This window comes from Myxine glutinosa, chromosome 5 (genome assembly GCF_964187855.1).
Source record: "Myxine glutinosa chromosome 5, kmMyxGlut1.1, whole genome shotgun sequence".
Lineage (NCBI taxonomy): Eukaryota > Metazoa > Chordata > Myxini > Myxiniformes > Myxinidae > Myxine > Myxine glutinosa.
In genome coordinates this window covers 30987013-31046924 of record NC_136265.1, presented here as the reverse complement: position 1 = coordinate 31046924, position 59912 = coordinate 30987013, and the positions used below count along the sequence as shown (strand labels likewise).

The 59912-nt window shown below is 43.7% G+C and overlaps 2 protein-coding genes across 5 annotated transcripts; both read left to right on the top strand.

The window, feature by feature from the left end:
- The first annotated feature begins 8282 nt into the window (after nucleotides 1-8282).
- LOC137427751 (uncharacterized) lies at nucleotides 8283-49064 on the top strand. 4 transcript variants are annotated; one of them, XR_013623448.1, is made up of 9 exons: nucleotides 8283-8761; nucleotides 8908-8964; nucleotides 9075-9131; nucleotides 9295-9402; nucleotides 29429-29536; nucleotides 41141-41197; nucleotides 43936-44073; nucleotides 46843-46902; nucleotides 47685-49064. XR_013623448.1 is itself a non-coding variant. In XM_078777805.1 (8 exons), exons 1-8 carry the CDS (start codon nucleotides 8590-8592, stop codon nucleotides 46848-46850), a joined length of 705 nt encoding a protein of 234 aa, XP_078633931.1. In that variant the 5' UTR covers nucleotides 8283-8589; the 3' UTR covers nucleotides 46851-49064. The 4 variants fall into 4 exon arrangements, 2 of the variants coding, with proteins under 2 accessions (XP_078633931.1, XP_067973561.2); XM_078777805.1 differs by having other exon boundaries at nucleotides 46843-49064; XR_010984566.2 differs by having other exon boundaries at nucleotides 8304-8761; nucleotides 43936-46902.
- Nucleotides 38071-39486, top strand: LOC137428120 (uncharacterized). The gene has a single exon (XM_068118051.2). The coding sequence runs from the start codon at nucleotides 38200-38202 to the stop codon at nucleotides 39484-39486; it is 1287 nt and encodes a 428-aa protein (XP_067974152.2). The 5' UTR covers nucleotides 38071-38199.
- Nucleotides 49065-59912: the final 10848 nt, after the last annotated feature.

Sequence of the window (59912 nt, the reverse complement as noted above, 5' to 3'; positions counted from 1 at the left end):
CACAAGTGCGGAAAATGGTTTTGCAACACTAACACAGGTGCGAAAAGTGGTTTTGCAACACTAACACAATTGTGAAAATTGGTTTTGCAACACCAACACAAGTGCAAAAAGTGGTTTTCTACACTCGCACAAGTGCAAAAAGTGGTTTTCAACACTAACACAAGTGCAAAAAGTGGTTTTCAACACTAGCCAAAAGTGCGAAAAGTTGTTTTCAACACTAGCACAATTGCTGAAAGTGGTTTTGCAACACCAGCACAAGTGTAGAACGTGGTTTTTAACACGAGCGCAAGTGTGGAAAGTGGTTTTGCAACACCAACTCAAGTGCAGTGAGTGGTTTTCAACGCCAGCACAAGTGCGGAAAGTGGTTTTGCAACACTAGCACAGTGTAGAACGTGGTTTTCTACACGAGCGCAAGTGTGGAAAGTGGTTTTGCAACATAAGCTCAAGTGCATGAATGGTTTTCATCGCCAGCACAAGTGCATAAAGTGGTTTTGCAACACTAACACAAGTGAGACAAGTGGTTTTGCAACAATAACACAAGTGCAAAAAGTGGTTTTCAACACGAACACAAGTGCAAAAAGTGTTTTTCAACACTAACATGAGGGCGAAAGGTGGTTTTGTAACACTAACACAAGTGCAAAAAGTGGTTTTCAACACTCGCACAAGTGCAAAAAGTGGTTTTCAACACCAACACAAGTGCAAAAAGTGGTTTTCAACACGAACCAAAAGTGCGAAAAATTGTTTTCAACACGAGCACAAGTGCGGAAAGTGGTTTTGCAACACTGGCACAAGTGCAGAACGTGGTTTTCAACACGAGCGCAAGAGTGAAAAGTGGTTTTGCAACACCAGCTCAAGTGCGGAGAGTGGTTTTCAACACCAGCACAAGTGCGAAAAGTGGTTTTGCAACAGTAACACGAGTGCAAAAAGTGGTTTTCAATGCCAGCGCAAGTGCGGAAAATGGTTCTGCAACACCAGCTCAAGTGCGGAAAGTGGTTTTCAACGCCAGCACAAGTGTGGAAAGTGGTTTTGCAACACCAGCTCAAATGCGGAAAGTGGTTTTCAACTCCAGCACAAGTGTGGAAAGTGGTTTTGCAACACGAACACAAGTGAGACAAGTGGTTTTGCAACAATAACACAGGTGCAAAAAGTGGTTCTCAACACTAGTAGGAGTGCGAAAAGTGGTTTTCAATGCCAGCACAAGTACGGAAAGTGGTTTTGCAATACTAGCACATGTGTGAAAAGTGGGTTTCAATGCCAGCACAAGTGTGCAAAGCGGTTTTGCAACTGTAACAAATGTGCAAAAAGTGGTTTTCAATGCCAGCACAAGTGCAGAAAAAGGTTCTGCAACACTAGCTCAAGTGCGGAAAGTGGTTTTCAATGCCAGCACAAGTGTGGAAAGTGGTTTTCAATGCCAGCACAAGTGTGGAAAGTGGTTTTGCAACACTAACACAAGTGCAAAAAGTGGTAATCAATGCCAGCACAAGTGCGAAAAGTTGTTTTGAAACACTAACACAAGTGCGAAAAGTGATTTTGCAACATTAACACAAGCACGAAAAGTGGTTTTGCAACACTAACACAAGTGCAAAAAGTGGTTTTCAACACTAGCACGAGTGCGGAAAGTGGTTTTCAACACTAGCACGAGTGCGGAAAGTGGTTTTCAATGCCAGCACAAGTGTGGAAATTGGTTTTACAACACCAAAACAAATGCGAATTGTTGTTTTCAACACTAGCGCAAGTGCGGAAAGTCGTTTCCAACACTAGCATGAGTGCGGAGAGTGGTTTTCAACACTTACACAAGTGTGGGAAGTGTTTTTCAACACTAACACGAGTGCAAAAAGTGGTTTTCAACACTCGCACAAGTGCAAAAAGTGGTTTTCAACACCAACCAAAAGTGCGAAAAGTTGTTTTCAACACGAGCACAAGTGTGGAAAGTGGTTTTGCAACAACAGCTCAAGTGCAGAGAGTGGTTTTCCACGCCAGGACAAGTGTGAAAAGTGGTTTTGCAACAATGACACAAGTGCGAAAAGTGGTTTTCAACACGAGCACGAGTGCGGAGAGTGGTTTTCAACACTAGCATGAGGACGAAAAGTGGTTTTCCAACACTTAAACAAGTGCAAAAAGTGGTTTTCAACAATCGCACAAGTGCAAAAAGTGGTTTTCAACTCTAACACAAGTGCAAAAAGTGGTTTTCAACACCAACCAAAAGTGCGAAAAGTTGTTTTCAACACTAGCACAAGTGTGGAAAGTGGTTTTGCAACAACAGCTCAAGTGCGGAGAGTGGTTTTCCACACCAGCACAAGTGTGAAAAGTGGTTTTGCAACAGTAACACAAGTGCAAAAGGTGGTTTTCAATGCCAGCACAAGTGCGGTAAATGGTTCTGCAACACTAGCTCAAGTGCGGAAAGTGTTTTTCAACGCCAGCACAAGTGTGGAAAGTGTTTTTTGCAAGAATGACACAAGTGCGAAAAGAGGTTTTCAACACGAGCAGGAGTGGGGAGAGTGGTTTTCAACACTAGCATAAGAGCAAAAAGTGGTAATCAATGCCAGCACAAGTGCAGAAATTGGTTCTGCAACACTCGCTCAATTGCAGAAAGTGGTTTTCAACGCCAGCACAAGTGCGGAAAATGGTTTTGCAACGTGAGCGTAGGTGCAGAAAGTGGTTTTCAACGCCAACACAAGTGCTAAAAGTGGTTTTGCAATACTGGCACATGTATGAAAAGTGGTTTTCAATGCCAGCACAAGTGCAGAAAGTGGTTTTGCAATACTGGCACATGTATGAAAAGTGGTTTTCAATGCCAGCACAAGTGTGGAAAGTGGTGTTGCAACACAAACACAAGTGCAAAAAGTGATTTTCAATGTCAGCACAAGTGCGGAAAGTGGTTTTTGCAACAATGACAAAAGTGCGAAAAGTGGTTTTCAGCACGAGTGCGGAGAGTGGTTTTCAACACTAGCATCAGAGCAAAAAGTGGTATTCAATGCCAGCACAAGTGCAGAAATTGGTTCTGCAACACTAGCTCAAGTGCGGAAAGTGTTTTTCAACGCCAGCACAAGTGCGGAAAGTGGTTTTGCAACACCAACACTAGTGCAAAAAGTGGTATTCAATGCCAGCACAAGTGCAGAAATTGGTTCTGCAACACTAGCTCAAGTGCGGAACGTGGTTTTCAACGCCAAGACAAGTGCCAAAAGTGGTTCTGCAACACTAGCTCAAGTGCGGAAAGTGGTTTTCAACGCCAGCACAAGTGCGGAAAATGGTTTTGCAACACTAACACAAGTGCAAAAAGTAGTTTTCAACACTCGCACAAGTGCAAAAAGTGGTTTTCAACACTAACACAAGTGCAAAAAGTGGTTTTCAACACTAACCAAAAGTGCAAAAAGTGGTTTTCAACACTAACACAAGTGCAAAACGTGGTTTTCAACACTAACCAAAAGTGCGAAAAGTTGTTTTCAACACTAGCACAAGTGCAGTGTGGTTTTCATCGCCAGCACAAGTGCATAAAGTGGTTTTGCAACACGAACACAAGTGAGACAAGTGGTTTTGCAACAATAACACAAGTGCAAAAAGTGGTTTTCAACACTAGCAGGAGTGCGAAAAGTGGTTTTCAATGCCAGCACAAGTGCAGAAAATGGTTCTGCAACACTAGATCAAGTGCGGAAAGTGGTTTTCAATGCCAGCACAAGTGTGGAAAGTGGTTTTCAATGCCAGCACAAGTGTGGAAAGTGGTTTTGCAACACTAACACAAGTGCAAAAAGTGGTATTCAATGCCAACACAAGTGCGAAAAGTTGTTTTGCAACACTAACACGAGTGCGGAAAGTGGTTTTCAATGCCAGCAAAAGTGTGGAAATTGGTTTTGCAACACTGGCACAAGTGCGAGAAGTGGATTTCCATGCCAGCACAAGTGCGGAAAGTGGTCTTCGCCACTAACACAAGTGCAAAAAGTGGTTTTCAACACTAACCAAAGTGCGAAAAGTTGTTTTCAACACGAGCACAAGTGCGGGTAGGGATGTTCCACCACCAAAGGAGGAGGTCACGGTTTCACCCCTGTCTGTCTGTTTATCCGTTGGGCTGTCCGTTTGTTACTTGGCAATTTTTTTATTTTTTATTTTTTGCAAGTCTGTTGATCACTCCGGTTTGTGTGTGTGTTTGTTTGTGTGTTTGTTTGTTTGTCTGTCCACTCACTTATACTTGCCTACAGGTCACAATTTTCAACTGATCTTCACGAAACTTCACCAAATGGTAGAGTTCGTGGTCCGACAAAATCATATATTTTTTTGTGGTCAACAGGTAAAAAGGTCAACATAGGCCAAAGGTCAACCACTTTTTTTCAAATTTCCAAAATCCTCAATTTTCATCCCATTGACTTGAAATTTGAATAGGATATACATATCTGCGAACTGAATTCAACCACCCACTATTTTTGAGATCACCATAGGCCAAACGAGCAACATAGGCCAAAGGTCAACAACAATGTCAAATCTCTAAAATCCTCAATTTTCATCCGATTGATTTGAAATTTGAATAGGATACACATATCGGCGAACTGAATTCAACCACCAACTATTTTTGAGATCAACATGGATCATTAGGTCAACATAGGCTAAAGGTCAACCACTTTTTTGAAACTCCTAAAATCCTCAATTTTCATCCGATTGACTTGAAATGTGAATAGTATTTACATATCGGTGAACTGAATTCTACAACCAACTATTTTTGAGATCAGCGTAGGCTAAAAGGTCAACATAGGCCAAAGGTCAACAACAATGTCAAATTTGTAAAATCCTCAATTTTCATCCAATTGATTTGAAATTTGAATGGGATTTACATATCAGCAAACTGAATTCATCCACCAACTATTTTTGAGATCACCATAGGCCAAACGAGCAACATAGGCCAAAGGTCAACAACAATGTCAAATTTCTAAAATCCTCAATTTTCATCCGATTGATTTGAAATTTGAATCGGATTTTTTTATCGGCTAACTGAATTCAACCACCAACTATTTTGAGATCAACATGGGTCATTAGGTCAACATAGGCAAAAGGTCAACCACTTTTTTGAAACTCCTAAAATCCTCAATTTTCATGCGATTGACTTGAAATGTGAATAGTATTTACATATCGGTGAACTGAATTCTACAACCAACTATTTTTGAGATCAGCGTAGGCTAAAAGGTCAACATAGGCCAAAGGTCAACCACTTTTTTTCAAATTTCTAAAATCCTCAGTTTTCATCCAATTGACTTGAAATCTGAATAGGATTTGCATAACAGCTTACTGAAACCAACCACCAACTATTTTTGAGGTCAACATATCTAAAAGGTCAACATAGGCCAAAGTCCAACCAGCTTTTTCGAATTTCTAAAATCCTCAATTTTCAACCGATTGACTTGAAATTTGAAAAGGATTTTCATATAAGCGAACTGAGTTCAACCACCAACTATTTTTGAGATCAGCATAGGCCAAAGGTCAACCACTTTTTTTCCAATTTCTAAAATCCTCAATTTTCATCCGATTGACTTGGAATTTGAATCGGATTTACATACAAGCAAACTGAATTCACCCACCAACTATTTTTGAGATCACCATAGGTCAAAAGAGCAACATAGGCCAAAGGTCAACAACAATATAAAATTTCTAAAGTCCTCAATTTTCAACCGATTCACTTGAAATTTGAAGAGGGTTTTCATATCGGCTAACTGAATTCAACCACCAACTATTTTCTTGATCAACATAGGCCAAAGGTCAACCAATTTTTTCGAATTTCTAAAATCCACAATTTTCATCCGATTGACTTGAAATTTGAAAAGGATTTTCATATCAGGTTAGTGAAACCAACCGCCAACTATTTTTGAGGTCAACATAGGCCAAAAGGTCAACATAGACCAAATTTCTAAACTTGTCAATTTTCATCCGATTAACTTAAACTTTGAAGACGATTTGCATATCAGGTCACTGAATTCAACCAGAAAATTTTTTTGAGGTCAAAGTATTCTCTACTGAGTGGCATTCTACTTTGTACTGTTTTGCCAAGTGTCGCTCTATGAGTGATTTTTCATCTGTCTGTCCGTTTGTGAACAAAATATCTCAAAACGTTGTGGACGGATTCGGACGAAAGTTGTCAGAGATGTAGCGTATGTGACAAGGACGAAATGATTAGATTTTGGTGAAGATCCGGATCTGGCTACTATAATTTTTTAAGTGATTCTTCACTGCTGAGTGACATGGCCAACCAGGCGGAGGTATGCTCTCTACTGAGTGCCGTTCTAGTTTAAACAAATATAATGCACCCTCCTCCCCACCACGGCAATCGGGGATCCCATGATTGAGGGGGGTGGGGGGGGGGAGGTAACGTACGTGCCCACTGTGTCCCCACCTTAATGCGTACTTGGTGTTGGGAAGGGAAGGAATGCGGACTTGGAGTTGGAAGGGGAAGGAATGCGGACTTGGATTGGGAGGGGTAGGGATGCGGACTTGGAGTTGGGAGGGGTAGGAATGCGGACTTGGAGTTGGGAGGGGTAGGAATGCGGACTTGGAGTTGGGAGGGGAAGGAATGCGGACTTGGAGTTGGGAGGGGAAGGAATGCGGACTTGGATTGGGAGAGGTAGGAATGCAGACTTGGAGTTGGGAGGGGTAGGAATGCGGATTTGGAGTTGGGAGGGGTAGGAATGCGGATTTGGAGTTGGGAGGGGTAGGAATGCGGACTTGGATTGGGAGAGGTAGGAATGCAGACTTGGAGTTGGGAGGGGTAGGAATGCGGATTTGGAGTTGGGAGGGGTAGGAATACGGACTTGGAGTTGGGAGGGGTAGGAATGCGGACTTGGATTGGGAGGGGGAGGAATGCGGACTTGGAGTTGGGAGGGGTAGGAATGCGGACTTGGTGTTGGGAAGGCAAGGAATGCGGACTTGGAGTTGGGAGGGGAAGGAATGCGGACTTGGATTGGGAGGGGTAGGAATGCGGACTTGGAGTTGGGAGGGGTAGGAATGCGGACTTTGAGTTGGGAGGGGTAGGAATGCGGACTTGGATTGGGAGGGGTAGGAATGCGGACTTGGAGTTGGGAGGGGTAGGAATGCGGACTTGGAGTTGGGAGGGGAAGGAATGCGGACTTGGAGTTGGGAGGGGAAGGAATGCGGACTTGGATTGGGAGGGGTAGGAATGCGGACTTGGAGTTGGGAGGGGTAGGAATGCGGACTTGGAGTTGGGAGGGGAAGGAATGCGGACTTGGATTGGGAGAGGTAGGAATGCGGACTTGCAGTTGGGAGGGGTAGGAATGCGAACTTGGAGTTGGGAGGGGTAGGAATACGGACTTGGAGTTGGGAGGGGTAGGAATGCGGACTTGGATTGGGAGGGGGAGGAATGCGGACTTGGAGTTGGGAGGGGTAGGAATGCGGACTTGGTGTTGGGAAGGCAAGGAATGCGGACTTGGAGTTGGGAGGGGAAGGAATGCGGACTTGGATTGGGAGGGGTAGGAATGCGGACTTGGAGTTGGGAGGGGTAGGAATGCGGACTCGGAGTTGGGAGGGGTAGGAATGCGGACTTGGAGTTGGGAGGGGTAGGAATGCGGACTTGGAGTTGGGAGGGGTAGGGATGCGGACTTGGAGTTGGGAGGGGAAGGAATGCGGACTTGGATTGGGAGGGGTAGGAATGCGGACTTGGATTGGGAGGGGTAGGAATGCGGACTTGGAGTTGGGAGGGGTAGGAATGCGGACTTGGATTGGGAGGGGTAGGAATGCGGACTTGGAGTTGGGAGGGGTAGGAATGCGGACTTGGAGTTGAGAGGGGTAGGAATGCGGAGTTGGATTGGGAGGGGAAGGAATGCGGACTTGGATTGGGAGGGGTAGGAATGCGGACTTGGAGTTGGGAGGGGTAGGAATGCGGACTTGGATTGGGAGGGGTAGGAATGCGGACTTGGTGTTGGGAGGGGAAGGAATGCTGACGGTGTTGGGAGGGGAAGGAATGCGGAGTTGGTGTTGGGAGGGGAAGGAATGCGGACTTGGAGTTGGGAGGGGTTGGAATACAGACTTGTAGTTGGGAGGGGTAGTGATGCCGACGTGGTAGGGATGCGGACTTGGAGTTAGGAGGGATAGGGATGCCGCCTCGGACTTGGAGTTGGGAGGGGTAGGGATGCAGACTTGGAGTTGGGACGTGGGGAAGGGATGAGGTATCAAATGATCCCATATTTGCGTACATAATAAATAAATGTCCCCAAAGAATCTGCTGTGATGGTGTTTTGGTTTCTTTGTTGGTGCCATTTCATTATTTGTTACACTTATTAATTTCCTCCATCAACTGTTTTGTCCACAAAGGAATAAATGAGATGTCGGTGCAGGATCTCATTGTCGGTGTATATTTGAGCTGGGCTTGTACATCCTCCCTCCTTCCTTTTCACCTCTTGCTCTGTGAAAGTAAAACAAGAATTGTTGACATCGGATGTGTTCATTTTGGGAATGACATGTGTATAACAATAACAACAATAGTTCACCTGAATTATTTTCATATCCACTGGTAATTTAATTTATTTTTGTTGTTGTGAAGAGACGAACGTTAACCGAGGGGTCAGTTGTGTAACCCTGTGCCTGTGGTGATTGATTGTCATGGATCGAGATCCCCCGATCTGCACCCACGATCCCAACTCCTCGGACTCCAAGTCGGTCTCTGACGGAGGGAACACAGGGGGTCCGGGAGGGGTCCATGGGATCTGCGGGTTCAGGATCCTGGACGTTCAGAAGCTTCGTGATGGAGGGGACGGGACGGACCAGGAACCAGGTACGGGGTTCTCTCATGATGGAGAAACCACGTGGATAAATATGGAGGAGAGAAAATAAAGGAAGAGTTTAAAACTACAGTAGTTTGTTTTAAATTAACAACTCCGAGGTTGATGTTTGTTTAAAACAGGTTTTGTTTCTCTGCAGATCCTATAGTGGTGGTGAAGGTGGAACCTGAACCTGCAGGTGGTTTCCCCTCACCAGGTAAGAATCCATAATAACATTGTACAAGTTGAAGATGACGATACTGGATGATGGGAATGGCGGGATCGGGGTGTTGAGTTTGGTTTCAGACTCGATTTATCTTGTTGTAGATTTAAATGAGGAGGTGAAGGTGAAACGTGAACTTGGGGAGAATTGTTCTTCACAAGGCGAGTTCACAACGACATTTAAACATTTATTCGTCGAATTTAAACGAAGTTTTTCAATTTATTATTTGTTATTTTATCATCGAGAAAACGATTTAAATTCCCACAAGATGTACTCGGTATTTAAAATCCTCCAGGGCCGTGACGTCATTCCATTTCCCCTCAGATGAAACGGGTCGAGTGATACCCCGAGGTTTCCATGGTAACGTTCCTCCGATGTTGAACATCACTCATGTGAAGGAAGAACCGTGTGAAGATTCCTTCATAACAGAAGGTGAGAAATGAATAAAACTCTGAACCCTTCGCAACTGCGTTTAACCAAAATGATGTTTCACATGATCGTCGAATTTAAATTAAGTTTTCAATTTATTATTTGTTGTTTTTTAAAAGAGAAAACTATTTAAATTCCCGCAAGATGTGCTCGGTATTTAAAATCCTCCACGGCCGTGACGTCCACGTCGCGTCCAGTGACGAAGTTTGGGTTTGTAGCGCCCGGGGGGGGCACAAATCTATCCTCGCGCCCCACGGGCACTGGCATAGTCAGGAATTTTTATTGGGGGGCAATATGAAAGAGCTCTAAGCTTCCCCAACAGGCTCCCCTAATCTTCACGAAGGACACCGTTGGATCTTTAACGTCTGCCAACTAATGTCGGCATACGGGGCACAGGTCTACTTTAACGTCTATCCGAGGAACGACACACATTGATGAATCACCCTGACTGTGAAACAACGGAATGACAGTTTGGATGGAGCTGGATCAGGATTCGAACCCAGGCTAGACAGCTAAGGGGTGAGTGTGCATACATCGAGGCCATCCTGCCAGCCCAACACCCTCACCGAGGCCTCGCACCACGTTTACCCTTCTGTCCAGACCCTACAAGTGTCAGGGCCTTCTTCGCTTTTTTGCCCTTCACACGCCTCTCTGCACTATACGGCGTGAGTCATACGTCATGGCGTATCTTGTGTGTACACGTGGGCAGGGATTAAGGAAACTTTATCTTAAAAGAGAGAAAACTTATAAGTTATTTTTAAAAATCTTTATTATTATTTAGTGTTAAAATACCCTTCGGAGTGTGTAGAATCACAATTCAACACAAAAAAAAACCATAAAAAAATGTTAAAGTCCTAAAACATTGAATACTAGCAGGTATACCCGGCATTGCCCGGTGATGTTCTAATCATGTTGGCATTTTCAAGAAAATAATTTAATATCGCCTTTCATAATTTTTGTTTTTGATGACACTTTTAAATAAAGCAATTATTTGGATTTTTGATTTTTTAAAAAAAATCTTTAAAAAAAATCTTTTCAAACTTTTTTTTCAAAATCAAAAATATTGTTTGCCTAGAACACTCTCTGACACTCACTGATGAACCTCTGAAAGTTTGACGAAGATCCATTCAGCCATCTCTGAGAAAAATGACGACACACAGAAACACACACAGAGACGTACAAATGGCTCGCTTGTGGTACACATTCAGCATATACAGTCACGTGAAAAAGTAAGAACACCCCCACATTTATCACTACTTCAAATACCTAAAACTTCAAATACCTTACTTTTTCCACATGCAGAATTTGCATTTATGTTTATTTAAATTATACAATGGACTACAAAATGTAAATGTTTCATGATATTTGTTATATTATATCGCCTTTATCTATCAATATTGTTGAAATGAAGATCAAATAGCTGTATGTTTAAATATGTTGAAAAAGTCAAAACTTTACTTGGGGTGTACTTACTTTTTCACATGACTGTATGTATACGTTTGGATTTATTTGGTTACTATGGCAACGGTGTGCAATGCTTCAAAACATTGCCATTTTTATTTTACACCATTTGAGTGAAAAGATTTAAAAAATTCCGCTCCCAATCAAGCTGTTTAGGTGTGCAAATATTGGGAGGAGTGCAAATATTGGGAGGTGTGCAAATATTGGGAGGTGTGCAAATATCACATATTGGGAGGTGTGCACATATCAAATATTGGGAGGTGTGCAAATATCACATATTGGGAGGTGTGCAAATATCACATATTGGGAGGTGTGCAAATTTCGCATATTGGGTGGTGTGCAAATATCACATATTGGGAGGTGTGCAAATATCACATATTGGGAGGTGTGCAAATATCACATATTGGGAGGTGTGCAAATATCACATATTGGGAGGTGTGCAAATATCACATATTGGGAGGTGTGCAAATATCACATATTGGGAGGTGTGCAAATATCACATATTGGGAGGTGTGCAAATATCACATATTGGGAGGTGTGCAAATTTCGCATATTGGGTGGTGTGCAAATATCACATATTGGGAGGTGTGCAAATTTCGCATATTGGGTGGTGTGCAAATATCACATATTGGGAGGTGTGCAAATATCACATATTGGGAGGTGTGCAAATATCACATATTGGGAGGTGTGCAAATATCACATATTGGGAGGTGTGCAAATTTCACATATTGGGTGGGGTGCAAATATCACATATTGGGAGGTGTGCAAATATCACATATTGGGAGGTGTGCAAATATCACATATTTGGAGGTGTGCAAATATCATATTGGGAGGTGTGCAAATATCACATATTGGGAGGTGTGCAAATATCACATATTGGGAGGTGTGCAAATATCACATATTGGGAGGTGTGCAAATATCACATATTGGGAGGTGTGCAAATATGGAATATTGGTAGGTGTTCAAATATCACAAATTGGGAGGTGTGTAAATATCAAATATTGGGAGGTGTGCAAATATCACATATTGGGAGGTGTGCAAATATCACATATTGGGAGGTGTGCAAATATCACATATTGGGAGGTGTGCAAATATGGAATATTGGTAGGTGTGCAAATATCACAAATTGGGAGGTGTGTAAATATCAAATATTGGGAGCTGTTCAAATAGAAAATATTGGGAGGTGTGCATATATCACACCTCTACCTGCAATTAGAGCAGTCCAACACCGACCTTTGAACTATTTATAGCAGGTGCACAGCTCACAACAACAATGCATACAGTACATGTTATGTCGATGGAGAAATTGTGTACAGTGCATCACAAAATTGTGGGTTTTTTTGAGGTGTTGACAAAGTAAATTGAGGCACATATAAGAGCTAACACATAGAACATATAATAAAGGGAGTGGGAGAGAAGGGGGGAGAGAGAGAGGGAAGCACAACAACAATAGAGAACAGTGACATCAGGAGCTCTCTGGAAGAAAGAGGGCTGGGGCAGGTTACACGGGATAAACAAGATTGACAATACAGGGGATTTCAGGAAAGAAAACAAGGAGTTTAAAGGAGGTGGGTTTAGGGTGTATTAAGGGGGTAGAAAAGATCATGGTTTTGGATAGGAAAAGAAGATATGAGATGATGGTAAACAGCTGTTTTGAAGATCTGGAGGGAGGAGTGGGAAGTGCATCACCAAATTGTGTACAAACAAAACCATGATAAACCTGTTTCTTTAGGAAGCTCATATGACATCAAGCATCAAGCTCACCCTGTTCAACACCCAGTCCCTCAACAATAAATGCCTCATCCTGAACGAATACATCCTGGATAACAAACTGGACTTTCTCTGTCTCACCGAAACCTGGCAACAACCTCTGGACTACTACACACTCAACCTCACCACACCCAATGGATATTCCTACGTCAATAAACCACGCTCGGAGGGCCGAGGTGGTGGAATTGCCGTTATCCACCGTCAAGACATCAAGACCAACCTCATCTCCATCTCATCTGCTCCATCATTTGAACACCTGGCTTTAAAACTCTCTGGTCACACGCAGTCAGTCATGGCTGTCGTCTACCGCCCTCCCAAACCACACCCATCATTCCTGTCTGACTTCTCCTACTTTCTGACCCAGCTATGTTCCCTCTCCCCCTCAATCCTCCTCCTTGGTGATTTCAATATCCACATGGACTCCACTGACTCCACAATAACCACTGACTTCACTGATTTACTCACCTGCTTTAACCTCACTCAACATGTCGACTTTCCTACCCATATCCGTGGTCACATTTTGGACCTTGTCTGCTCCACTGGATTAAATTTGCACCATCTCTATGGCTCCGACCTCACCCTCTCTGACCACTTAGCCATCACTCTGACCATCAACATCCCCGCCCCAACACCAAGGCATTATCGCACAATCAACTTCCGTAAGCTAAACGCTCTTTCACCTACCTCATTCTCATCCTCCCTCTCTGAAAAAATGTCCACTTCTCCCTTCATTGACCTCCACACCCCTTCCGACCTCACTGACTACTACAACCACACTCTCTCCTCCTGCCTTGACCAGCTTGCGCCTGTAAAAACCAAAACAGTTTCTTTCACCCATTCTGCTCCCTGGTTTACCCCTGAACTCCACCTGATGAAAACTCGTGCTCGCCAACTTGAAAGACTCCGCAATAAAACGGGTCTCACAGTTCACTCCCAAGCCTACAAGGACCACATACAACACTACAAAGATGCCCTCTCCCGCGCCCGCTCTGCCTACTACTCTCAAATTATCCACTCTGGCTCCGGAAACCCAAAAGCACTCTTCTCGACAATAAACAAACTCCTCCGCCCCCTGAACACCACCACCCAGTCATTCACAGTAGACAACTGCATCTCCTTCCTCTCTTTCTTCCAACGCAAAATTGACAACATCTACAACAGCTTGACCACCGCCGCACCCGCTCCCCCTCCAACCACCTGCCCCCCCTTGTCCTGCCATCCCCTGTCTCGGTTCTCCCCAATCTCTCCTACTGACCTCTCTGAACTCCTCATAGGAATGAAAACTGCCACCTGCACTCTTGACCCCATCCCCTCCAGCTTTGTCAAAGCCTCCCTCCCTGCTCTCTCTCCACTTATCATTGCAACAATAAACTCCTCCCTGTCTACAGGCATCGTCCCACCTTCCCTCAAAATTGCTGCTGTTACCCCCATTCTAAAAAAACCTGGTCTAAACCCTGACACCCTAAACAACTTCAGACCCATCTCCAACCTACCCTTTCTGTCAAAAGTTTTGGAACGCGCTGTAGCCACTCAACTCAAACATCATCTCTCTGCCAATAACTTGTATGAAACATTCCAATCCGGATTCCGCTCCAACCACAGTACTGAAACTGCTCTCCTCAAAATCACCAACGACCTTCTCCTCTCCTCTGACGCTGGCAACCTCAACATTCTCGTCCTCCTCGACCTCAGCGCTGCCTTTGACACCATCGATCACACTATCCTCCTCACCCGACTTGAATCCACCTTTAACGTCACCGGCACTGCCCTCTCTTGGATTAAATCATACCTCTCTGACAGATGCCAGTTCATCTCCATCAATAACTGCAAATCCCCCACTGCTCCCCTCCCCCAAGGTGTCCCCCAAGGTTCAGTTCTTGGCCCCCTCCTCTTCATCCTTTACCTGTCCCCGCTCGGTCACTTAATCCGCCGTCATGGTCTCCAATTCCACTGCTTCGCCGATGACATCCAGCTTTTCATCTCCACCAAGTCCGTCTCCACCGACACCCACTCTATCCTGACAAACTGCATCACTGAAATAAAATCCTGGCTTCAAATCAACTTCCTCAAGCTTAACTGTGATAAATCTGAAATAATCATCATTGGCCCAAAAACGCTCACAAAATCCACCCATAACTTTGCCCTCAACATCGACGGTATCCCAGTATCCACCTCCCCTCACATCCGGAATCTTGGCGTCATCTTTGACCAAACCCTTTCCTTCGACAAATACACTAAACAGATCACAAAGTCAGCCTTCTTTCACCTGAAAAACATTGCCCGTCTCCGCTCATCCCTCTCCTCCACGGCTGCAGAAACCCTCATCCACGCCTTCATCACCTCCCGTCTGGACTACTGCAATAGCCTCCTCTATGGTTCACCCTCAAAAATCACCAATAAACTCCAATACATTCAGAACTCCGCTGCCCGTCTACTCACTCATTCCCGGACCCGTGACCACATCACCCCCGTCCTTTACAAGCTTCACTGGCTCCCCATCCCCCAGAGAATCCAGTACAAAATCCTCCTCTTGACATACAAAGCCCTCCATAACCTGGCCCCATCCTACCTGGCTGACCTCCTCTCCAGACACACTCCCACCCGCAACCTCCGCTCTGCTGGTACCAACCTCCTGACCCCCTCCATCCGGACCAAATTCAGATCCTGGGGGGACAGGGCCTTCTCCATCGCTGCTCCCACCCTCTGGAACTCACTACCTCACACCATCAGAGACTCCTCCTCACTCACCACATTCAAAACATCACTAAAGACCCACCTGTTCAACGCTGCATTCAACATTCAACCCACAGCATTTAACCCCTGACTATCTCTTCTCCTTCTCCCTCCTTTTGCTTTAAATATTTCCCTATTGATTCTTGTCTTGTCTTTTTGATTCTTGTCTTATATATATGCCGTATATCGCTGCTGTTTGTTTTCTTGATTCTTGTCTTTTTGCAATTGTTGTTTTCATGTATTGTTATGCATTATGTTTTCCACTCTGTCAAAGCGCCTTTGGGCTTCTGGAAAAGCGCTATACAAAATAAATGAATTATTATATTATTATTATGACTCCGCACTCATAAATCGTGAGCAACACTTTAAACACGTTAATCTCAGCATCGATATTCTCATGGATTTTTTTTCATCATACATTTTGAAGCAAAAGAGCAGTGTACTTCAAATTTGGCACAGTTCATCTTTTCAGTGAATCAAATGCCCTGAACTATTAAAAATGAGATCCAGTCTCCTAACTTTTTAATGATTTTTTTTTCTGATGAAGTAAAGTTAATTTTACAAAATACAACAACAACAACAGGTATTTTAAGGCCATTTTCCCTGCAAGAGCGGGGGTTAGCCTTGCGGTCCCCATGACAATCTTCTCCATTTCCCCAATTTTCTGCATCTCCCCTTGTTAACCCTCTTGCCCGCATTTCTTTTTCGACCATCTTTAGCCAAGTCTTTCTCGGTCTTCCCCATCCTCTACTTCCTTCGACATTCATTTCCATCACTCTTCTCAACCAGTCACTTTCATCCTTCCTCAACACATGACCAATCCATCTCAAACTGTTTCTCTTCACAGCATCAATCACAGGCTCTATTCCCATCATCTTTCGCGATTCATCATTTGTCTTCCTCTCTCTCAACGATACTCCACACATCCACCCAACCATTCGCATTTCCACCCTTTCCAGCCTTCGTTGCTGCTCTACATTCATTACCCATGTCTCGCTCCCATAAATCATAACACTTCTCACACATGCAGCAAACACCTTTCCCTTCAGCTTCAACGACACTCCCCTCCTCATCAGCACGCCACTCAGTTCCAGAAACTTCTCCCATGCACATCTCACTCCAGCAACCGTTGCCGAGTCTGATCCACTTTCTCCATACAGCATATCTCCGAGGTAACAAAATGTTTTCACACCTTCCAGTTTCACGCGGTCTCCAAGATCCAACTCAACATTTCCTCCATCTGCAGCTCCCTCTGTGCACACCTTACTCTTGAATGTAGCTGCCACACTAGTTAATGACCCTCTCAAACCACTACATTTTTGAAGAACCCACTCAGCACACATTGTACATTGAATGGAATTCACTCCGACACCCTTCCTGCGCACAGCACACGGCCACTTCCCAGTTCTTTCCAACTCACCACATGCTTTACCACTTGCCATCACCTTCGTTTTTCCGATATTCACCTTCAGACCTTTTGTCTCCATACATTCCTTCCACTTGTTCATCTTCTCCTTCAGTCCATCCATACTTTCTGCAATCAACACCAGATCATCTGCATACAACAACTCCCGTGGTAAAACCTCCTTTACGTTCTGAGCCAGCACCTCCATCACAGCTACAAATAGTGGACTTAGCACCGACCCCTGATGCACTCCCACCTTCACCTCAAACTCACCACTGTTCCCGTCCTTCGTCCTTACAGCTGTGCGCGCTCTTTTGTACATTGCCATGACTACTCTGATCAACCATTCCTACACTCCTAACTTCCTCAATGCCCATGTCACTACTTCACGTGGAAGCCTATTGAATGCTTTCTCCAGATCAACAAACCCAAGAAACAACTTCTTTCTCTTCTCCATGTACTTCTCCTGCAACTGCCTCACAATAAAAAGCGCGTCTGTCGTTCCTATTCCTGGCATAAATCCAAACTGCATTTCGTCAATCTTCACCTTCTTCCTTATCCTCCTCTCCAACTCCCTTTCCAATACCTTCATTCCATGCTCCAATAACTTTATCGCTCGATACGAGCCACAGTCCAGAGGGTCACCTTTCCCCTTGTATAGAGGGACGAGGGTACTCAGTTCCCAATCCACTGGAATGCAGCCTTTCACCACCAGATTGCAGATCTCTGTCATTCTCTTCACACCCCAATTTCCCACTGCCTTCAACATACAGTCATGTGATAAAGTAAGTACACCCCATGTAAAGTTTTGACTTTTTCAACATATTTCAACTTCCAGCTATTTGATCTTCATTTCAACAATATTGATAGATAAATGTGATATAAAATAACAAATATCATGAAACATTTACATTTTGTAGTCCATTGTATAATTTAAATAAACATAAATGCAAATTTTGCATGTGGAAAAAGTAAGTACACCCCTACATTTATCACTACTTCAAATACCTAAAATTAGAATCAGGTGTACCAGCTCAGGTGCAAATGATTAGAACATCATTAGAGAGGATCTTGGAGGAACCTGTCTTATTTAAACCTCAGACATTTCGTTTGGTTTGCTCTTTGTTGTTGAAGTGTGCGGCGTCACCATGCCTAGATCAAAAGAGTTCTCTGAGGCCTTCAGAAAGAAGGTTATAGATGCCTACGAGTCTGGGAAGGGATTTAAAAAGATCTCCAAACAATTTGAAATCAATCATTCGACTGTCCGGAAGATCATCTACAAGTGCAGAAGATTCCAAACAACTGCCAGCTTATTCAGGCCAGGCCGCCCCAGCAAGTTCAGCCCGAGAGCAGACCGCAGGATGCTGAAAGAAGTCTCTAAGAACCCCAGAATGTCATCTCGGGACCTACAGGTAGCTCTTGCCGCTGTTGATGTCAAAGTGCACGAGTCTACCATTAGAAAGAGGCTGCACAAATTTGCTCTACATGGGAGATGTGCCAGGAGGAAACCTTTGCTGTCCAGAAAGAACATCAGGGCAAGACTAAAGTTTGCCAATGAACACCTCGGCAAAGACCAGCAGTTTTTTTTGTTTGTTTTTTTTTGGTTTTTTTTGTATACTGAATCGAGGCTCGTGAAAGAGCTAACATTTACTTCACAACCAAATCATCCAGACAAGACAAACAAAACACACAAAAAGAGGGAGCGGAAAACAAGATGGGGAGAGAAGGGGAAGCACACAAACATAATATTTGAGAGCAGGGAGATGTGTGGAAGGGAGAGGGCTTGGGGGGAGGAGGCGTGGGAAGGGGGGGGGGGGAGGGAGAAGTATAAAACACAAGGACACCAAGGACTTCCAGGATAGAAGTTGGTATTTTAAAAAAGTGGAATTGGGGTGAAATTAGTGGGGGTAGAAAAGATCAAGGTTTTGGATGGGGGAAGATAAGAGATGGTGGTGAACAGCAGTTTTAAAGACCTGGAGGGTGGAGTGGGATTGAAGAGAGTGAGGGAGTTTGTTCCAGAGGCGGGAGAAGAGAGGAATGAAGGAGTGAAGGTGAGCAGAGAGTCTTGATTTTGGCAGTTTGACCATAAGAGGGTTGTAGGCAGATCTTGTGCGACCTGTAGGAATATTTGCGGGACAGAGCCCAGAGAGAGCTGGGGGGGCAAGGCCAGAGAGGAGTCGGTAGAAGATGGAAAGACCACCAACCTGCCTGCGGTGAGTGAGTGAGAGGCCCTTGGAGTTCGCTTCATCGCAGGATATTCCAATGATTCTGAATGCTTTGGTTTCAACAGCGTGAAGACGAGCTAGGTGTGAGGCAGGAGCACCATCCCAGAGGGGAGAGCAGTATTCCATTGAGCTGCGGATGAAAGCCTTGTATGTGGTGAGGAGCTCAGGTGTGCCAAGGAAGGACTTTGCACGACGGAGGATGCCCAGTCGGCGACTGGCTTTGGAGGCCAGATTTGAAATGTGTTTTTCCCAGGAAAGATCATGGCAGATAGTGAGACCCAAAAGCTTGAGTGACAGAACTTCTTGGAGAGGATTATTCAGAAAGTGGATGGGAGGGTTGTCCAGTCGGTCTTTTCGGAGAGACATCGTAAGAGTGTGAGATTTGTCAGGATTGAAAGACATGTTCCACTTGTTTGCCCAGGCTGTGATTTTGTCCAGGTCTGCAGAGAGTGAGGAGGCAGCAGACTGCCGATCTGAGGGATGAAGAATGGAGCGACAGAGAGTAGAGTCATCAGCAAAGAGATACAGAGGATTTTCAAGAGAGTCAGAGAGATCATTGATGAAGACCAGAAAAAGCACAGGGCCCAGAACACTGCCTTGTGGAACTCCAGCCTGAACAGGAAGAGGAGATGAGAGAAACCCATTCAGGGCCACACGTTGACTACGACTAGAGAGGAAGTCCGCCAGCCATGCGTGGAGATTTCCATTGATACCAAAAGAGGAGAGTTTGGTGAGCAGAGCGGGGTGCCAGACCGTATCGAAGGCACGTGATATGTCAAGGGAGACTGCTCTAATTTCCTGTTTGGCATTGAGGACCTCCATCCATTGTTGAGAAAGCAGAAGCAGCATGTCCAGAGTAGAGTGTCCAGGTCTGAAACCAAATTGATGATCAGAGATCAAGCCATTGGAGAAGAGGAAAGATTTCATATCTGAAGCAATGATGGATTCCATGACTTTGCTGATAATTGGGAGAAGGCTGATTGGTCTGTAGTTGCTGGGATCTGTTTTTGCACCTTTTTTGTGCAAAGCGGTGATGTTGGCAGATTTCCAAGCAGATGGAAGATGACCTTGAGCAAAAGAGAGGGTGAAGAGAACAGAGAGAGGGAGTGAAAGAGCGGAAGAACAGGATTTTAGGACCCGTGGGCTGATGCCGTCAGGTCCAGTTGCAGAATCCGAGTCGAGGGTTGACAGAAACTTTTCCACCTTGTCAGGAGGAAAGGACACAGAGTCCAGGAGCAGCTGGGTATGACTGGGTACGGTGGGTACAGAGAGGGATGGGTTTGGGACAGAAGATTTAGAGGCAAACACAGAGTTGAGGCATTCAGCTTTTTCACGCGCGGAGTCAGCCGTGTGGCCATTTGAGGTGAGGGAGGGGATGGAGGGGGAACAAACACCAGAAACAGATTTGACCAGACGCCACCAGGATTTGGAAGAGGGAGACAGATAAGAGAGTTCGGTCCTGATAACGAACAATGTGCTCTGGAACAATGTGCTCTGGACAGATGAGTCAAAGGTAGAGCTATTTCGCCACAGTACCAGAAGACATGTTTGGCGAAAACCAAAGACAGCATTTGACCGCAAGAACCTGATACCAACTGTAAAGCATGGTGGTGGAAATATTATGGTTTGGGGCAGCTTTGCTGCATCAGGGCCTGGACAGCTCACCATCGTAGAATCCACTATGTATTCTTCATTGTACCAGAGGGTGCTTGAGGATAATGTGAGGCCATCTGTCGGAAAGTTGAAGCTCAACCGAAGGTGGACATTGCAACATGACAATGATCCTAAACATACCAGTAAATCCACCAAGGAATGGCTGAAAAGAAAGAAATCGAGGGTTCTGGAATGGCCAAATCAAAGCCCGGATCTAAATCCCATCGAGATGTTGTGGGGGGATTTGAAACGAGCTGTGCATGCAAGAAACCCCTCAAACATCGCACAGCTGAAATAATTCTGCATGGAGGAGTGGGCAAAAATTTCTCCCAGTCGATGTCAGAGACTGGTGGACAGTCATAAGAAACGCCTACTTGAGGCTGTTTCTGTCAAAGGAGGCAATACCACCTATTAGAGCTAAGGGTGCACTTACTTTTTCCATATGCGAAATTTGCATTTATGTTTATTTAAATTATACAATGGACAACAAAATGTAAATGTTTCATGATATTTGTTATATTATATCACCTTTATCTGTCAATATTGTTGAAATGAAGATCAAATAGCTGTATGTTGAAATATGTTGAAAAAGTCAAAACTTTACATGGGGTGTACTTACTTTTTCACGTGGCTGTATCTCCCACAACTCCCGTCGGCCCTCCCGCTTTTCTACTCTTCATTGCTTTTATCGCTTCCTCAACTTCCTTCTCGGTTATCTTCTCTGCTGGTCCTAAAACTGGGTTACTCTTTATGTTGCCATCCCATTCATTCTCTGCATTCAACAGTATTTCCATATATCTCTTCCATCTTCCTTTAATTCCATCTGGGTCCACAATGATTTGTCCCACTTCATCCTTCAAGCAAATCACCCCCATCACATCACACCTCTCTTTCGCTATCTGCTTTGCAATCCAAAATTCCGCTCTCTGACCCTCTTCCAGATCCAAGCGTTTTCCGAACATTTTCCTACATGCCTCATACGCCTTTGCTACCTCTTTATTTGCAGCCTTCTTGGCTGCCTTATAAACTTTCATGCTCTGCCTTTTCTACCCCCATACCCTTCGCCTTCTGCCACTCCTTGAACGTCTTCCTCTTCTCGTCAATCTTCTTTCCAACTTCATCATCCCACCACCATGTTTCCGAGTGCCTCGGTGGTCCTTTTGTCCATCCACATACCTCAGCAACGGCTCCCAACAGACTATCTTTCATTGACATCCAACCACTTTCAGGCTCAACCACATCATTCGCTACCATACTCAGCCTCTCTTTTAATGCCTCCCTCACTGTCACCTCTTTCAACCTCCACACCTTCATTCTCGGTTGGTACTTCACCCGCCGAGCTCTCCTCGCACCTTTCACCCTTATGTCGCAGACAACCAAGTGGTGCTGTGAAACAGCCTCCTCCCCCGGGATCACCTTTGTGTCCCGGAGGTGCCCCCTATCTCGCCTACGCACCATCAGGTAGTCAACGGTTGTCGTCGACCCACCTGACATGTATGTAACAAGCTTATTATCCTTTTTCTGGAACTGAGTATTACAAATCAACAAATCAGCTCCATCAGCAAACTCCAAAATCTTTTCACCTTCTCCATTTCTCACACCATATCCGTAACCCCCATGAACTCCCTCAAAACCGTCTTTACTCCTTCCCACATGTCCATTTGGGTCTCCTCCTACCACAACTACTTCCTCATCTTTCACGTTTTCCATCAGCTTCTCTATTGCACACCAGAACTTGGCCTTCTCTTCATCGCTCCGACCAACCTGCGTAGCTATCCAGAGATTATGTTCACCAAGAGCTTTCCAATCATCATTTTCACCATCATCAACCTATCACTCACTCTAGTCACACTCACCACACTGTCTACAAACTCCTCAGAAAACAGGACACCAACACCATTCACGCCTTTTGGGCACCCATGCCACACAAACTTGTATTTCTGTCCCTGCCTTCCCTTCACCATTCTCACACCCTTCCCTTCCATCTCGTCTCCTGCACACAACATATGTCCACTCTTCTTTTGACCAATACTTCCACCACTTCTCCTGATCTCCCTGTCATTGTCCCTACATTCCATGTCCCAAACCTCAGAAACTGATGTCCACGTCGGGCATCAGACGTTTCGTCGTCATAAAAAAAAAAAAAACACCTTTAGAGGCCATTTTTCCCCGCAAGTGGGGGTTGGCCTTTTTCGGGAACTGTGGTTGTTGTTGTTTTTCGGTCCCCTTTTTGAAGCAATGTTTTACGGCCGGATGCCCTTCCTGACGCCAACCCTTTTTGCCGCAATAAATGCGGTCGTCGTCATAAATGCCGTCGTCATAAATGGAGTGATTTCCACCCTTGCTTCCACCCTTCCAATTTTACAAAATGTTGAATGTATTTTTGAATATGGTACCTCTATACATGTCGTGGATGGATTTGGACGAAATTTGGCAGAGATGTAGTAAGGAGGGGTAGGGATGCTGGTGCTTAATTTATATGTGAAACATTATGTGAAATGTGAAACATTTCACAACATGTGAAAAGGATGAAATGATTAGATTTTGGTGAAGATCCGGATTCGGATCCAGCTACTACAATTTTTAGTGATTCTTCACCATTGGGAGATATGTGAATTATTTAATTTTTTAAGTGATTCTTCACCATTGAGTGATATGGCCAAACAGGCGGAGGTATACTCTCTACTGAGTGCCATTCTAGTTTGAATAATGCTTCAAAAGTTATGATGAAAACTAGGAAATTTAATGTATTGCTTTGAGTCAATAATTAATATGCAAATTAGATGCACAACATCACAAAAATGAGTCATGTGATATGGCAAAGTGTAATAAGATATAAAAATAAAGGCTTGAAAGCAAATCAGTAATTCTTACTTGAATGGAATTTTATTTTCCTCCTATTTATATTTTCCGGTTGCAAGTGACTTAATACTTACGTATTACTATATATTTATGTAATAAGTCACTTGCAACCAGAATATCACTTACGATTTTCTTGGCCACACATTATAAAGAGGGTGAAAGCAAAGGAAAGTGGGGAAAGTGGGGACGACATCCCTTCAGCCTAACATGGGTGATCTCTGTGTTACAGAATGCAAAAACTCATCCTTCGAACACTCACAAAACAATTCGATAAGATTTTTTTTTTTTTTTTTTTTTTGTACTGAATCGAGGCTCGTGAAAGAGCTAACATTTATTTCACAAACAAAACAACCAGACAAACAAAATATATCAAAAGAGGGAGCGGAAGACAAGATGGGGAGAGAAGGGGAAGCACACAAACATAACATTTGAGAGCAGGGAGATGTGTGGGAGGGAGCGGGCTTGGGGGGGGGGGGGGAGGCATGGGAAGGGGAGGAGGGGGTGGGAAAGTATAAAACACAAGGACACCAAGGACTTCCTGGACAGAAGTTGGTATTTCAAAAAAGTGGATTTGGGGTGAAATTAGCGGGGGTAGAAAAGATCAAGGTTTTGGATTGGGGAAGATAAGAGATGGTGGTGAACAGCTGTTTTAAAGACCTGGAGGGTGGAGTGGGATTGAAGAGTGAGGGAGTTTGTTCCAGAGGCGGGAGAAAAGAGGAATGAAGGAGTGAAGGTGAGCAGAGAGTCTTGATGTTGGCAGTTTAACCATAAGAGGGTTGCAGGCAGATCTTGTGCGACCTGTAGGAATATTTGGGGGACAGAGCCCAGAGAGAGCTGGGGGGGCAAGGCCAGAGAGGAGTCGGTAGAAGACCGAAAGACCACCAACCTGCCTGCGGTGAGTGAGTGAAAGGCCCTTGGAGTTAGCTTCATCGCGGGAGATTCTAATGATTCTGAACGCTTTGGTTTCAATAGCGTGAAGACGAGCTAGGTGTGAGGCAGGAGCACCAGCCCAGAGGGGAGAGCAGTATTCCATTGAGCTGCGGATGAAAGCTTTGTATGTGGTGAGGAGCTCAGGTGTGCCAAGGAAGGACTTCGCACAACGGAGGATGCCCAGTTGGCGACTGGCTTTGGAGGGCAGATTTGAAATGTGGTTTTCCCAGGAAAGATCATGGCAGATAGTGAGACCCAAAAGCTTGAGTGACAGAACTTCTTGGAGAGGATTATTCAGAAAGTGGATGGGAGGGTTGTCCAGTCGGTCTTTTCGGAGAGACATCGTAAGAGTGTGAGATTTGTCAGGATTGAAAGACATGTTCGACTTGTTTGCCCAGGCTGTGATTTTGTCCAGGTCTACAGAGAGTGAGGAGGCTGCAGCCTGCCGATCTGAGGGATGAGGAATGGAGCGACAGAGAGTAGAGTCATCAGCAAAGAGATAGAGAGGATTTTCAAGAGAGTCAAAGAGATCATTGATGAAGAGCAGAAAAAGCACAGGGCCCAGAACACTGCCTTGGGGAACTCCAGCCTGAACAGGAAGAGGAGATGAGAGAAACCCATTCAGGGCCACATGTTGACTACGACTAGAGAGGAAGTCTGCCAGCCATGCGTGGAGATTTCCATGGATACCAAAGGAGGAGAGTTTGGTGAGCAGAGCGGGGTGCCAGACCGTATCGAACGCACATGATATGTCAAAGGAGACGGCTCTAATTTCCTGTTTGGCATTGAGGACCTCCATCCATTGTTGAGAAAGCAGAAGCAGCATGTCCAGAGTAGAGGGACCAGGTCTGAAACCAAATTTATGATCAGAGATCAAGCCATTGGAGAAGAGGAAAGATTTCATATCTGAAGCAATGATGGATTCCATGACTTTGCTGATAATTGGGAGAAGGCTGATTGGTCTGTAGTTGCTAGGATCTGTTTTTGCACCTTTTTTGTGCAAAGCGGTGATGTTGGCTGATTTCCAAGCAGATGGCAGATGAGCTTGAGCAAAAGAGAGGGTGAAGAGAACAGAGAGAGGGAGTGAAAGAGCGGAAGAACAGGATTTTAGGACCCGTGGGCTGATGCCGTCAGGTCCAGATAAGGGATTTATGTAGCCAGCAGCCCCATAATTACTAATGCAGATTTATCTACTGTGCAGAGGTGATTGGTAATTACGAATGATGTTAAACCGGATGGAAAGACTTCGTAAGTATGTACATGACACATCGACATGTAGCACGAAGTTTAAAATGTTAAGGTGGTTCTGTAAGTTACGTCTCGTGCTCTCACGAATCCGTTGTATTGTAATTTATATACTGTACAACAAAATGGAGCATGAAAACATGTTTTGGGGAGTGTCGTTTGGCGCTCCATCCATGGTCGCGCTCGGAGCTGTCGCCCCCGTCGCCAAAAAAAATAAAAATCTTAATAATGATTTCCTTCTCTCCCCATGACACCTCCCCCCTGTCTGCGACCATGTGTTGTCTCGTCCTGCCCATTTTCTCTCCTTCATATCTCAATCCTCTCCAGCCGATACCTTTCCAATATTCTAGTTTTCACCATACTCCTTCAACCTTTCTCCTTCTTCCTCCTCAGACCCACTTTCACCTAACCTTCCAAAAATAATACATTAGCAAAGAATTTAAAAAGTAGGCCCCTCCTCCCGTACTAGCACAATTGCTTATACACCTCCCTGTTACTTCGTTGTCTGCTCACCTGGCTGTCAATCCCCTATTCTTCTGTTACTCCTTTTGAACATGTTCTGGAATCCTTCGTCCCCCTTCGCCTCCATGTCCTCACTTCAGGGAATTTCACAGATCGTTTTCACGGTTTTGTTTAAAAATGTTTAAACTTTCCCCTGCAGTGTTGTATTCTGTTGTATATTATAACACGCTGTTCTTCTTCCTCTTTAGAAGACTGTCTTCAATTTGCTCATCAAATCAATCAATTAAAAAATAAATATTCAATCTCTTACAGTTCTTCCTTTTTACATTCTCTATACTCACCTGCATTCCAGCCCTTCCCTAACGTTTTCAAACGGATTCTCTGACTTGAAAATCACACGAAACTAATTTCGCAATTAATTTTCGCTTTCCATGAATCGTCCAACACTTTCTAAAATACCAATTCACCCCTTCCCTCATAAACTCTCCCCTCACTCCTCCCCTCCTAAACTCCCCCCTCACCACTCCCCTCCTAAACTCCCCCCTCGCCATTCCCCTCCTAAACTCCCCCCTCACCCTTCCCCTTCAAAACACACCCCTCCCCTCCCAAACTCCCCCCTCACCCCTCCCCTCTTAAACTCCCACCCCCTCCTCCTTCAAAACTCCCCTCACCCTTCCCCTTCAAATCTCCCCACCCTCCATTTTTCATCAATTTTCCTGTCAGCCTGTCATCCTTCTGAAGTCGGCAAATTGAGTACCAGCTTGCTGGGATGAATGATCCCGGTGTGTACCCCGATTTAGAATAGGTACACTGTATCCCTGCGCATCGTAGGAGGCGACTAAGGGTTGGCATCAGGAAGGGCATCCAGCCATAAAAACATTGCCTCAAAAAGGGAACCATAAGGTCATGGGGCCCGCAAGGCTAACCCCTGCTCTGGCGGGGAAAAATAGCCTTAAAACAATCGTTCATTCATTGTTTTTTCTCCCCTCTCACCCCTCCTACTCTAAGCTGCCTCCTCACCATTTCCTCTCCCTTCCAACTCATACCTCCACCTCCTACAACCTTCTTTCTCGCTCTGCTCCCCTCAAACAAAACTTGTGCCTCATCCCATCACCATCAAACCTTTTGTCCTCCTCATCCTTCCCTTTCTCCTAGCTCTTCTGCAATCTCCAACACACTATCAACAGCTCTCCCTACCTCCTCCTCTTCCTCATCTTACCCTACTCCTCCCCTCCCCTGTCCTGTATGTGATGCTCCTCCTCCCTTAATGGAATGGACCTCAATCATCCGGGGCCTTCACTCAAACCTGATTGATCTCTCCATGCAGGTTGCTTCTGACAAACCAGACATAATCTGCTGAACAGAAACTTTCCTCCTTCATGATGTCTCTGATTCCTTAGTATCTCTCCCAGGTTACTCCCTCCTCCGGTATGATAGACCTGAGCCTCGTCCTGGAGGTGGGGTTGCTATCTTTATCAACAACTCTCTTTCTCACTCGCCCTGCACTGCCCTCTCTCCACCTCACCCCCAGGAATACCTCTGGCTACGGCTTCCCCTTCGCTCCCACCTCTTGTTCATATGTGTGTTGTACCGTCCACCAAACAGTGATGACTCAATCTACATCTCGCTGTCTGATAATATGGACCAACTTCTATCTACCCATCCCAACTCTCTCTTCCTCATATGTGGTGATTTCAATTGTCACCATGCCAGTTGGCTGGGTGTGGGTACCTCTCTCACCAGCCATGGCTCTTCAGCAAAGGACTTCTGCGACTCACTGGGACTGACACAATCTGTCTAACTCCAAGGGCCTTTCTCTCTCTCATCGCAGGCAGGTCGGTGGTCTTTCTGTCTTCTACCGACTCCTCTCCGGCCTTGCCCCCCCTGTTCTGTCTGTGCTATGTCGCCCAAATTTTCCTGCAGGACATACAAGATCTGCCAGCAACCCTCTTCTGGTGAAATTGCCAAAATCAAGACTCTCTGCTCACCTTCACTCTTTCATTCCTCTTTTCTCCCACCTCTGGAACAAACTCCCACACTCTCTTCAATCCCACTCCTCCCTCCAGGTCTTTAAAACAGCTGTTCACCACCATCTCATATCTTCCCCCCCCCCCTCCCCCCATCCAAAACCTTGATTATTTCTATCCCTGTTAAAACACCCCAAATCCACCTCTTTCAATCTCCAACTTCTTTCCTGAAATTCCTAGTAGTGTTCATTTGCTTTATACCGTCTACCCCTTCCCTCCCTCCCCGCTTCCCTCCCACCGGCCCTCTCCCTTCCACAGATCTACCGATGAATTCCACAGATCTACCGTAATACTTTCCTCTCTCTCCCCTTCTTGTCTCCCACTCCCTGTATTTATTGTATGTTTTATCGGTCCATTCATGTTTTTGTGTGTAATGTGTTAGCGCTTACACGAGCCTTAACTCTGCATACAAAAAAAAACAAGACCGAAAGTCCAACAGCGGTGTAGCCGGGCTTGTAAAATATTATAAACCACAAACACATATGATTAGCTTTTTAAATAGTTGCTAATTCTGTTTATAACATTAAACAAATAAATTTGTTGGACTCCCGACATCCATGAGGTAAGTTTTACTTACAGAACTGAGGGAAGATCTACTGTAATCTATATACCCCACAAAGGTTGAGTTAATAACATGCTGTCAAAAAACCGAGACGAATTCCTTTCTTCCGCGGTTGTTAGTACCGTACACCGCTTATCATTGATTCATGAACTATACACCACTTCAATCCATTAACCTTGTATTCACGACATCGGGATTAAAGTGTTATGGTCATATTTACTATATTATTATTATTTACTATTACGAAAATGATACTACTGAAACGATAAACTACTGTGTTAAGAAACCTGTGCTTAATTTGTCCGAAATGGCCTGAAGGTGAGGCATGAAGCCTAAGGCCTATACGTACCGTTTGTCATTTTAACAATCGGTTTGTTTGTGTTTCACACTGAATGAAAAACGTAAAGGGAGAGCATGGCGATTGTGATATATGACAGGTTCAACGATATGTTTGGCTTTAACGAAATTGGAATCAAAATGCCGGAGTGTGCAGAGTCAGCCGCCGTACCCCCGTAATGACATCGGACGTAATCACATCACCCTGTCATGTGACCAGATCCTCAGCTCTGATTGGTATACATTTGAGGGGACATACATACATACTGACGGACAAACACTGTTCTAGATGGCTTTGCCCTTTGGGCTATGCCGTTAAAAAACCACTACGCCTATGCGTCTGTCCATTTCTCCACAGATGAAATGGGTCGAGTTAAAGCCGAAGGTTTCCATGGTAACGTTCTTCCGATGTTGAACGTCACTCGTGTGAAGGAAGAGCCCTGTGAAGATTTCCTCTCAGCAGAAGGTGATCAATGAATAAAACTCTGAATCATTCCCAAGTATTTTAACCAAATTAATCTATGATGAATAAAATTTGTTTGTGTGTGTGTGTGTGTGTGTGTGTGTGTGTGTGTGTGTGTGTGTGTGTTTGTGTTTGGTTATGCATTTGGACCCTGCAGGAACCAGTGCAACCAAACTTTGCATGGCCTCCTCTTTCATCCAGGGAAGATCGAGGGCTGTATTCAGATTTTAAAAAAAATAGAAAAAGGAAATTTAAATCAGATAAATGGCCGTCAGGCCTTCATCGGGTCTTGTGCTTATTATCTCTGCCACCAAAGGTGGATGGAGGTTATGTTTTCACCCCTGTCTGTTTGTTTGACAGTTTGTCCGTTTGTGAACAAAATAGCTCAAAAAGTTGTGGACGGATTCGGACGAAATTTGGCAGAGATGTAGCATATGTGATAAGGAAGAATCGATTAAATTTTGGTGAAGATCCAGATTCGGATCCGGCTACTAGAATTTTTAAAGTGATTCTTCACCATTGGGAGATCGGGCCAAAAACGATACATAACAGGATATCTCAAAAAGTTGTGGACGGATTTGGATGAAACTTGGTGGACCGTTTGTTTGTGTGACAAGGACGAATCGATTCGATTTTGGTGAAGATCTGAATATGGATTCGGATATGAGTATTATTTAATTTTTTAAGTAATTCTTCACCATTGAGTGATAGGGCTAAAGCCAACATATAGCAGAATATCTCAAAAAGTTATGGACGGATTTGGATGAAACTTGGTGGACAGGTTGTGTGTGACCAGGAAGAATCGATTAAATTTTGGTGAAGATCCGGTTCCGTATAGTAGAATATTTTACGTGATTCTTCACCATTGGGAGATAGGGCCAAAAACGATATATAGCAAGATATCTCAAAAAGTTGTGGACGGATGATTTTGATTAAATGTGATTCTGTATTGTGATTTTCTCGTCTACTCTGTGACACAAAACGTAAACTGTTCACCTGGCGGAGGTATGCTTTCTACTGAGTGCCGTTCTAGTTCACTGCTTGCATTTTTTTTCTTTGGAGCGATCAAGTAATATGTTTTGTTGAGGTTGTATTTAGTGATTTGTTGTCAACAACACAAATTTAATTATAATAGTGTTTACACTTGTGCCTGTTATTAAAAATGTTGCTTTACACACGTTTTATTATCACACTTCCGTGTTCAGGCCTGATTGAGTATGTTCCTTTCATACTGCTGTGATGAAGTGATATGTATGCAAGCTAATGACAGAAACTGTGTATTCCCTTTTGGTAGGTTTTTCCCCTACCTTTAATCCTCCCTGTCTCATTATGATCCATCTGCTGCTTTTTTAACTTTAATCTTCAGCGTCACGAAGATTGGCACAATATGATCCGTTTGTTGCTGTTTTATTTTGAGAATTTTTTTTTAAGAACAGCGGAGGGGATTTAAATCAAACTTGGTGCAAGTATGTGTAAAAATGGACTTTAAATTTTTGGGTCAAGAGGTCGAAGGGCAGAGATCCCATTGGGTAAAAATTCTGTTACTGTGCTAACTTGTGAACCAGTGATTGGATTTTGACCAATTCTGATATAAGTACTGTCTATATTATGATGCAAAGATGAACTGATTTGATTTTAACATCCAGGGGTCAAAGGCCAGAGGTCATGTCAGGTAAAAATGTTGGTACCTTGATAACTTGTGATGGAATTTTGACTGTAGTTGATGCAGGTATGTCATGTTCGCTATCTTTTTTTAAATCTCTTCCTCTCTCGCTCTCCAGTAAGAACGTAATTGCAAGACAGGCACCATATGTAAAGATATGTTCTATTCCAATTATTCCATTGGTGCACGACGGGAGTTGTGGGAGATATGTTGAAGGCAGCAGGAAGTTGGGGTGTGAAGAGAATGACAGAGATCTGTAATCTGGTGGTGAAAGAAGGCCGCATTCCAGTGGATTGGGAACTGAGTACCCTCGTCCCTCTATACAAGGGGAAAGGTGACCCTCTGGAGTGTGGCTCGTACCGAGCGATAAAGTTATTGGAGCATGGAATGAAGGTATTGGAAAGGGTGTTGGAGAGGAGGATAAGGAAGAAAGTGAAGATCGACGAAATGCAGTTTGGATTTATGCCAGGAAGAGGAACGACAGATGCGCTTTTCATTGTGAGGCAGTTGCAGGAGAAGTACATGGATAAGAGGAAGAAGTTGTTTTTGGGGTTTGTTGATCTGGAGAAAGCATTCGATAGGGTTCCACGCAAAGTATTGACATGGGCATTGAGGAAGTTAGGAGTGGAGGAATGGTTGATCAGAGTAGTGATGGCAATGTACAAAAGAGCACGCACAGCTGTAAGGACGAAGGACGGGAACAGTGGTGAGTTTGAGGTGAAGGTGGGAGTGCATCAGGGGTCGGTACTAAGTCCACTACTATTTGTAGCTGTGATGGAGGTGCTGGCTCAGACCGTAAAGGAGGGTTTACCATGGGAGTTGTTGTATGCAGATGATCTGGTGTTGATTGCGGAAAGTATGGATGGACTGAAGGAAAAGATGAACAAGTGGAAGGAATGTATGGAGACAAAAGGTCTGAAGGTGAATATCGGAAAGACAAAGGTGATGGCAAGTGGTAAAGCATGTGGTGAGGTGGAAAGAACTGGGAAGTGGCCGTGTGCTGTGTGCAGGAAGGGTGTCGGAGTGAACTCCATTCAATGTACAATGTGTGCTGAGTGGGTTCATCAAAAATGTAGTGGTCTGAGAGGGTCATTAACCAGTGTGGCAGCTACATTCAAATGTAAGGTGTGCACAGAGGGAGCTGCAGATGGAGGAAATGTTGAGTTGGATCTTGGAGACGGCGTGAAGCTGGAAGGTGTGAAAACATTTTGCTACCTCGGAGACATGCTGAATGGAGAAGGTGGATCAGACTCGGCAACGGTTGCTCGAGTGAGATGTGCATGGAAGAAGTTTCGGGAACTGAGTGGCGTGCTGATGAGGAGGAGAGTGTCGCTGAAGCTGAAGGGAAAGGTGTATGCTGCATGTGTGAGAAGTGTTATGATTTATGGGAGCGAGACATGGGTAATGAACGTAGAGCAGCAACGAAGGCTGGAAAGGGTGGAAATGCGAATGGTTCGATGGATGTGCGGAGTATCGTTGAGAGAGAGGAAGACAAATGATGAATTGCGAAAGATGATGGGAATATTGCCTGTGATTGATGCTGTGAAGAGGAACAGGTTGAGATGGTTTGGTCATGTATTGAGGAAGGATGAAAGTGACTGGTTGAGAAGAGTGATGGAAGTTAATGTAGAAGGAAGTAGAGGACGGGGAAGACCGAGAAAGACTTGGCTAAAGATGGTGGAAGAAGAAATGCGGGCAAGGGGGTTAACAAGGAGAGATGCAGAAAATAGGGCAAAATGGAGAAGATTGTCATGGGGACCGCAAGGCTAACCCCCGCTCTAGCAGGGAACATGGCCTTAAAATGCATGTTGTTGTTGTTGTGTTGTTGCACGTACAAATTTAGGGTTCAATTTTCCCATATTGACAGAATAACACTAAACGTCTTCAAAAGTTAAAATAAAGATCCATTGATATCTGAGTGAATATCCATGGCAGCAAGGCAAAAGGGAATCAGATTTGTGATGGGATACACAAGGTAGAGTAGATTGCAGAGAAGCTTGGTAGGGTTGATTACTACAAGTCAGTCTGGTATCCAGATCTTGAGGCCAATTTTAAATTAAATATATATAAAAAAATTAATATATACATTTTAATTTTTAAATAATTTAATTAAAAGTTGTACATTCATGTACAATCTATCTATAATTCCAGTAATCTCTGTGTGTATGTTTGTATGTATGTATGTATGTATGTATGTATGTTTGTCTGTGACCGCTGTTTCTCGACAACTACCGGTCCGATATACTTGAAACTTGCCAGGTATATTGCTGGGGACCCGAGGATGTGCCTTTTCAAGGTTTCATATTAATCGGAGAAGTAGTTACCGAGCTATGTCCAAAAAACGATTCAACCAATCAGAGAGCAGCGAGCTATCACGTGTGCCGAACGTGGCGAACAGACTCTGCCTCGGACGGCACATTTGAGAGCGTATTCATTTATTTCACGTTGGCAAACTATGTTGGCGTTCAACTATGTTTTAAAACTAATTAAAACTAATTTGCGATTCATCGTAACTGCGATATGCGACCTTCCGGACAGTGAAGACTGCACTTCCGGCAGCCAATCACAGAACGCGTTGTTGCGTAGGCGTGGCCGATGTGAGAGCGAGCCGAGCCGAGCGCGTGCGCCATTACGGTTCGTAATTCGATTTCTTCCGGAGAAAATAATAATTTCTCGATTTCTTATGCGCATTATTTCTCCCAATTTAGTCAGAGCGAAGGGCGGAAGCGAAGAGCGTTGTTTTTTTTGTTTACGGGCGTACGGGCGTACGGGCGGGGTAGAGCGTACGGGTAGCGTTTTTTTTTTTTTTTGGCAAGGAACGGGCACCCACGTACGGGCATGCCCTAGTGTTAATTAAACACTTACAGAGTGTAAGTACTACTTGCTGAGCATATTTTTTATGCCTCTGCTTATGAAGTCGCTGGAGGAATTATGTTTTTGTGTTGTCCGTCCATGTGTCCGTGATCGGTTTTTGTAACCGCGATAACTTAAGAACGGCCAAAGGGATCTAAGTCAAACTTGGTACAAGTATGTATAATCATGCAAAGATGAACTGATTAGATAATGAGGCCAAAGGCCAGAAATCCCATTCGGTTAAAAATTCTGTTTCGGTGCTAACTTGTGAACCAGTGATGGTATTTTGACCAAAGCTGATATAAGCAGTGGCGTAGTTAGGGTTTGTGGCGCCCGGGGCTAAAAGTCAATACTAGCGCCCAACAGGCACTAGCATTCTAGCATAGTCAGTAATTTATACGGGGGTGCCATATGAAAGAGCTCTAAGTTTCCCCAGCAGATTCAGCAGCAGAGCCCCAGAAGTTTTTCAAAATGAAATTTAGAATATCATTACTTCACTGGAAGAAGGCCTTTCAGAAGTCTTCAAACCTAAAGAATAAAGATTGGCAACCAAAATAAAAGGCTCAGAAAACAATATGTAAAAAAAATGTTGTAAACTTTAATTTGCAATTCGTTTTTTATTTTACTCTTGAAAAATCTTGAGAGTAATGAACAAGGAACTTCAGGCCCGAATTATCACCTTTACAGCGAATCTTCTTCGGACTGCAGGGAGGACTTTACGGCACACCTGACCCATCATTATTGCCATCACCACTCCCCACCACCAGCAGGCTATCGCCAAGCCTGCACCTCCAGAGGCAATACAGGGCTATGATCATATCTGCACAGGATCCATACATTCTCTGCAAAATAATCCTCTGGCTCAAGCTCACCACAGTACAGTCATGATGGTATTGACTATCCTCCAGGTCTGCTTCCATTTGCGGCAAGATACTAGATGTGCACAGAGGCCACTTAACATGAAGACGTCCCGTCTGTTCATCACCAGCCAGGGCACATAGCTTTCGCGGAGGCCAGCCAGGCCGTGAGCTACCAGACCACCTCAGTGACAAGGCAGTACTACAGGACATGCCAGACAGTTTTGTCCCCTGTGCGTCAGAGCTGGGAAGACGGCAGACATGTTCAGGTTCCTCTGGAACCGAAACGCCCAGACCGGAAAACACTTAATGGCATTCTCACCTTGGTGAGACAGGGAGCCAAAACGTTCTCTCAAGCCTTTCTCGCGGTACATTCTGCGAGAGGGCATCTTTGAAGGATACATGGATGGAAGGCCCCAATAAAAAGAACAAAAATGCCCACACCAGAAGGTGACCCAGGTCCTCTGACATTATTAACTCCATGAGAAAACATGCAAATGCGGACATACATGCAAACACTGGACTGTGGTCACACCACCCGAGGATGTGCTCATTCTGACAGTATTCCTACTCCTACACTCTACTCGGGTGCCCCAGAAGAAGCTGGAGAACAGCTTCTCCAGAGCCAGTCCACCGCATAAGGAAGTGGGGAGACTCTAGCCAAATATAACAATTTAACTATCAACACATTCTTGATCAATAAATTATGCCCTTCCATAGTAAGACGACGAGGCCGCCAATGAACGACTTCAGATTCCATATCCCTGATTACCCGCAGCCATTTCTTGGCATCCATGCCACCGGGTTTAAAACAAAACCCCGAGGATCATTAACAGATATCTCTTCTCCGTGTACGGGCAAGAAGGGGCAGAGCTCGTCCTGTGCCGACCAAAGTGCATGACCTCCCTCTTCCTAGCATTGACCTTGGAAGAGGAAGCCAACCCAAAATGCTCGCAAAGACCCGTCAGCCTGCACATGGTCACGGCATCAATGACGAACACCGACACGTCGTCCATGTACAGGCTCACCTTTAGGAACTCCCTATGGGTTCCGGTGACTCAGAACCCAGGGAAGGCTTGGTCTGCTCGCAATGCACATGCAAACAGTTCAATACAAAGGTCAGGTGACATCGGGCATCCCTGCTTGACCCCAGAAGCGAATGGTTAGGTTCCCGAGAGATGTCCATTGACCACAATATGGGCTTCAACGGCCCTATAAATGAGGTCAACCCAATGCATCAAATTTGGTCTAAAGGCAAAACAGTCCAAAATGGCCATCATGTATTCATAAGACACTCTGTCAAAAGCCTTCTCCTGGTCCAAACTGACCATGCTCAGTGGGGAGGCCCTTCCCTCCACAACCTGGATCACCTCTCGAACCAGGCCCAGGCTGTAGGACATTTTGTGACCCGAAAAAGCAAAAGTCTGATCTGGTGCACAAGATCCCCCCCTGACACTACACACCCTGCAAGACAACACCTTTGTTAGTATTTTGTCGTCCACATTCAACAAAGTGATTGAGCGCCAGTTGGACAGGTCCTCCTGATCACCCTCCTTGTCAATGAGGTTCATCATTCCCCGGTGCATCGAATGTGTTAGCCTGGTAGAGGCCGCAAGATTACTTGCAAGCAATCCTCCAATGATGTGCCAAAGGCTACCATAAAACTCCCCAGGGAGGCCATTGTCTCCCGGAATTGTATTCTTGTCCAGACTCTCGACCGCAGAAGACAATTCTTCTCGGCTCACCAGTTTCTCCGAGGTTCTCCGCTCACCTCTCCAAATGCTCCCGCAGTTTGTGGCTCAGTCGATTACCTAGGTGGCTGAGGAAATCGGCCACTTCCAAATTATCTACCGGTAGTTTTGCAAAGAGCCTGAGTAATAGTCCTCCAGAACCTGAGTAATCTGGCCCAAATCAGAAAAAGGATCTCCCTCATTTCTGATTTGTGGTAAAAAGCCCTTCTGTTTGGCACATCGTTGGAAGAAAAACTTTTACGTACACTTTTCATTCCCTTCCAATATCTGCAGTCTGCTTCGGAAGAATGACGGTCTTCGCCTTACTATCAAAGCAGCAAAAAATCCTCCCTTTCACCCAGCGAATTTTGTTCGACACGTCGATATCTTCACAGGGTCTATTTTGCAAGCCTTGGAGGCATGCCTGCATGCGCTTCAAACGCTCTCTTTTCCCTACGGCCCCGGCATGTCACTCACCCATCAATAATTGCACAAATTAATGGGTAAAAGCTGCAAATATCGGGTTCTAAGGTATCACACATGTTTTTTAGCCAGGCCAGGACGTTCGTTCCTTCACTTTTATATTTGCGTTTTCGTGCGAGAGTGCTGGAGCAGGATTACAGTGAAACTTTCGATTTATTACTTGCAAAAATGGAAAGATTTTTCAAGTACAGTATATTGGTTGGTCTTGTGCATTATTCTGTCTGTTTGTTTGTCTGTATTTCAGTCGCCTACAGGTCACAATTTTCAACCAATCTTCACGAAACTTCACCAAATGGTAGGGTTGGTCATAAGCAAGAAGCCTATTGTTTTTGGGGTCAATAGGTCAACATAGGCCAAAGGTCACCAACTTTTTCAAATTTCTAAAATCCTCAATTTTCATCCGATTGACTTGAAATTTTAAGAGGATTTTCATATCTGGTCACTAAATTCAACCACCAACTATTTTTGAGGTCAACATCGGTCAAAAGGTCAACATAGGCCAAATTTCTAAAATCCTCAATTTTCATCTGAATGACTTGAAATGTGAAGAGGATTTGCAAACCAGGTCACTAAATTCAACCACAAATTATTTTTGAGGTCATCATAGGCCAACAACTTATTTTAGGGATTTCGCAAGTATCGTGCTGTGCTCGACATATTCCTTGTTCTTTTTATTGGTGCATATTCCTGAGATTAAATAAAATACCAGTCTGTATTAAACAAACCTGTACAATAAACTTGTGTGAGGATATAGAAGAAAAAAGGAAAAAAAAAAAAATTTTGTTGTTAGTTTTACTCAAGGACAATGATGTTTTATTTTACTTCATTGGTTGTAGAGTAGCGTTATTCGGTTATATATATTCACAATGAAGACAATGCATTCCCCTTTTTCTGTGATACAAATCTACTGAAATTGTACTGCAAAGAATATTATAAAGATGAGATAATTTTTTTAAACATAAATGTGTTTTTCTATTGTTTTTTTTTTCTTATGTTGCAGAGACATCTGTGGAGTATTCTGTAAACTTGGGTTCAAGTCCGGCTCGGTCGTTTTCACGCAATGCAATATTGAAAAGAAACATGGATAAGAGAAGCGGAACCTCATTTGCTGTGAAGAAATGTGATATGAGTCACATTGGTGAAAATGTACAGCAAGATGCTGTTTTTGAAAAGGCCTTTGCTGTTTTTGAAAAAGCCTTCACAAGTTCTGCATCTATCTTAAAGATGCTTGAGACGACTCAAACTGATGGAAAGCTGTACAAATGTTCTCTTTGTGAAAAATCCTTTACAACTTCGTTTCTAAATCTGCATGAGATGATTCACACTGGAAATAAACCACACAGATATTCTTTCTGCAAAAGAGCATTTCAAACTTCATCTCTGCAAAGCACACATGATATGATTCATGTGACAGAAGAGCCACATGAATGTTCTATTTGTCAAAAATCTTTTCTGTCCCCATCACACTTGAAGAAGCATGGGTTGACTCACATGGTGGAAAATCCACACAAATGTTCTGTTTGTCAAAAATCCTTCAAGTCGTCAAATGAACTAAAGAGACATGATTTGATTCACAATGGAGAAAAGCCATACAAATGTTCTGTTTGTCAAAAATCGTTTGTATTCCCATATGAACTAAAGAGGCATTATTGGATTCACAGAGAAGAAAAGCCATACAAATGTTCTGTTTGTCAAAAATCCTTCATATGGCCATCCAAGTTAAGCAGACATGCATTCACTCACAAAGGAACAAAGCCATACAAATGTTCTGTTTGTCAAAAATCCTTCATATGCAAATTTCAACGAAAGATACATTATTTCATTCACAGTGGAGAAAAGCCGCACAAATGTTCTGTTTGTCAAAAATCCTTTATCTATTCATCCGAACTGAAGAAACATGATTTAATTCACAGTGGGGAAAAGGCATACAAACGTTCTGTATGTGAAAACTCTTTTTTATTCTCATCCCACCTCAAGGACCACGAGATTAATCACAGGCAAGAAATGCCCCACAAATGTTCTGTTTGTAATAATTACTTCACATATTTATCCGACCTCAAGAATCACGAGATGATTCACAGTGGGGAAAAGCCACACAAATGCTCTGTTTGTGAAAAATCCTTTCCATACAGATCCAAACTAAAGAGGCATTATTTCGTTCACAGTGGGGAAAAGCCACACAAATGTTCTGTTTGTCAAAAATCCTTTATATCCTCATCCACACTGAAGAGACATGATTTGATTCATAGGAAAGAAAAGCCACACAAATGCTCTTTTTGCAACAAAGCCTTCACATCTGCGTACTGCCTAAAGAAACATGAAATGGTTCACATGGATGAAAATTTCCAACAAGTGTTCTGTTTGTGATAAAGGTTTCACAACTTCACAGGGTTTGGGTGGGTTAAGGGGTGGAAAAGCAGAGTAAGAAGAATGCAAGAAGAGAGGGAGACAATAAGAAGTGACAAATCTAATTGCGATGGTCAAGAAATAGTTATTTTGCTGACTTGCTGCCTCTGAGCTGCGTTCATGGGTTCAAATCTTGACCCAGCTATAAACTGCTGTCATCGTATTTTGCATGCAGGTCGATTCTTCAATTTTTGCACTGACCTTTGGATGGATGTTAAAGTGGGTGTCCTGTTTGCTAGCACTAGTTGGTGGACGTCAAAGATCCCACGTTGTCCTGTGCAAAGAGTCGGTGAGATATTGCCGGCACCATGAACGAATTACAAATTCCTGCACTTTCTTTCGAGTATCCTGTGTCAGAGTAGCGACCCATCCAGGTTGTAACCATAAGCAGCCTCGCCAAAGACTGCCTCGGCTGCCCTGTGTGCATAATGGCATGAGCTTTTCCATAATGGAAAAGAAAACGAAGAAAGATTATGTGGTGATATTAAAATTTACAAAATTTATTTCACAATAAATGCTGCAACTTATTTAATCCTTGTAAGTTGCACATTGTCATATTCACTGATGCAAGTGATAGCGTCAGTCTTGGCAGGAAGTGAACAGGAAGGACTAACTTCTCAACCACACACGTGCTCTGTATCTTATGTTACGGACCAGTCCATTCATTAATTGCTTGGGAAAGGTTACATTTTCTGTTAAGTTTCCTTTTCAGTAACAACAACAATAACACGATGAGTGAAAAGGAAACGGCATTTAGGGAATGAAAAAACAGCAAAGGACGAACGAGGAAACAGGTGTTGGGACTTCTCTTGAGCTGCCACGCTTTTTTTTCGAGGAGTGCATATCATTTTAAAACTGACATTCACAGTGAAGGAGAAATCAGGATCTTCTGTGTGCGAACCTGTGAAGGTTTAATGACTCATCGATCCCTTTACCACGACGGATCAACTCTAATTTGCTGTGCGCTGATCTATGGCGATTCAGCTTCTCTTCTTATATCTACCCTTTGAGGTATTCTCCGCTGAACTCCCTCAACTATTTGTTGGATCTGCCTGTCGGACATTACACTTCACTTGTTTTCTCGGTATCTATCTAATAGCTGTTGCTTCTATTGCATCAATGGCATCATTTTGATGATTTACATGCCATTTCGAGGATGCAATCGGTTTGTAGACCGTTGTGTACTCTTGGAGCTTATTCATCCCTATTAATTTTTGTTGCACATGTGGTGTATATGATCAGAGTCATTGGTTTGCACATCTTTCGGAAGTGAAAAAAATTTAATATAACAAACCATTCAGTCAATTCTATTAACTTGCAGTTCTTTAACTCCGTGCTCATGGACCCCTTGAGCTGTGCTCACGATTCCAGCTCCTCTGACTGGTGCAGGGAACGCAGGGGGTCCAGGACGGGTTGCTGAGATTTGCGGGTGGAGGATCCTGAACGTCAGAGCGGGACAGACCTGGAACCCGGTACCGGGTTCTCTCGTGATGGAGAAATCACGTGTATGAATATCTAGGAGAACAAAAAAAGGAAGAGTTTAAGACGAGTTTGTTTGAAAGTAACTTTACTCCGAGCCTGAGCTTTATTTAAAACAGGTTCTGTTTCTCTGCAGATCCTATAGTGCTGGTGAAGTTGGAACTTGAACCTACAGGTGGTTTACCCTCACAAGGTAAGAATTTAGAACAACATTCTACAAGTTGAAGATAACCTTACTGGATCATGGCTGGACTGGTGCAAGGGTATTTATTAGATGCCATATGCGAACTCTCAGCTTTGCTCCCCCTTCTTCAACACAAAATTAACTTTTGAAAATGAATATTATGCATTGGTATAAAACTTCAGCATTTATAATTAGATTTATTTTACATGAAAAAGGTGAATCTGATTGTATATCCTCATTGTTCTCACTTTTAATAATATACAGTATGTACTCAAAGAATTGCACATTATTATGTATAATATGGACCACATGATGTCACAATGTATTCCTGCAACAAAGTTGATTATTACAATTTAGAGTTTCACTTTCAGTGTTTTCAGTTTACCAAATGTCGAAAGTCTGGAGGTGGATTAACGGGTAAGGTAGCTGGCTTGAGATCTTAGGGTCCCGAGTTCTGGAGCCTGTGATACGCCCACCATTACCAGCAGTTTTCAGATGCCGCGTCATGGGGTGTACTCCTGGCGTCCCCATAGGTGGAGTGAGTGGCAAGGAATAATGAGTGGCAGGGAACGCAGGGAATAATAAAATTTGTTTTTTTTTATGTTGATGTTTTGGCAATTTAATGAGAGCTGAGTTTCTCTATCATGCTGTGAAGAAGAAGAAGAAATAATGCTTTGTTCACGCTGTTTCTCGGGAAGAAGAAGAATTATGGTTGAGTTTCTCTGTAAGGCTTTTCGAGTTTGAAGAAGAAGAATTTTCAGAAGCATATCGTTTCTCTGTAACGTTTTCCAAGTTTGAATAAAAAGTTTCTCGTTTGAAATTCACAGCTCAAACCAACATGCCGGAACTCCAACATGAGGTCAATGGCCGTTATATTTTATATGCACAGTATATATTTATGTGGAAATGATGGGTCGTATAATGAAAGAGGGCACAAAAAGGGGGAAAATAAAATGGCACAGCAAAGATGAGCACCGCCCAAGGCACCTGACGATGTAGGACACAAGCCCGAGCGCATGCAGGTGGGGGGCTGCCTTTGTTCGTCGATATATGTACTTTTTACTTTTTAAAGGAAGGAAATATATAAAATAGACAATCTGAGGAGGGAGCAGGGGTGTTCCATCTAGTGGGGTGTTCTATTTTGAGAAAAAGGTGTTTACACATTCCAGTGGAGAGAAATGGGTGGGGGTCATTTTAGGAAAAAGGTTTCTGTTTGGTAATTCGCCAACATCACTGCACTACATAAAAGGTGCAAAAACTGATCCCTTAAACTACAGACCTATCAGCAAGGTCATGGAATCCATCATCACAGTTCATAGGAAATATTTCCTTTTCTCCAACAACCTCATCTCAGATCACCAATTTCGTTTCAGTCCAGGTCACTCTACCTTGGACATGCTGCTTCTACTCACCCAACAATGGATGGAGGCCCTCAATGTCAGACATGAGTTCAGAGCCGTCTCTCTGGACATGTCTCATGCTTTTGATACAGTTTGGCATCTTGCCTTACTTTCCAAGCTGTCTGCCTATGGCACCCAAGTCCAATTCCATACATGGCTTACTGACTACTGCTCTCATAGTCAACGTGTGGCACTCAATGGAATCCTTTCATCTCCTCTCCCTGTCAAGACTGGAGTGTCCCCAAGGCAGTGTTCTGGGCCCAGTCATTTTCCTGGTCTTCATCAATGATCTCTGACTCTGGAAAATCCTCTTTATCTATTTACTGATGACCTCCTCCCCCCTCTGCCATGACATCCCTCATCCTTCAGACAGGCAGGCTGTAGCCTCTTCCCTCTCGTCAGACCTTGAAAAAACCTCAAGATGGTCAAACGCTTGGAATATGTCTTTCAATCCTGACAAATCTCACACTTTCACGATTTCTCTCCGAAAGGACCGTCTGGCAAACCCTCCGATCTACTTTCTGAACAACCCTCTTGAGGAGGTTCAGTCATTCAAACTCCTGGGTCTCATCGGCATCCTCCGTTGTACGAAGTCCTTCCTTGGCACACCTGAACTCTTATCCACTTACAAGGTCTTCATCTGCAGCTTGATCGAGTACTGCTCTCCCCTCTGGTCTGGCTCCCCTGCCTTACATCTTGCTCTGGTTGCCGCTGTGGAAACAAAGGCATTTAATATTATTGGAATCTCACGATGAAGATGTAGTGACATCCCATCAAAAAATTCTGTCCATTCAAGGCTATTAACTTTGTGAAAGTATTTGAATTCAAAAGCATTTAAATCTATGTTTATTTGTATTATGTACTTTTGATTCTATTATTTATTCAATAAGATTTGTTTCATACTTTTTACATTCATTGTGTTTTCCTTTTATATACCATGACAGTGATTTTTCTCCACTCCTTTGTTTGGTTTTTAATCAGTAATATAAGGTGGAATATAATGGGTTTTCATCTTGCTTTCTTTTATCCCCTCCCTCCTCCTCCCTCCCTGCTCAGTAGTATGGAAATGCCCATTTTGGGATGATATGAAGATTTTAGGGCCCGAGTGGGAGGTCCTTTTAAATTGCCATTTGCCCCAGCACCAACATTTCTATGATGCTGTCAGAGTAGCGTTAATCAGTTATATGCATACATAATTAAGGTAATGCATTCTAGTTTTTTTCCCCATGAGATAAATATACTGAAATTGTACTGCAAAGAACAGTAAAGAGTTAGGACAATTTTCAAAAACATAAAGGTGTTTTTGTCTTGTTTAAAAAAATCTTATGCCCCCTTCTTATGTTGCAGAGCCATCTGTGGAGTATCCTGTAAACTTGAATTCAAGTCCGGCTCAGTCGTTTTTGCGCAACAACATGTTCAAAAGAAACACGGCTAAGAGAAGGAGAACCTCATTTGCTGTGAAGAAATGTGAAATGAATCACATTGGTGAGAATGTACAACAAGGTGCTATTTTTGAAAAAGCTTTCACAAGTTCTGCATCTACCTTAAAGATGCCTGAGACCACTCAAATTGACGAAAAGTTGCACAAATGTTCTCTTTGTGAAAAATGCTTCACAACTTCTTCTTTTCTAAAGGTACATGAGATGATTCACATGGGAAATAAACCACGCAGGTGTTCTTTCTGCAAAAGAGCAGTTCGAACTTCTACTCTGCAAAGCAAACATGAGATGATTCATACTTGTGAAAATCCACACAAGTGTACCGTTTGTAGTAAAGCTTTTACGACATCATTTGCATTAAGCACACATGAAATGATTCACGTGACAGAAAAGCCACATGAATGTTCAATTTGTCAAAAATCCTTTGTATTCCCATCCCATCTCAAGAAGCGCGAGAAGAAACACAGTGGGAAAAAGCCGCACAAATGTTCTGTTTGTCAAGAATCCTTTATATCCACATCCAAACTAAAGAGACATGATTTGATTCACAGTGGAGAAAAGCCGCACAAATGCTCCTTTTGTGAGAAATCCTTTAGATCTTCATCCGACCTCAAGATGCATGAGAAGCTTCACAGGGGAGAAAAGCCCCATAAATGTTCTGTTTGTCAAAAATCCTTCGTATGCAGATCAAAGCTAAAGAAACATGTTTTTATTCACACTGGGGAAAAGCCATACAAATGTTCTCTTTGTCAAAAATCATTTCCTGACTCATCTGAACTAAAGAGACACGAGCTCATCCACAGGGGAGAAAAGCGGCACAAATGTTCTCTTTGTCAAAAATCCTTCAAAACCTCATCCAATTTAAACAGACATAAATTTATGCACAAAGCTGAAAGGCCACACAAATGTTCTCTTTGTCAAAAATCCTTCAAAGCCTCATACGACCTAAATAAACATTATTTCATTCACAAAGGAGAAAAGCGGCACAAATGTTCTGTTTGTCAAAAATCCTTCATATCCTCATCTGAACTAAAGAGACATGATTTGATTCATAGTGGAGAAAAGCCGCACAAATGTTCCGTTTGTGAGAAATCCTACATATCCTCATCCGACTTAAAGAGACATGATTTGATTCACAGTGGAGAAAAGCCGCACAAATGTTCTGTTTGTGAGAAATCCTTTAGATCATCATCCTATCTCAAGATACATGAGATGATTCACAAAGGAGAAAAGCCACACAAATGTCCTTTTTGTCAAAAATCGTTCATAACCAGTTCGAAACGAAAGAAACATGTTTTAATTCACACTGGGGAAAGGCCACATAAATGTTCTCTTTGTCAAAAATCCTTCATAAGCAGATCTACACTGAAGAGACATGATTTCATTCATAGTGGGGAAAAGCCGCACAAATGTTCCGTTTGTGAAAAATCATTCACCGACTCCTCCGAGCTAAAGAGACATGATTCGATTCACAGGGGAGAAAAGCGGCACAAATGTTCCCTTTGTCAAAAATCCTTCATATCCTTATCCAATTTGAACAGACATGAATTCATGCACAAAGGAGAAAGGCCGCACAAATGTTCTCTTTGTCAAAAATCCTTCAAAACCTCATACAGCTTAAATAACCATTACTTCATTCACAAAGGAGAAAAGCCGCACAAATGTCCGGTTTGTCAAGAATCCTTTATATCCACATCCAAACTAAAGAACCATGCTTTGATTCACAGTGGGGAAAAGTCGTACAAATGTTCCGTTTGTGAGAAATCCTTTAGATCCTCATCCTACCTCAAGATACATGAGATGATTCACAAGGGAGAAAAGCCATACAAATGTTCTGTTTGTCAAAAATCCTTCATAACCTCATCCGAACTAAGAAGACATGATTTCGTTCACAGTGGAGAAAGGCCACACAAATGTTCCGTGTGTGAAAAATCCTTTGTATTCCCATCCCACCTCAAGATACATGAGATGATTCACTGGCAAGAAAAGCCACACAAATGTTCAGTTTGTCAAAAATCCTTCACATCTTCATACGAACTAAAGAGACATGATTTCGTTCACAGTGGGGAAAAGCCACACAAATGATCTGTTTTGTCAAAAATTATTTTCATTCCCAGGCGACCTCAAGGTACATGAGATGAATCACAGAGGGGGAACTTTAAGAGCACTTAAAAAGCATTCCGAGGAATATCACGACAAATGAGCTACAAGTGGAGGCTGTCAAAGGTTCAGTGAGGATTCTAAAAAAAAGCCCTTGAAACGAAGCTATGAGAATGAAGTTTCACAATCTGGTTCATGAATAATGATCCTTTAATGAAAAATGAGATGGAGATTTTGGTTCTGGGAGAACTTCCTCCCACTTCCTAAAACCCACATATGGAGATGACAACCAACAAGGGAAGCCGCACAAATGTTCCGTTTCTGAAAAGTCCTTCGTATCCTCATGGAAACTAAAGAGACATTATCTAATTAGCAGGGAAGAAAAGCCACACAAATGCTCAAAGACATGTGAAAATATTGATGAGGGTGGATAGGCACACAACTGTTTTCATTGTAAGAAATGATTGGCATGAAAGACATGAAATGATTCACAAGGGAGAAAAAAAAAACACTCGAATGCTCTTTTTGCAACAAAACCTTCACATCTGCAAATTGCTGAAAGAAACAATGAATGATTCACATGGGTGAAAATCCCAACAAGTGTTCCGTTTATGATAAAGTTTTCACAACTTCGTATTACTTAAAAATACATGAGTTTGATCACACTGGGATATCATCACCTCATTCTCATGTTGAATGCACAAATACATCACAGAAGATTGAAGAAAGAAGAGCTGCCTGACGAGACAGACACCAAGCAGTTCAAGACCAGCAGGTAAATGATCCCAGAATGTACAATTGAACACAAATAAGGCTGATTGGAAAAGATAATTGGACATCACTGTGAGCTATATATTTTATCTTGTATTAAAACATATATTTATCTTGTATTCAAAACGATTTTTATCTTGTATTAAAAAATATATTTTATCTTGGCTGTTGGAAGAATGGGATGGAGGGAAAAATGCACTAAATATGATTGGGGGCAACAGGTGGACAAGGCAATGCATGAAACAGGAAGGAGGAGAAGAGCAAAACTAAGATGGGAACTTCAACCAAGGAGGGAATTAAAGAGGGTTATGGTGGTAGAAAAGATTTGTGACAAAAGAAGATATTAGGTTTGCTATGAACTGCTGGCTTGAAGCTATGGTGGGAAGAGGGGTTAAACTAACTCAAGAAGATGGTTCCACAGGGGTAAGAAAGATGATGAAATTTGTAGAGATGAGCAGTCAGCCTTGGTTTTAGAAGGCAAACAAGGATTCTGTCATTTGAGGGACCTGTACATCCTGTCGGGTTTGGGTACGTTGAAGGGCTGAAAAGTGGAGCAAGAAAGAGGGGCGACAATAAGAGGTGACAAATGTAATTGTGATGGAAAAGCAGTAGGCTTTATGCAGACTTGCCTCTGAGCTGTCTAGTCTTGGTTTTCCATGCAGATTGATTCTTCAATGTGATCTTGGGGGGTGATAAATGCTAAATATGGCGTAGTTATTTCCATATTGTGAGTTTATAATAAATGTAAAGTAATCTTCTTCTTCTTCTTGCGTATAACTGTTGCAGCAGCCTATAAGGACAAGTCCAAGTTGCAGAGCCAGGTCAGAGCATCATCTGTCACAAGGTGGATTTCCTTAATGCCCCCTGGGAACCTCCTCAGTGTGCAATAATTCACAATGTGTGATATGATCTGGTCTGGGTGGCTGCAATCACATGCTGAGTTGTCCCGGGACTTCCACTTGAAGAGATGGTGTGCAGTCTTGGCATGTAGGGTGTGGATCTTGTTAAGGGTGGTCCACGGTTGCCTGCCTTGGTTGAAGCCAGGAGGCACAATGGTGGGATCTCGCACAACGTCCTTGTTGGTGAAATCCACGTTTTCCCACTGTGCCAAGCCACCTTTGGGTCAAATCCTGCTTCACGCAATGTGCCTGCAGAGATCCAGAAGGGTTTGTGTGATTTTAGTCGCAGTTTTGACCGACTCTCTAGGTCCTCGTAGATTGGTAGGTCTAGGTTGGCTTCAATGTGATGAAATTCCCACAGGGACCTTGCCTTCCATCGTATATCAGGGGTATAATATTGGACAGGCCACTGTAGGAGAGTGGTTTTCAGAGTACCACTAATTATCCGCATTGACGAGTTCAGGATAGGGTCGAGGCATTTGGTGTGGCGACTCAGCCCACACAGGGGAGCAGTACTGAGCTGTTGATTACACAAGATCAAGGCTAGCTGTCCAAAGAGTGCATGCCATTACTTTTTTATTTTCTGATTTTAAAGGATATATTAAATTCTGAATTTCACGAGTGTCTCTTGTTTACAAGAAAGAGAGATTAAAGCAAGCCTGGTAGCTATAGTTTGAGTGAGGCAGAAAGTAAGACCAGCAATCCTGACACGGAGAGTGTAAGATAGTTCCGGGCACCACTTTAACACTCCTAAGTCTGAACGGTAGTATTACCCTGGGCAGTTGCTGTCTACAACCGACTACCTAAACTAAATTCATCATCCCTGCAAGCCCTTATTTAATGTCCTTATCCTCAGTTCCAGTCCTAAATGTTCCCTCCTAACTTTGCACTAGGTCATTTCAACAAGTTTAAGCGGCAAAAGTTGTCTCTGCGCTCCATTTGTCACCTCGATCGGCTATGGCGTCACCCTGCATCAGAGAACCGTGACTTGAGGGGGATAGGAGATCATTTAGCCAAATAACTTTGTTGTCTTGTGACTTTCCTCTGTCTTCTATCGTGCATCTGAGGCCTTCATCCACAGGTTAGTTAAGGATCTGCCATCCGTCGCTTGATCTGTTTGTGGGTGCGTATGTCGGTAATGAGTAACTTAGGGTTAGTTTATTAAAAATTCGATCCACTTTGTTATTGTTTATTTCTTGCTTATTTCATGTTATATTGTGCATTCCCATCCCTGTTGTTATTGAAACAATACAATTTACAAACCTGATGTGGTCCTGGGTGCATTCTGTTTGTTCTGATGGTCTCATCTGGTGGTTCTGGAAATCCTGTTCAAGGCAAATTGGTTGCAGTCCCCTGTGCTGTCAGAAGCTCGCATCATGTGGTCATGGTTTACTCAGCCTCATAAGATCGACCACATGGGCGCCGATTAGCACGGCACTTACTCGCTTCATGGACCTCAAGCTGTAAGGTAGCGTGGCTTTGGATGCGGGGATCCGGCATAGTCCAAGAGCTACTGCACTTTTAATCATGTGTCTTGAGGCCAAGAGGCTTGAGGATGGTTTATGAATCAGAACTTTGTACTGATTACGAAAACCAATTTCTTAATTGCTGCAGCTGCTGATTTTGTTTGGTGAAAATACCATTTTGTACTTTTATTTTATTTTTTTAACCTAAAAATGTCAAAAACGTTTTTTTTTAAATTCAGAACTATCTAAACATCACCACTACGCGTATGTGTGGTGTATTAAAATGAAGCCCATCTCTTTGTGGACATGAATAAGCATTAGAACGACATTAGGAATATGACATGGTTATCAGAGACAATTTTGTCGATAATTTGAGAAAAGGACTCCTATGATTTTCATAATGTGTACCATGAGTCGCGATGAAGGTGGGTCGGTGGGCCCATCACTCCGCCGCCACCAATAGGTCGGTGGTCCCTCTGTCTTCTTCCATCTCATTTCTGGTCTTGCACCCTCTGCCCTCTGTGTGCTTTGACCCTCCTCCTCCTCCCTAGGTATCTTCAGGATGCACACGGTCCACCAGCAACCCCCTCCTAGTGAAACTGCCAAAACCCAAAAACACTGCTCACCTGCCCTCATTTATTCCTCTTTTTTTTCCACCTGTTGAACCACCATCCACACTCTTCTCATTATTCCTTAATGGGCTTCAAGTCAGCGGTTCACCATGATATTTTCTACACCCGTTAAACTATTTCCCACCACTGCCAAAATTTTGCTTATGTATCCATCTTGTTCAACCCTTGCGTTATCTTCTACACCTCATCGTCACCTGCATCCTTTGTTTGTCTGTCTTCATCTACTTTCTACTTCCGCCCTGCTGTCGACGTTTCCCCTTTCTCCTGCTGTTCCCTCTGTTATGTTGTGTCCTGATCTGTTCTGTCCTAGCTCTTCCATGAGCCTTGACCGTCCGTGTATTTAAAAAAGTAAAAAGAGCTGAAATAAGTGAATATCTTTTTATGCCTCCGTTGACGAAGTCGACGGGGGCATTATATTTTCAGGTTGTCTGTCCGCTGTCCGTCCGTCCGTGATAGGTTTTTGTTACCGCAATAACTTGAGAATGGCTGAAGGGATCTTAGTCAAACTTGGTGCAGGTATGTATAATGAGGGAAAGATGAACTGATTCGATTTTGGGGTCACGATGTCAAATGACAAAGGTCAGAGGTCATTTTAGGTAAAAATCCTGTTACTGCGATAACTTGTGAACCAGTTATGGGATTCTGATCAAATTTGGTACAATTATGTAGAATGATGTGAAGCTGAACTGATTAGATTTCGGGGTCAAGAGGTCAAAGATCAAAGTCTGTAATTGGTCTATAACTTGAGAACAGCGAAGTGATCTAATTCAAGCTTAGTATAGGTATGTATAATGATGTAAAGATTAACTGATTACATTTTGGAGTCAAAGGTCAGAGGTCATGTCTAGTAAAAATGTGATAACTTGAGAACAGCGAATGAATTTAAATCAAACTTGATACAAGTATTATACTGATGTTATAATGTGGGCGGAGGCATATCAGAAGACGTCGTGATGTCGAAAAGTGTTGTTCTAGTTTTTATTAAAGTTAGCGGTTTCCGAGCCCGCCAGCCTAGATCAAATGACGCCCCAGGCAAGGGGCGTCTTAGGCGCCTCCTCTCCGTCTATTCAACTTTCATCCAATAGTGTATACTTTAGCTTGTACAAAGCAAAACAACACATTACACTTGGAACCTTCATCATGTCTTGTTTGCGTGCTTAGTAGAAGCTTTTCTGACACCAAAACTTGGTGTACCTTTTTTTTGTTGCAAATCACTATTCTTGTGCAGAAATGTGTGTGTTTCATCAAATAGTGTATTTAGTTTGTGCACAGCAAAACAACACGTATTACAAGTGGAACCTTTTAATAGACTTTACATGACTTTAAAAGTCCTTTTAATAGACCCCTAAGACCTAAACACCGTTTACGCCCCTTAGACATGTTAGACAGCTTGGACCCATGACCATTTAGATATTTTAGACCCTTTTTACATGCTTTGAGAGATTAGACCCTTTCGACCTCTTAGACACTATTATGACTACTATTGGAACGTACCCTTTAGACCATATAGAACCTTTTATGCACACACCGTGCAAACATCTCTAGGTATTCTTACGAATCCCAGACTATACTTTTTTCAGCAAGTGATGCGCAAACTCGACCCACCCAGGAGGGTGTGTACCACTAGTACGTAATAAATAAATGCCCCTAACAAATCTGCTGTAATGATGTTTTGGTTTCTGTCGGTGTCATTTAATTAGCTATTACACATAGTCATCTGCTTTGTGACTATTTTGTCCGCAAACGGCTAAATGGGGTCTCTCTATCTGTAGATCTAGATAAACGGCAAGATCTCATTCTTGGTGTATAGTACAGCTGAGCTTGTACATTCTCCCTCCTTCCTTTTTCACCGCTTGCTCCGTGAACATGAAAGATATTTGCACAGGATATCTTTATTAATTGTATCCAGTTTGGCAAATGTGTAAAACAACAGTTTCTATAATGGAATTATTTTCATATGCACAGGACCGATAGGGATTTATTTATGAAGGCTAACCAACTGAATCAGTTCTGTAAGTCCGTGCTGATTGACGGTCTTGGACCGAGACCTCCTGAGCTGTGCTGACGATCCGAGGCTGACGATCCGATTTGTGAAATGCATGATAATGATGACATCATCAGTGAAGTGTTATCATTATCTCTCAATGGTGAAGAATCACTTGACAACCAGCCATAAATGTTTTAATCGAATGCCTTATCCTAAAAATCTGAAATTGCATGCACATCATATCTGACCCATTTGTATTGAAATATTAAATTTGTGGCATCATAGGTCACATGGTTTGGCAGCCATATTGGATTGAAGAAAAATATTACATAATTATATCTCTGAAACCGGTTACCCTATCAATGTGAAATTTTACAAATGTCATCTAACCCCATTGTTGCGTATACTTTAAAAATGATGATGGTGTAGGTCATGTGGTTTGGCAGCCATATTGGATAGAAAAAACAAACCTTTTCCGATCAAAACAAAACTTCACAAATGTGATCCCCTGCCCATACATATGCAGAGTGTACATTTTTTATGTCATATGTCATGTCGTTTGGCAGCCATATTAGCTTGAAAGCCGATATTTTTTTTAAATGCCTTCTCCGAAAACGTTTTACCGATCGATGTGAAACCTGTCCTGTGGTAAAAATGTGTTACTTCAACAGCTGAAGGGATTTAAACCAAACTTGTTAATTTTTTTTAGGACAGTGAACGAGGGCATCTACCCATTGTCATGGGCAGCAACTAGGCGGAGGCATATTGGCGACAGTCACATTGCTCTCGTTTCTTTATTGAAATTCGCCCTAAACAAGGCTGCGAGCCACTAAATGTGAAGGGCTACACATAAAAAGAATAGGAAAAACCTAGCAGAACCTTCACTCAGTCCTGAAACAATGAAACCTCTTCACAGGACCACTGTACATGAGGGGGGACACAATGAAACCTCTTCACAGGACCACTGTACAGGAGGGGGAAACAATGAAACCTCTTCACAGGACCACTGTACAGGAGGGGGTAACTTGACCAATATCTCAATGGTGAAGGATCGCTTGAAAACGTAAAAAACATTCTTGTACATATCTGGATTCGGATCTTCAACAAAATCGAAACAATTCTTCCTTGTCACACACAAACTGTCTACCAAATTTCGTCTGAATCCGTCCATAACCTTTTGAAGATATCCTGATCACAGACAAAGACAGGTGTGAAAACATAACCACCACACACCTTTGGCCGAGGTAACCACAGTTAAATTAAAGGTTTCGTTGGATATTTTTTGTCATAATTTTTAGCCTCTCAAACTCATTTAAAAAAATTTCAGTCACAAGGTATGGTGATTGAATGTTAACAAAAAATGTTATGAATCTGTTTTTATTGTTGCCAGTACATGCACTCCCTATGGGAGCAGCAGAAAGGGTCATGTTTGTATCCTCTGGAGTATGTAGACTACAGTAGATCTTGGCTCGGGTCCGTAAGTCTTTGGGGCATCCGAATATTCACTAAAATCATGTAAAGCAAATAATTCCTCAAGAACGTCGGGTTTCCTTACTTTCAGTTTATTGTCAAACAGCAATAGCAAACAACAACAACAGGCATTTTAAGGCCATTTTCCCTGCTAGAGCGACTGTTTAAAAAGGTAATTTGTACCAATTGAGTTTGTGGTTTGTTGTAATAACTCCAGTTGTTGAGTTTGTGGTTTGTAATATTTTTACTTGAGGTGGGGCGGTGCCCCACAAAATGCCACTTTGAGCTATTTATATACATTAACAAGACGTTTGTCCAAGGAGAAAAAAAAACCCTTGGGGAGAGGGGATATCATTGGCAATAACATTGTTTTCTAATAACATTAGTATTATGCGATAGACTGACGGATGGAAGGACAGACTGACGAACTGATGGACAGACTGACGAACTGATGGACTAATGGACTTACGGACAGATCGAATGACGGACGGATGGACACATGGAATGATGGACAGATGGAATGATGGACAGATGGAATGACGGACGGATGGACAGATGGAATGACGGACGGATGGACAGATGGAATGACGGACGGATGGACAGATGGAATGATGGACAGATGGAATGACGGACGGATGGACACATGGAATGATGGACAGATGGAATGACGGACGGATGGACAGATGGAATGACGGACGGATGGACTGACGAACTGACGTACGGATGGACTGACAAACTAACGTACGGATGGACTGACGAACTAACGTACGGATGGACTGACGAACTAACGTACGGATGGACTGACGAACTAACGTACGGATGGACTGACGAACTAACGTACGGATGGACTGACAAACTAACGTACGGATGGACTGACGAACTAACGTACGGATGGACTGACGAACTAACGTACGGATGGACTGACGAACTAACGTACGGATGGAATGACGAACTAGCGTACAGATGGAATGACGAACTAATGTCCGGATGGAACAAGCATTCTAAGTATTGCGCTGCAATACATGTTCCCTACCAAAGTTCAAAGTGCCATAACTTTGTCAAAAATGATCGAATATGCAAATTTATGCACAGTTGATGCTGGTTTTCATACTTGATCTGAGGTATGCTGAGACACATGTGTCACACCTCTCCTCGTTGATAAGCCCGCAAGGTCGCTCCGTGGAGCAGCCTCCACGTATTGCACTGTGTGAATTATAGAATTACCAACTCACGGTCTGAGGTACTCGCGATTCAAGAGATATCCTTTTTTTTTTTTTTCGTTTAATAAACGATATCTGCCAAACCACGTGCCCTATCGCAAATTCCAAAAGGACATTTTAGTAGACTGACATGCTGAACATATCTGTGAAGTTTCCCCTCGATTGGATCAAAAATGAGGGAGGAGCTCTGTTTTAAAGGTTCATGCTTAAAAACGTCATAACTCTGAAACCATGTGATGCATGACGTCATGCTAGCTGACTTTTTTGTTCGTCATGGGTATGCGATTCTGCCTGCAAAGTTTGGCCTCGATCTGTTCAGCCGTTGCAGAGAAAAAGGGGTTTTCGTGTTTTCACGAAAAACAATATGGCGGCCGAACCACGTGACCTGTGACGTCATAATTACCATTAAATATTCTACAGACCGAGTCCCCCCTACGGTGAAAATTTGATCTCAATCGGTCCAATTATTGCAGAGAAAATCTTTTTAAAAGGAAATTAAAACTTAAAATGGCACTGAGTTAAGGATCATCAGAATTCCCAAAGTTCAAAGTGCCATAACTTTGTCACAAATGATCGAAACGTCGTGAGGTTCGAACTTGAACTGTAACTTATCATGAGGAAACCATGTGCCAAGTTTGAAATCATTGGCATTAAGAGTTTAGAAAAAAAGTCCGGAAAGCTGTTCTTTGCGTGACGGACTGACAGACGGAGGGACGGAGTGCAAACCTATATAGTCCCCTCCGGTGTACACCGGTAGGGGACTAATAACGAACTAACGTGCAGATGGAATGACGGACAGATGGAATGACAGACGTATGGACAGATGGAATGACGGACAGATAGAATGACGGACAGATGAACAGATGGAATGACGGACAGATGGAATGACGGACGTATGGACAGATGGAATGACGGACGGATGGACTGACGAACTAACGGACGGATGGACTGACGAACTAACGTACGGATGGACTAACGAACTAACGTACGGATGGACTGATCAACGAACTAACGTACGGATGGACTGATCAACTAACGTATGGATGGACTGACGAACTAACGCACGGATGGACTGATCAACTAACGTACGGATGGACTGATCAACTAACGTATGGATGGACTGACGAACTAACGTACGCATGGACTGACAAACTAACGTACGGATGGACTGAAGAACTGACATACGGATGGACTGATGAACTAACGTACGGGTGGACTGATGAACTAACGTACGGATGGACTGATGAACTAATGTACGGATGGGCTGATGAACTAACGTACGGATGGACTGATGAACGAACGTATGGATGGACTGACGAACTGACGGATGGGCATATGGAGTGACGGATGGATGGACTAACGGTCTGATGCATTGACGGACGGATGGAGTGACGGGTGGATGGAATGACGGACTGACAGATGGAGTGATGGACAGACGGACTTAACAGACTGATGGAGTGATGGACTGACGAACTGACGGATGGACATATGGACTGACGGAATAACGGACTGATGGAGTGACAGACGGATGGACTAACAGACTGACTGACTAACTAACGGCCTAACGGACTGATGGACTAACGGACAGATGGACTAATGGAGTGACGGATGGATGGACTAACGGACTGATGGAGTGACAGACGGATGGAATAACGGACTGATGCATTGTCGTACAGATTTTTTTTTTTGATTTTTTTTGTATACTGAATCGAGGCTCGTGAAAGAGCTAACATTTATTTCACAAACAAATCAACCAGACAAACAAAATATACAAAAAGAGGGAGCGGAAGACAAGATGGGGAGAGAAGGGGAAGCACACAACCACAACATTTGAGAGCAGGGAGAAGTGTGGGAGGGAGAGGGCTTGGGGGGAGGAGGCGTCGGAAGGGGGGGGGGGGGGGGGAGAGGTATAAAACACAAGGGGACCGAAATTAGCGGGGGTAGAAAAGATCAAGGTTTTGGATGGGGGAGGATAAGAGATGGTGGTGAACAGCTGTTTTAAAGACCTGGAGGGTGGAGTGGGATTGAAGAGAGTGAGGGAGTTTGTTCCAGAGGCGGGAGAAAAGAGGAATGAAGGAGTAAAGGTGAGCAGAGAGTCTTGATTGTGGCCGTTTCACCAGAAGAGTGTTGCAGGCAGATCTTGTGCGACCTGTAGGAATATTTGGGGGACAGAGCCCAGAGAGAGCTGGGGGGGGGGGGGCAAGGCCAGAGAGGAGTTGGTAGAAGACGGAAAGACCACCAACCTGCCTGCGGTGAGTGAGTGAAAGGCCCTTGGAGTTAGCTTCATCGCGGGAGATTCCAATGAGTCTGAACGCTTTGGTTTCAACAGCGTGAAGACGAGCTAGGTGTGAGGCAGGAGCACCAGACCAGAGGGGAGAGCAGTATTCCATAGAGCTGCGGATGAAAGCCTTGTATGTGGTGAGGAGCTCAGGTGTGCCAAGGAAGGACTTCGCACGACGGAGGATGCCCAGTCGGCGACTGGCTTTGGAGGCCAGATTTGAAATGTGGTTTTCCCAGGAAAGATCATGGCAAATAGTGAGACCCAAAAGCTTGAGTGACAGAACTTCTTGGAGAGGATTATTCAGAAAGTGGATGGGAGGGTTGTCCAGTCGGTCTTTTCGGAGAGACATCATAAGAGTGTGAGATTTATCAGGATTGAAAGACATGTTCCATTTGTTTGCCCAGTCTGTGATTTTGTCCAGGTCTGCAGAGAGTGAGGAGGCTGCAGACTGCCGATCTGAGGGATGAGGAATGGAGCGACAGAAAGTAGAGTCGTCAGCAAAGAGATAGAGAGGATTTTCAAGAGAGTCAGAGAGATCATTGATGAAGACCAGAAAAAGCACAGGGCCCAGAACACTACCTTGGGGAACTCCAGCCTGAACAGGAAGAGGAGATGAGACAAACCCATTCAGGGCCACACGTTGACTACGACCAGAGAGGAAGTCCACCAGCCATGTGTGGAGATTTCCATGGATACCAAAGGAGGAGAGTTTGGTGAGCAGAGCAGGGTGCCAGACCGTATCGAAGGCACGTGAAATGTCAAGGGAGACAGCTCTAATTTCCTGTTTGGTGTTGAGGACCTCCATCCATTGTTGAGAAAGCAGAAGGAGCATGTCCAGGGTAGAGTGACCAGGTCTGAAACCAAATTGATGATCAGAGATCAAGCCATTGGAGAAGAGGAAAGATTTCATATCTGAAGCAATGATGGATTCCATGACTTTGCTGATACTTGGGACAAGGCTGATTGGTCTGTAGTTGCAAGGATCTGTTTTTGCACCTTTTTTGTGCAAAGCGGTGATGTTGGCTGATTTCCAAGCAGGTGGCAGATGACCTTGAGCAAAAGAGAGGGTGAAGAGAACAGAAAGAGGGAGTGAAAGAGCGGAAGAACATGATTTTAGGACCCGTGGGCTGATGCCGTCAGGACCAGTTGCAGAATCAGAGTCGAGGGTTGAAAGAAACTTTTCCACCTTGTCAGGAGGAAAGGACACAGAGTCCAGGAGCAGCTGGGTACGACTGGGTACGGTGGGTACAGAGAGGGATGGGTTTGGGACACAAGATTTAGAGGCAAACACAGAGTTGAGGCATTCAGCTTTTTCACGTGCGGAGTCAGCCGTTAAGCCGTTTGAGGTGAGGGAGGGGATGGAGGGGGAACAAACATCAGAAACAGATTTGACCAGATGCCACCAGGATTTGGAAGAGGGAGACAGATAAGAGAGTTCAGTCTTGAGAACGGAGAGATATTGTTTCCTGGCTCTACTGAGGGTGGACACACACTTGTTTTGGGCTTTGTGAAAGGAAATGAGATTTCCTTCCGTTGGATTTGCTTTCCAGGAGACGAAAGCAAGTTGTTTCAGGGCAACAGCCTCACCACAAGGTTCCGTGTGCCATGGACGGGAGGAAGGGTATGACAACTGAAGACGAGATGGGATAAATCTGTGCATGAGAGAGAGCAATTTACTTTGAAAGAATTCCCAGGATGAGTTGATGTCAGAGGCGGTAGAGATGGGAGACCAGTCCAGATGATTGATGGCTGCTTGAAGACCGTGCCAGTTGGCCTGAGTGAAATGCCAGACTCGTCGACGCTGAGGAGGCTCTCTGAGAATGGTCAGAGAGATGTCCACTTTGACCAGCACATGATCAGATGAGCCGATTGGAGCAGAAGAAGAGCAGCAGACATTTTCAGGGAAGTTAGTCATAACCAAGTCCAGAAGAGAAGATGCTCCGTTGACTGAGATCCGGGTCGGGAAATTGACAGATTGTGTCAGTCCCAGTGAGTCGCAGAAGTCCTTTGCTGAAGAGCCATGGCTGGTGAGAGAGGTACCCACACCCAGCCAACTGGCATGGTGACAATTGAAATCACCACATATGAGGAAGAGAGAGTTGGGATGGGTAGATAGAAGTTGGTCCATATTATCAGACAGCGAGATGTAGATGGAGTCATCACTGTTTGGTGGACGGTACAACACACATATGAACAAAAGGTGGGAGCGAAGGGGAAGCCGTAGCCAAAGGTATTCCTGGGGGTGAGGTGGAGAGAGGGCAGTTGAGGGCGAGTGAGGAAGAGTTTTTTTATAAAGATAGCAACCCCACCTCCAGGACGAGGCTCAGGTCTATCATACCGGAGGAGGGAGTAACCTGGGAGAGATACCAAGGCATCAGAGACATCATGAAGGAGGAAAGTTTCTGTTAAGCAGATCACATCTGGTTTGTCAGAAGCAACCTGTATGGAGAGATCAGTCAAGTTTGAGCGAAGGCCCCAGATGTTTGAGGGCCATACCGTTAATGAAGAGGAAGGGGGAGCATCGGATACAGAACAGGGGGGTGGGGGGGATAGGGTAAGATGTGGAAGAGGTAGGGAGAGCTGTTGAAGGTGTGTCAGAGATTTCAGAGATTTCAGAATAGCTTGGAGAAAGGGAAGAATGGGGCGGACAAAAGGTTTGATGGAGATTGGGTGAGGCACAGTGAGGTGTTATTTGAGGAGGGGGAAGAGCGAGGCAGAAGGTTGGGAGAGATGAAGGTGAAAGTTGGAAGGGGGAAGAAGCAGGGAGGATGCTTTGAGGAGGAGGGGTGAGAGGGGAGTCTAGGAGGGGAGGAGCGAGGGAGAGTCTCGGAGGGGAGGGGTGTGGGGGGAGTTTAGGAGGGAGGGGAGGGGAAGGGGCAAGGGGGGAGATTTGAAAGGGATGGGTGATGGGGAGGATTTGGAGGGGAGGGGTGATGGGGAAGTTTTGGAGGGGAGGGGGGATGGGGAAGTTTTGGAGGGAAGGGGGGATGGGGAAGATTTGGAGGGGAGGGGTGAGATTGGATTTTGAAAAGTGTACGATTCATGGGAAACGAACATTT

Coding starts and splice junctions, on each gene's coding strand:
- LOC137428120 (XM_068118051.2), top strand. CDS start 38,200: ATGGATAAGAGAAGCGGAACCTCATTTGCTGTGAAGAAATGTGATATG.
- LOC137427751 (XM_068117460.2), top strand. CDS start 8,590: ATGGATCGAGATCCCCCGATCTGCACCCACGATCCCAACTCCTCGGAC. Junction 8,762..8,907: donor CGGGACGGACCAGGAACCAG/GTACGGGGTTCT, acceptor GTTTCTCTGCAG/ATCCTATAGTGGTGGTGAAG. Junction 8,965..9,074: donor AGGTGGTTTCCCCTCACCAG/GTAAGAATCCAT, acceptor ATCTTGTTGTAG/ATTTAAATGAGGAGGTGAAG.